Source organism: Emys orbicularis, chromosome 15 (assembly GCF_028017835.1).
Source record: "Emys orbicularis isolate rEmyOrb1 chromosome 15, rEmyOrb1.hap1, whole genome shotgun sequence".
Taxonomy (NCBI): Eukaryota; Metazoa; Chordata; order Testudines; family Emydidae; genus Emys; species Emys orbicularis.
In genome coordinates, this window is record NC_088697.1 from 7,150,975 (window position 1) to 7,211,922 (window position 60,948).

Here is a 60,948-nt window from a genome sequence, read left to right on the forward strand (position 1 = left end):
GGGGAGGGGGTTGGGGTGCAGGAGGGGTGGCGGTTACCCCGGTCTGTGCAGCTCCCAAAGTGACCGGTACACACAACACTCTGGCAGCAGCTCCTAGGTTGGCTGGGCGAGGGGATCTCCGTGCGCCACTGCCTGCAGGCGCTGCCCCCAGAGCTCCCATTGGCTGCAGTTCCTGGCCAACGGGAGCTGAGGAGTTGGTACTCGGGGCAGGGTGTAGCCTATAGGACTAACCTGCTTGCTTGTATATATATATATATATATCTTTTCTTATAGTTTAAGTATTTGTTTTATTGTAAAGGTTTATAGATTTATATTAAAGTAAATTTGACTGTAATGCAAGAGACCTACAGGCCATATCCTGTATGTTAAGCTAAAGCAAAGTTAGCATATCTATATTAAGACCTTTTACTGAGAAAGCAAAGTTGACCTATAGCGTATTACCTAAATAGATGAGTACCCACGCCTATGTCTATGACCTTTTATCTAGACCAATAGACAATGGAAAATGGCATAGGCGGGTTTTCCCACAGACTTAACAAGTACACCACAAGAGACTGATGTGCGTACATACCTGTCATCAATATGCACATACATATTAGCCTATGGGGTAAGTGTACCCTAACATTTCTGTGGGTGAGGAATGAAATTTGGGCATAAGAGGAAAGATGTCTGGCATTTGCCCTATAAAAGAGGTAACCCACCTCAATAGAGTATCTCCATTTCTCTCTCTCTGTTCTCCATTTCTCACTATCTCCATTCTCACTTTATTCTATTCTCACTTACTTCCTCCACTCTATCTATCTACGATGACTGTTACTATTTGTAGGCTATGCTTGTTGTTCTTAAACTTTACATTTCAAGGGAACTAGGCTACGCTTGGGTTCCCTACATTTTATTCTTAGTTTGTTTATTAGGTTTTGATTTAAGTTTAAGTTAGTCAAGTAAACCCTAGTCAGATTTGATAGCGCTTAGCATTTTCTAAGCACTGCATCCCTCACTCAAGAATTGAGAAACCTGAACTGCAAGGCTGGTCCTGTGTCTCTTACCACCAGGTTATCAAGGAAGGGTGTGAGTATGTTAACCAAAGCTTTGTTGCATGTAATACTATATTATCATATGTATCTTTTGAATAGCAGTAATGCAATTGTAACTTTGTAACTTTGGGTATTTTACCATTTACTTACTATTATTAATTTTAATAAAAAGTCTTTAAGGCTATATCTGTCTCAGTGTGAGCTTCCTGTCATACCCCCAAGGGTCCTTTATAAATTCTGTGGAGCCTGATTCAGGACAAGAACTTTTATCTTCTGATCAAACAGATTGGCGAGCCTAAAACCCATACTAATTAATATTGATGATAATAATTTTCAATATTAATAAATTAAAATTGAATAAAAATAAATTAATAAATTAAATTCCCATATTATCCAAATTAATATTATCAGTACTCCCTAAATCAGGCTACAAGGGGCAGTGCATGGAGAGACTCCCCCCGCCCCAGGGGATGCCAGGACATGCCTGCCACTTCTGGGAGCGGCATGGAGGTAGAGTGGGCAGGGAGCCACCTTAGTGCTGCTGGCACATCTCTGCACACCCATTGGGGGAGGGGAGCAGAGGGCCTCCATGCGCTGCCTGGGGTAGGGGCAGTGCACAGAGCTGCCTCCCCTCCCACCAGTACCAGATTTACCATGGTGCAACTGGCACCATGGCACCGGGCACATGGTCCAAAGGGGTCCCAGCCCACTCTTCTCCGCCCCCCACACTCTCCTGTGGGGGCAGAAGCTTGATGCTGCTGGCTCCTGCTGCAGCAGGGCAGCCTCTGCTGGTAGCCAGGCTCCTCCCCCGCCTCTTCCCCCAGTGTGCTCCATTCTCACCCATCCCCCTCTCCCTGCCACTGATTAGCTGTTTGCTGGCAGGAGGGAGGGGGAACAGCGGAGCCTCAGTGCGCTCCCCGCTCCGGGGAGGAGGAGGACAAGAGGTGGGGGTGGAGCCTTGGGGAAGGTGCTGGAATCGGGGCATACCCCCTCCAGCCCCCTTGCTGAGAACACCCCTACGACCCCAGCCCACACCCCCATCTCTCTGCCAACCCTGACCCCTGCCCCACACACCTCCTCAGCCCCCTGCACCCGCCCACATCCCCACCCCCATCCAGAGCACCAAATGGGAGATCCTGCACCACCCCCCCATTCCCACCTGTACCCCTTGCACCAAACAGGAGCTGCCCCAGGTAAGCGCTCCACACCCCAACCTCCTGCCCCAACCCTGAGACCCCTCCCTCACCCTAGCTCCTGGCCAGACCCCATACCCCAATGTTTTTTTACAATATTTGGAAATATCATTAAGTGGTTTGTCAAGACACTCCGCAATTTTCAAGTGGTCTGTGGAAAAATAAGTTAGACTACAAGAACAATCAAGGTACCTCACTTTATTTTAATTTACTTGCTATTACTTATAGGAGGAGGATGAAGAAAAAAAGAATGAAAAACAGGGGTGGGCGTAGATAAGAGAGAATGTTCTTTTTCTTGCCTGGGTCCCAAGGAGGGGCCCCAAAAGTGAAGCTGAGCAGAGGGCTGGGGGGCCCCACCAACTCTAAATCCACCACTGGCTGTCACATCACCTGGGCTGGGGATCCTGTGTCAGCTGATCTGCACAGTCTCCAACCTACCTGGGCAGTACAGCAGACATGGCCCTTCCCACTACCTCCTCTCCACTCCCTAGCGCACCCACCACTTGCTTCCCCCTCCCCCCCACTTAAAAACGATTGCTTGCCCCTCCCCCCCTCAGGCTTTTCTGGCAACCCTGTTGCCAGGTATCCAGTTTTAGACTGGAAACTCCAGTAGAAAACGGGACCTGAGTGTCTGGTTAGCAGTGCTGAGTGGAAACTAAAAGTCTGGTTATAGGAGTAACCACATTAGCCTCCACTCCTCCCACTCCCAACACCCACCCCAGAGGGCTGGAAGAGAACCTGTCCTGCTGCTGTGGGAGGAGGGGCAGCTCAGTGCAGAGAGAGACAAAGAGAATGGGCTAAAACCAGGTAGGTACCTGCTCTATGGGGGCGGGGTGGGCCAGGGATTGTGTTTACCTCCTTCCCAGCCCTGCTGCGCTTCCAGTTTACCCCGGCCCCTCCTTTGCTCCAGGGACCAACCCTAGCTCCTGCCCCACTGTGCTTTTGCCCACAGCCCTTTCGCAATCATTCCCAGGGGGGACCCAAAAATGTTTGGTGCTCGGACAACAAAAAGTTAATCCCTCCCTCAAGGTTATGGGTCTATTTCAGGAGTGGGTAGGTGGGGTCTTTTGGCCTGCAAGGTGCAGCAGGTCAGACTAGATGATCACACTGGTCACTTCTGACCTTAAAGGCTCTGAGTCTAAAAGGGAGAGAGAAGTAAAGGAAATGTTTTTAAAAATAAACCAAACACTGTAAAACAAGGATAACTCCAACAGCTCACCCTATAGTCCCACCCCTTTCTTCCTCCACTGTGTGTTTAATGAACTGCTGGGATTTGAGACATTAATTCTCTCATTCCATTGATAAGCTGATCCAATATGAATGAAAATAAACCAATTCCCAGTGGAGAAAACATCACACCGCTGTATTTGCCGGGAATTGAATGCAGGTCAACTGCTTGGAAGGTAGTTATGCTCACCACTATACCACTAATGCATCTGGCAAAAATCACCTCTCCTATGTGCCACTTATGCTTGTAAAATGACTCACCCCCCACAGAGCTAAGGAGCTGGCTGGAGAGGCTGGAGGCAGCCTGTCAGCTGTGAGCAGAGACAGGTTCCCAGAGTGACTGACAGATGGGGACATGGGCTCTACATCCCAGCCTGAAATAGCTCCACCCCATCTCTGCCCTCAGAGATGGGAAATGAAAATCAATGACCATAATGGCAAATTTCACCCCAGAAGGAAGGAGACAGCTCCTTTTAAAGCACATTTTGGGTTGGTTCCTGCTACATAGACATGGTTTTGTTGCTGCTGCTGATGCCAAGCCTTGGGCTCTGCCCAGATAAGGAACGATTCAGGCTGTCACTCAAGTGAAGATGGGAGATGATTTTTTTGACAGGGACGTCTGCCTTGTCTTAAGGGTGTTTGTCACCTTCTAATCTAGTGGGTACTTGGTACATGCAGGCAGCCCCCACTCCTGGATCTCTCCTGAGGAAATAAAGTTTCCACACAAAATACCAAAGCTTTTCACTGAAAGGAGGGAAAGGAAATGGCCACAAGATGGACCGAGGACATAAGGAATGTAACACACCACCATTCTTTGGGGTAATCCATTATTTTTTGTCAAGGTCATAGAATCATAGAATATCAGGGTTGGAAGGGACCTCAGGAGGTCATCTAGTCCAACCCCCTGCTCAAAGCAGGACCAATTCCCAACTAAATCATCCCAGCCAGGGCTTTGTCAAGCCGGGCCTTAAAAACCTCCAAGGAAGGAGATTCCACCACCTCTCTAGGTACAGCATTCCAGTGCTTCACCACCCTCCTAGTGAAATAGTGTTTCCTAATATCCAACCTAGACCTCCCCAACTGTAACTTGAGACCATTGCTCCTTGCCTTTTGGGTCTGAATTACTGTCCCGTTTCCCACTATCTACTCAAAAGAAACAAATGTTTCTAACCCAGGTGAATGGAGTTAATTCAGTTCTCTCCCACTGCAACTTGAGACCATTGCTCCTTGTTCTGTCATCTGCCACCACTGAGAACAGCCGAGCTCCATCCTCTTTGGAACCCCCCTTCAGGTAGTTGAAAGCAGCTATCAAATCCCCCCTCATTCTTCTCTTCTGGAGACTAAACAATCCCAGTTCCCTCAGCCTCTCCTCATAAGTCATGTGCTCCAGACCCCTAATCATTTTTGTTGCCCTCTGCTGGACTCTTTCCAATATTTCCACATCCTTCTTGTAGTGTGGAGCCCAAAAGTGGACACAGTACTCCAGATGAGGCCTCACCAATGTCCAATAAAGGGGAACGATCACGTTCCTCAATCTGGTACTTATACAGCCCAAAATGCCATTAGCCTTCTTGGCAACAAGAGCACACTGTTGACTCATATCCAGCTTCTCATCCACTGTGACCCCTAGGTCCTTTTCTGCAGAACTGCTACCTAGCGATTCGGTCCCTAGTCTGTAGCAGTGCATAGGATTCTTCCGTCCTAAGTGCAGGACTCTGCACTTGTCCTTGTTGAACCTCATCAGGTTTTTTTTGGCCCAATCCTCTAATTTGTCTAGGTCCCTCTGTATCTGATCCCTACCCTCTAGTGTATCTACCACGCCTCCCAGTTTAGTGTCATCCGCAAACTTGCTGAGAGTGCAGTCCACACCATCCTCCAGATCATTAATAAAGATATTAAACAAAACCGGCCCCAGGACCGACCCTTGGGGCACTCCCCTTGAAACCGGCTGCCAACTAGACATGGAGCCATTGATCACTACCCGTTGAGCCCGACAATCTAGCCAGCTTTCTTTCCACCTTACAGTCCATTCATCCAGCCCATACTTCTTTAACTTGGCGGCAAGAATACTGTGGGAGACTGTATCAAAAACTTTGCTAAAGTCAAGGGATAACACATTCACTGCTTTCCCCTCATCCACAGAGCCAGTTATCTCATCATAGAAGGCAATTAGGTTAGTAAGGCACGACTTCCCCTTGGTGAATCCATGCTGACTGTTCCTGATCACTTTCCTCTCCTCTAAGTGTTTCAGAATTGATTCCTTGAGGACCTGCTCCATGATTTTTCCAAGGACTGAGGTGAGGCTGACTGGCCTGTAGTTCCCCGGATCCTCCTTCTTCCCTTTTTTAAACATGGGCACTACATTAGCCTTTTCCCAGTCATCCGGGACCTCCCCCGATCGCCATGAGTTTTCAAAGATGATGGCCAATGGCTCTGCAATCACATCCCCCAACTCCTTTAGCACCCTCGGATGCAGCGCATCCGGCCCCATGGATTTGTGCTCATCCCGTTTTTCTAAATAGTCCCAAACCACTTCTTTCTCCACGGAGGGCTGGTCACCTCCTCCCCATACTGTGCTGCCCAGTCCAGCAGTCTGGGAGCTGACCTTGTTTGTGAAGACAGAGGCAAAAAAAGCATTGAGTACATTAGCTTTTTCCACATCCTCTGTCACTAGGTTGCCTCCCTCATTCAGTAAGGGGCCCACACTTTCCTTGACTTTCTTCTTGTTGCTAACATACCTGAAGAAACCCTTCTTGTTACTCTTAACATCTCTTGCTAGCTGCAACTCCAAGTGCGATTTGGCCTTCCTGATTTCACTCTTGCATGCCTGAGCGATATTTTATACTCCGCCCTGGTCATTTGTCCAATCTTCCACTTCTTGTAAACTTCTTTTTTGCATTTAAGGTCAGCAAGGATTTCACTGTTAAGCCAAGCTGGTCACCTGCCATATTTACTATTCTTTCTACACGTCGGGATGGTTTGTTCCTGCAACCGCAATAAGGATTCTTTAAAATACAGCCAGCTCTCCTGGACCCCTTTGCCCTTCATGTTATTCTCCCAGGGGATCCTGCCCATCAGTTCCCTGAGGGAGTCAAAGTCTGCTTTTCTGAAGTCCAGGGTCCGTATTCTGCTGCTCTCCTTTCTTCCTTGTGTCAGGATCCTGAACTCGACCATCTTATGGTCACTGGCTCCCAGGTTCCCCCCACTTTTGCTTCCCCTACTAATTCTTCCCTGTTTGTGAGCAGCAGGTCAAGAAAAGCTCTGCCCCTAGTTGGTTCCTCCAGCACTTGCACCAGGAAATTGTCCCCTACACTTTCCAAAAACTTCCTGGATTGTCTGTGCACCGCTGTATTGCTCTCCCAGCAGATATCAGGGTGATTAAAGTCTCCCATGAGAACCAGGGCCTGCGATCTAGCAACTTCTGTTAGTTGCTGGAAGAAAGCCTCGTCCACCTCATCCCCCTGGTCTGGTGGTCTATAGCAGACTCCGACCACGACATCACCCTTGTTGCTCACACTTCTCAACTTTATCCAGAGACTCTCAGGTTTTTCTGCAGTTTCATACCGGAGCTCTGAGCAGTCATACTCCTCTCTTACATACAATGCAATTCCCCCACCTTTTCTGCCCTGCCTGTCCTTCCTGAACAGTTTATATCCATCCATGACAGTACTCCAGTCATGTGAGTTATCCCACCAAGTCTCTGTTATTCCAATCGCATCATAGTTCCCTGACTGTGCCAGGACTTCCAGTTCTCCCTGCTTGTTTCCCAGGCTTCTTGCATTTGTGTATAGGCACTTAAGATAACTCATCGATCATCCCTCTTTCTCAGTATGAGACAGGAGTCCTCCCCTCTTGCACTCTCCTGCTCTTGCTTCCTCCCAGGATCCCATTTCCCCACTTACCTCAGGGCTTTGGTCTCCTGGACGCTCCTCTTTCTCCTACTGGAGGTCACATGCTGCCAAACTTCTTCACCATCCTTCTGCACCTGCTCTGAATCTTCAGAACATTGTGGCCGTAGAAGCATCTCCTGACGTCTGTCCAGGAAATCTTCATTTTCCCTTATGCAATGCAGAGTCGATAGTCATTTCTCCAGACCTCGAAACTTCTCTTCCAATATGGAGACCAGCTTGCACTTTGTACAGACAAAGTTGCTTCTGTCCTGTGGAAGAAAGACAAACGTGGCACAACCTGTGCAGGTTACAACAGCTGATCGCTCACCTTCCATATCACCTTCCTCTTAAGAGCTTCCTCAGCTTAAATAACAATAAAAAATATAGGTGATTTATCTCCACTCTCTTGATTTGGAGAGCTGGTTAGTTTTACCCTTGGTATCCCACCAGGCTGAACAAACCATGTTATCGATGGTGACACTAGGATTGAAGGATTGAAGAATTATATCATTGTCACAGTGTACCCCATAAGGCTTTATGGGGGGGGTACTTATAAATGTATGTATGATATAACTGGAATAGGGTTTTGCTACATATGCCATGTAACATATCTATGTAAAGGTTATGATCTACTGGTTATATTCATCCTAGTTTTATGTAGGCACCATTTGTGTGTTCAAAGTTATGTATACTTGCTTGATTTCTAAGTAAGCTTTGTGAGGCATTTGGTCAGCTTCTTTAGGAAGGAATTCGCAAGGTTAAGTACCCAGGAAACATTTGGGGAAAAATGCATCCTGGAATGCTCCAATCCACATAAGAAGTCTTCCTGGAGACATACAAGATACCATGTGGACAATGGCTTCTGCCTGTAAAGACTGAGTCATGCATGGACATGTGACTTGCCCAGATGACTCCAGAACTCCATCTTGAAGCTGGACTTCGCATAGAAGTGAGGAGGGGGGTCTCCACCCACAAGAGAGTCTAATTAAACTCGTGGGAGACCCCTCCATTTGGGTCTTCAGCTGGCTAAAGAAGGAGCCTCTCCACCCCCCAGAATACTGGAAGGAAACTGGAACAAAGGACAGTAACTACAGGGGGTGTGAGTGATTGCTGGACCCAGGCTAAAAGGAAATTAGCCTGTAAAAGGGAGCATTCTGGAACTGGTGAGGATCTTATCTGTATTTAGTTTGATTAGACAAATTAGAGGATTGGGCCAAAAAAAACCTGATGAGGTTCAACAAGGACAAATGCAGAGTCCTGCACTTAGGACGGAAGAATCCCATGCACTGCTACAGACTAGGGACCGAATGGCTAGGTAGCAGTTCTGCAGAAAAGGACCTAGGGGTCACAGTGGACGAGAAGCTGGATATGAGTCAACAGTGTGCTCTTGTTGCCAAGAAGGCTAACGGCATTTTGGGCTGTATAAGTAGGGGCATTGCCAGCAGATCGAGGAACGTGATCGTTCCCCTTTATTCGACATTGGTGAGGCCTCATCTGGAATACTGTGTCCAATTTTGGGCCCCACACTACAAGAAGGATGTGGAAAAATTGGAAAGAGTCCAGCGGAGGGCAACAAAAATGATTAGGGGTCTGGAGCACATGACTTATGAGGAGAGGCTGAGGGAACTGGGATTGTTTAGTCTCCAGAAGAGAAGAATGAGGGGGGATTTGATAGCAGCCTTCAACTACCTGAAGGGAGGTTCCAAAGAGGATGGAGCTCGGCTGTTCTCAGTGGTGGCAGATGACAGAACAAGGAGCAATGGTCTCAAGTTGCAGTGGGGGAGGTCCAGGTTGGATATTAGGAAACACTATTTCACTAGGAGGGTGGTGAAGCACTGGAATGCGTTACCTAGGGAGGTGGTGGAGTCTCCTTCCTTGGAGGTTTTTAAGGCCCGGCTTGACAAAGCCCTGGCTGGGATGATTTAGTTGGGAATTGGTCCTGCTTTGAGCAGGGGGTTGGACTAGATGACCTCTTGAGGTCCCTTCCAACCCTGATATTCTATGATTCTATGATTCTATGATTCTATGATTAGACATAGATTTGCGCATTTTATTTTAGTTTGCTTGGTGACTTACTTTGTTCTGTCTGTTACTACTTGGGACCACTTAAATCCTACTTTCTGTATTTAATAAAATCACTTTCTACTTAGTAATTAACTCAGAGTATGTATTAATACCTGGGGGAGCAAACAACTGTGCATATCTCTCTATCAGTGTTATAGAGGGCGAACAATTTATGAGTTTACTCTGCATAAGCTTTATACAGGGTAAAACGGATGTATTTGGGTTTAGACCCCATTGGGAGTTGGGCATCTGAGTGCTGTAGACAAGCACACTTCTGTGAGCTGTTTTCAGGTAAACTTGCAGCTTTGGGGCAAGTAATTCAGACCCTGGGTCTGTGTTGGAGCAGACGGGAGTGTCGGGCTCAGCAAGACAGGGTGCTGAAGTCCTGAACTGGCAGGGAAAACAGAAATAGAAGTAGTCTCAATACATTGGGTGGCAGCTCCCAAGGGGCTTTCTGTGATCCAACCCATCACAATCCTATTATAAAAAACTGTAAATAAAGATGTCATCTGACCGTGAGTGTTCTGTAATGAAAGGCTGGTTCCTCCAGTTGAGTTCCAAATGCTCTGCTAGAAATGCCCCCTAGGACCCCAGCACTCCCCAGCAGGAGTGAAAGGAGAAACCCCCAGCGCTGCACTTAGCTCCAGGTTGATTTATCAGGGGTGGGAGAATTGACTTCTTTGCTGCTGAGAACAGAATCAGGGCAGTTCTCTGGGAATCAAGGTTCCCAGCCTAACCCAGCTGCTTCATTGCCCCCTGGGGCCGTGCAGGCTGAGACTGTTCCTGAGGACAGGCAGCTGCTCAGGGAGCTCTCCTGGTGTAGCTGGCAGTGTATGAATATCCCACTCTAAGGGCCTAAGTTCAGCCATCAGGAAAGGCAGCAACTTTGCTCCCTACTTCTAAACAGAGCTCCAAGGCCGTGGTTCTGAACCGGGGGGGGCAGCGAGGAGGCTTCTGGGGGGTCCACCAAAATAAACTAGAAAGCAGGGCTGGCGTTAGACTCGCTGGGGCTCAGGACAAAAATCTGAATTCTGAGCCCTTCCGCCTGGGACTAAAGCCAAAGCAACTTAACTTTGTGGGGCCCTGCACAATTGCTCTGCTGGCTACCCCCTAACGACAGCCCTGGCTTTTAATCGACTGGACATGCAGAAAAGCAGTTGTTGTGGCACAGGTGGGCTGTGGAGATTTTATACCATGTTGGGGGGGGGCCACTGAAAGAAAAAGGTTGGGAACCCCTGCTCCAGGCAATCCCGGAGAATAAAGACTCAATCCGACTCAGTGCTGCCAACTCTCATGATTTTGCCTTGAGTCTCATGAGAGTTATTGTTTTCCTTAAAGTCCCAGCTCCTGGAGTCAAGTGGAGATGTGATGATTTCAGCCTTTGCTCTTAAAGACACAGTACATTTCTAGCCCTTGCAGCTGTGGAGAAAGATTCAGAATGTGACCCCAGTCTGCCCTAAAGGCTCATCAAACAGAAGGTAAATTAAAAAATCCCCAAATTGATTAATTTTACATAATCTCATGATTTTAAAGCCAATCTCATGATTTTTGGTGAGCCTGACTCAGGGTTTTTGAACATTTGGGGTTGGCTGTTCTGCAGACTGAGAAATGGGCACCATCCTTCACATTCAACGCACCCAGACTTCACTAAAGCATTAACTCTTTCTTCTCCTTCATGCCGCATTAATGCAGCTGGGAATCCCAATGCCTAGACGTGCTTTTCTACAGACAGTGAATTCCCCACAGGGCTGAGTCCCCACAGGGCTGTTCCGGGGGCTCCAGTCCCCCACTGCAGGAAGATGGGGGAGTAACCTCCCATCATCCCTTTGTGACTCCCAGGGACCCTGCAGGGACAGCAGCTCCATACTGTGCAAAAGGGCCCCCCAAAGCACCTGGGGGGAGGGGGCAGTTCAACCCCCATCTCAGGGGCTCCTGCTGCCTGGAGGTGACTATATCCTCACATCCCTTCCCCCTCACAGCCCCTCCCTTCACACTCACTCCCCCATGGACCCTCCCCTTACAGCCCCTCCCCTCACAGAAACACTCCATAGCCCTCCCCCGCACAGCCCCTCCCTTCACACATAGAGGGACTTGTCTGCTGGAGCCTGACATTACAAACCCAGGTGTGAGATTTCTGAGGATTTACTCACTGAGCTCCTCCCCCTCTCACCGCTCCCCTGAGTGCAGAGGGGCTGGGCTCAGGCAGCCATTTTCACCCAGATATTTCACACCCAGGCTCCCAGAGTCTCCTCTGACTGTATTTACCAGTGACACTGACCATGGGCGGCGGGTATAAGAGTCTCGGGGAGGCTGAGCCTCCCCAAACAGGGCAAGAAATGCTGGATGTGACGTACCTCCCTTGGAGGGGTGCTGTGGGAGCCACCAGTGCTCGCGTCATGGCCCCGCCTGTGCTCTGCCACCATGCCCTTCCCCCGCTCAGCTTCTTCCCCCGAGGACCCTCCCCCCCAATGGGGCAAGCCGATCTTCTGCCTGATCAGCCCTGAGCCAGGTCTCCAGGCTGCAAATTATTCCAGCATCTGGGAAGGAAAGCACAGCAGCCCACAGCTCCAGCTCTGGCAGCTCTTTGCTCTCACTGGGTTAGAAGGCAACAAGTCTATCACTGCTCAGTGTGCAGCGCATGTCTCTGCGTTCTCTGCCCTTCATGGTGGGGAGTTTCCCCACTGATCACATTTCTTGCTGGGAGGGGGAGGGGAGAGAGAAGAGGCATTTTCTCCCTGTTTCATTCCTCTCCATTTTCTGTTCCTCGTTTCCCTTCCAGGGTCCTCCCTTGCATTTCACGTTGTGCAGTGACCCCCTCCCCGCACCCAGGACTCTGGGGAATCTGGAGCAGCAAGATCCCATGGGATCCTCCGTGACCAAGGGAATTTTTCACCTTCCAGGAGACCTCGGCTTGGGACTAAAGGCAGCTCTGGCCTTTTCCTCTCTCCCTTCCTGGGATGAAAGTCATGAAGCCTCTTCCTTGCCTTTTGGGTCTGAATTACTGTCCTGTTTCCCACTATCTACTCAAAAGAAACAAATGTTTCTAACTCAGGTGAATGGAGTTAATTAAGTTCTCTCCCACTGCAACTTGAGACCATTGCTCCTTGTTCTGTCATCTGCCACCACTGAGAACAGCCGATCTCCATCCTCTTTGGAACCCTCGTTCAGGTAGTTGAAGGCTGCTATGAAATCCCCCCTCACTCTTCTCTTCTGCAGATTAAATAAGTCCAGTTCTCACAGCCTCTCCTCATAAGTCATGTGCCCCAGTCCCCTAATCATTTTCATTGCCCTCCACTGGACTCTCTCTAATTTGTCCACATCCCTTCTGTAGTGGGGGGCCCAAAACTGGATGCAGTACTCCAGATGTGGCCTCACCAGTGCCGAATAGAGGGGAATAATCACTTCCCTCGATCTGCTGGCAACGCTCCTACTAATGCAGCCCAATATGCCGTTAACCTTCTTGGCAACAAAGGCACACTGTTGACTCATATCCAGCTTCTCATTGACTGTAATCCCCAGGTCTTTTGCTGCAGAACTGCCGCTTAGCCAGTCGATCTGCAACCTGTAGCAGTGCATGGGATTCTTCCATCCTAAGTGCAGGACTCCAGACTTTTTCATAGGGGAGTTTTATGGCTATTGTGATTCAGGGAACTATGCTATAGGGTGCCTTCCCTGTGTGGATTTGACAGGTGGATCAACATAGATGCACATTGTGACCCTTCTGAGGGTGCTGAGGGCTGAGAGTTTCCTTGTTGGCACCTGCCACTAGGAAGAGGGACTTTTGCATTTGGCAGCTGGATGTTAGCGACCAAACTCAGCAGCCTGTTAGGCACTCAAGCACCCTCCTCTGAGCTACAGCAGCCCTGCCAGTTGACAATAGAGGCACCCTAACCCCGAGTGCTTCAATGTGTCCCCCTCTGGGGTCCAGCCCCGATCACCAGATACTCAGAGAAATCCCAGATCCTCTCTTCCCGAAGCAATGGTATATCCCAGGTTACCAGTTTTATTGTAATCCACTGCTACTATATCACACACAGCACTTTAGTACAGTTATGGAACAAACGGAAATTTATTTAACAAGGGATAGAGATTTAAACAGAAACAAACATGAGTGATGGAAACCAACCGTTACTGACAAAACAAAGTCACAAAATGCAACCTACACTTTTTAATAGTAGATTTGTATGTCTACACTACAAAATTAGGTTGAATTTATAGAAGCCGGTTTTATAGAAATCGGTTTTATACAGTCGATTGTGTGTGTCCCCACATAAAATGCTCTAAGTGCATTAAGTCGGCGGACCGCATCCACAGTACCGAGGCTAGCGTCGACTTCCGGAGCGTTGCACTGTGGGTAGCTATCCCACAGTTCCCGCAGTCTCCGCTGCCCATTGGAATTCTGGGTTGAGATCCCAATGCCTGATGATGCAAAAACAGTGTCGCGGGAGGTTCTGGGTAGATGTCGTCAGCCCCCTCCCCCTCCATCAGAGCAACGGCAGACAATCGATTAGCGCCTTTTTACCTGGGTTACCTGGGTTACCTGTGCAGACAACATACCACGGCAAGCATGGAGCCCGCTCAGCTCAGCTCAGGTCACCGTCACCATATGTCATCTGGGTGCCGGCAGATGTGGTACTGCATTGCTACACAGCAGCAGCTAATTGCCTTTTGGCAGTAGACGGTGCAGTATGACTGGTAGCCGTCATCGGCTATCTGGGTGCTGGCAGACGTGGGGCTGCATTGCTACACAGCAGCAGCTCCTTGCCTTTTGGCAGTGGACGGTGTATTACGACTGGTATCCGTCATCGTCATATTCCTCAGTGAGTTCAATCAGAGGCACCTGGGCAGACATGTTTTGTCTCCTGGAGACTCAGTCCTGCCGGTAGTCCTATTGAACCATCTTGATGATGATGGCTAGCAGTCATAATACAGCATTTTCTGCCAAGCACCCAGAAGATGCCGATGGCTATCAGTCATGCTGCACCGTCTGCTGCCAGCTTAAGATGTAAAAAATAGATGGACCAGATTTGTTCTGTATTCATTTGCTTCCCCCTCCCTCCGTGAAATCAATGGCCTGCTAAACCCAGGGTTTTGAGTTCAATCTTTGGGGGGGCCATTCTGTGTGATAGTTGTTTGTGTTTCTCCCTGATGCACAGCCACCTTTGTTGATTTTAATTCCCTATACCTGTACGCCATGTCGTCACTAGCCCCTCCCTCCCTCCCTCCGTCAGACAATAGTTTCGCGCCTTTTTTCAGCCCAGACGCCATAGCACTGGGATCATGGAGCCCGCTCAGATCACCGCGGCAATTATGAGCACTATGAACACCACGCGCATTGTCCTGGAATATATGCAGAGCCAGAACATGCCAAAGCAAAACCAGGCGAGGAGGCGATTGCAGCGATTGCAGCGCGGCGACGAGAATGATGAGGAAATTGACATGGACATAAACCTCTCACAAAGTACAGGCCCCAGCAATGTGGAAATCATGGTGTTACTGGGGCAGGTTCATGCCATGGAACGCCGATTCTGGGCCCGGGAAACAAGCACAGACTGGTGGGACCGCATCGTGTTGCAGGTGTGGGACGATTCCCAGTGGCTGCGAAACTTTCGCATGCGTAAGGGCACTTTCATGGAACTTTGTGACTTGCTTTCCCCTGCCCTGAAGTGCCAGAATACCAGGATGAGAGCAGTCCTCACAGTTGAGAAGCGAGTGGCGATAGCCCTGTGGAAGCTTGCAACGCCAGACAGCTACCGGTCAGTCGGGAATCAATTTGGAGTGGGCAAATCTACTGTGGGGGCTGATGTGATCCAAGTTGCCAGGGCAATCAAAGACCTGCTGATATCAAGGGTAGTGACTCTGGGAAACGTGCAGGTCATAGTGGATGGCTTTGCTGCGATGGGATTCCCAAACTGTGGTGGCGCGATAGATGGAACCCATATCCCTATCTTGGCACCGGAGCACCAAGCCATGGAGTACATAAACCGCAAGGGGTACTTTTCAATGCTGCTGCAAGCCCTGGTGGATCACAAGGGACGTTTCACCTACATCAACGTGGGATGGCCGGGAAAGGTACATGATGCTCGCGTCTTCAGGAACTCTGGTCTGTTTCAAAAGCTGGAGGAAGGGACTTTCTTCCTGGACCAGAAAATAACCGTTGGGGATGTTGAAATACCTATCGTTATCCTTGGGGACCTAGCCTACCCCTTAATGCCATGGCTCATGAAGCTGTACACAGGCATCCTGGACAGTAGTCAGGACCTGTTCAACTATAGGCTGAGCAAGTGCCGAATGGTGGTGGAATGTGCATTTGGACATTTAAAAGCGCGCTGGTGCAGTTTACTGACTCGGATAGACCTCAGTGAAGCTAATATTCCAATTGTTATTGCTGCTTGCTGTGTGCTCCGCAATATCTGTGAGAGTAAGGGGGAGACATTTATGGCGGGGTGGGAGGTTGAGGCAAATCGCCTGGCCGCTGATTACACGCAGTCAGACACCAGGGCGGTTAGATGAGTACAGCAGGGCACGGTGTGCATCAGAGAAGCTTTGAAAACAAGTTTTGTGACTGGCCAGGCTACGGTGTGAAACTTCTGTTTGTTTCTCCTTGATGAACCCTCCCACCCCCCCCCCACCCCCGGGTTCACTCTACTTCCCTGTAAGCTAACCACTCTCCCCTCCCCCCTTCGAGCACCGCTTGCAGAGGCAATAAAGTCATTGTTACTTCACATTGATGCATTCTTTATTAATTCATCACACAACTAGGGGGATAACTGCCAAGGTAGCCGAGGGGGGTGGGGGAGGAGGGAAGCGCCGGGTGGGGTGGGGGAGGAGGGAAGGACAAGGACACGCTGCACTTTAAAACTTTAAAACTTTAACTCTTATTGAAGGCCAGCCTTCTGATGCTTGGGCAATCATCTGGGGTGGAGTGGCTGGGTGGCCGGAGGCCCCCCCACCGCGTTCTTGGGCATCTGGGTGAGGAGGCTATGGAACTTGGGGAGGAGGGCTGTTGGTTACACAGGGGCTGTAGCGGCGGTCTCTGCTCCTGCTGCCTTTCCTGCAGCTCAACCATACGCTGGAGCATATCAGTTTGGTGCTCCAGCAGCCGGAGCATCGACTCTTGCCTTCTGTCAGCAAGCTGATGCCACCTATCCTCTTCAGCCCACCACTTGCTCTCTTCAGCCCGCGATTCAGCCCGCCACCTCTCCTCTCATTCATATTGTGCTTTTTTGCACTCTGACATTGACTGCCTCCACACATTCTGCTGTGCTCTGTCAGCTTGGGAGGACATCTGGAGCTCCGAGAACATATCATCCCGAGTCCGCCGTTTTCTCCTTCTAATCTTCTCCTCTGTTAAGGAGAAACATTTGCAGCTGGTGAAGGAGAAGGGAGAGGTTGTTAAAAAAGCCACATTTTAGAGAACAATGGGTACACTCTTTCATGTTAAATTTTGCTGTTCACATTACACAGCACATGTGCTTTCGTTACAAGGTCGCATTTTTCCTCTTATATTGAGGGCCTGCTGGTTTTGTTTGAGAGATCTCTCAGGCAGTGCCAGGCAACAGATTTCGGCTTACAGGCAGCCATGGTAAGCCACAGTCTTTTGGCTTTTTTAACCTTCTTAACATGTGGGAATGGTTTCAAACAGTAGCGCCCTCATTTCCCATAGCAAGCACCCATTGGGTTGGCCATTTAAAATGGGTTTGCAATGTAAAAGGAGGGGCTGCGGTTTCCGGGTTAACATGCAGCACAAACCCAACTACCCCCTCCCCACACCCAATTCTCTGGGATGATCACTTCACCCTCCCCCCTACCGCGTGGCTAACAGCGGGGAGCATTTCTGTTCAGCCGAGCAGGAACAGGCACCTCTGAATGTCCCCTTAATAAAATCACCCCATTTCAACCAGGTGACCGTGAATGATATCACTCTCCTGAGGATAACAAAGGGAGATAAGGAATGGATGTTGTCTGCATGCCAGCAAACACCGGGACCATACGCTACCATGCTTTGTTATGCAATGATTCCAGACTACGTGCTACTGGCCTGGCGTGGTAAAGTGTCCTACCATGGCAGACGGGATAAGGCAGCACTCCCCAGAAACCTTTTGCAAAGGCTTTGGGAGTACATGAAGGAGAGCTTTCTGGAGATGTCCCTGGAGGATTTCTGCTCCATCCCCATACATGTTAACAGACTTTTCCAGTAGCTGTACTGGCCGCGATTGCCAGGGCAAATTAATCATTAATCATTAAACACGCTTGCTTTTAAACCATGTGTAATATTTACAAAGGTACACTCAACAGAGGTCCCTTGTGTGCCCTCAGGGCTGGGAGCATGCCTTGGGTGAGTTCAGGGGTTACTGGTTCCAGGTCCAGGGTGATAAACATATCCTGGCTGTTGGGGAAACCGGTTTCTCCGCTTCCTTGCTGTGAGCTATCTTCATTGTCTTCATCATCATCTTCCTCGTACCCCGAACCTGCTTCCCTGTTGCGTGATTCTCCATTGATGGAGTCAAAGCACACGGTTGGGGTAGTGGTGGCTGCACCCCGTAGCATGGCATGCAGCTCTGTGTAGAAGCAGCATGTTTGCGGCTCTGCCCTGGACCTTCCATTTGCCTCTCTGGCTTTGTGGTAGGCTTGCCTTAGCTCCTTAATTTTCACGCGGCACTGCTGTGCGTCCCTGTTATGGCCTCTGTCCTTCATGGCCTTGGAGACTTTTTCTAATATTTTGCCATTTTGTTTACTGCTACGGAGTTCAGCTAGCACTGATTCATCTCCCCATATGGCGAGCAGATCCCGTACCTCCCGTTCGGTCCATGCTGGAACTCATTTGCGATCCTGGGACTCCATCATGGTTACCTGTGCTGATGAGCTCTGCATGGTCACCTGTGCTCTCCACGCTGGGCAAACAGGAAATGAAATTCAAAAGTTCGCGGGGCTTTTCCTGTCTACCTGGTCAGTGCATCTGAGTTGAGAGTGCTGTCCAGAACGGTCACAATGAAACACTGTGGGATAGCTCCCGGAGGCCAATAACGTCAAATTCCTTCCACACTACCCCAAATCCAACCCGCAAAGGCCAATTTTAGCACTAATCCCCTCGTCGGGGTGGAGTAAAGAAACTGGTTTAAAGGGCCCTTTAAGTCAAAAAAAGGGCTTTGTCGTGTCGGCGTGTCCAGGCTTAATTCGATTTTGCTTTGCGAACAGGGGCTGCTAACAGGGAGTTTCGCAAGGGAGTTCTCCAGGTGAAGGAGGAGCTAATACAGCATCTGTGGGGTAAGTGACTGTCTGTAGTGTGTGTTTGTTTGTGTTTGGGGGTTACTTGCTGTGTGCTGAGCTTGTGTTTGTTTGTTTGGTTGTTTGAGGGACCGTGTGCTCTGGCTGGCAGTTGGAGGCAGGTTTGAAAGCTCGAAGCCTCTGGTAATTGGCTGAGCCTTAAGCAGTGGGCGGGGCATTCACTCAGGCCAGGGCTTTATAAAGCCGCGCACAAGTGACCAGGGAGCTTTGCGAACAGGGGCTGCTAACAGGGAGTTTCGCAAGGGAGTTTAGAAGGGGAGTGGGAAGGGAGTGGGAGTCCCTAGCCAGCCGTAACCCCATCCCCGTGCCCCCCCCCAAAACCTATAAACCAAACCACATTCCAAAACTTCCTTCTGTAAACCACCCTTTCACTAACTAGGATACAATGCAGGCAGAAGCCCAGCAGTAGAGTGGGGGCTATCCAGTTTATTGCACCGACTGTTGCATGTATGATTACCTGCCCTGTGGGCGGGTGGCGTATGTGTGCAGTCGGTGCAAGGAGCTCCTGGCCCTCAGAGACCATGTACGGACTTTGGAGGCCAGGGTGGTGGAACTGGAGGAGCTGAGAGAGGCAGAGAGGTATGTTGATGAGGCTTTCCGGGACACTGTAGAATTGTCCCACCTCCGCTTAGACAGCACCTGTGCTGTTAAGGAGGAAGAAGGGCCCAGGGAAGTAGAGCAGTCAATGGGAGCAGAGGGAAACTTTCCCGTAGTTGGGACCCTCCTTCCAGATGGTACTGGGGTTGCCTCTCGCACTGAGGTTGCCTCTCTGGGGGAGGGAACTCCAGTTTCTAGGAAAAGGCAGGTGTTAGTAATGGGAGATTCGATTATTAGAAATGTAGATAGCTGGGTCTGTGATGACCGGGAGAACCGTATGGTGACTTGCCTGCCTGGTGCGAAGGTTGCGGATCTCTCGAGGCATCTAGATAGACTTATGTGTAGTGCTGGGGAGGAGCCGGTGGTCGTGGTACATGTAGGTACCAATGACATAGGGAAGGGTAGGAGAGATGTCCTGGAAGCCAAATTTAGGCTGCTAGGGAAGAGACTGAAATCCAGGACCTCTATGGTGGCATTTTCAGAAATGCTCCCAGTTCCACGCGCAGGGCCAGGTAGGCAGGCAGAGCTTCAGAGTCTCAATGCGTGGATGAGATGATGGTGTAGAGAGGAGGGGTTCACGTTCATTAGGAACTGGGGAAACTTCTGGGATGGGAGGAGCCTATACAGGAGAGATGGGCTCCACCTAAACCAAAGTGGAACCAGACTGCTGGCACTAAACATTAAAAAGGTTGTAGAGCAGTTTTTAAACTAGGAGATGGGGGAAAGCCGACTGCTGCAGAGGAGCGTGTGGATCGGACACAGACTTCTCTTAGGGGAGAGTCTGATGATAGAGAATCTCCAGGTTATAGTCAGGAGCAGAGGACTGAAAAGTATAATGTAAGGGCCGGATCAGATGATAAACAGCCACATAAAAAAGAATCTGGCACATCAGAAAAAGGCAGGCTAATAAACAGGGACAAGTTTTTAAAGTGCTTGTACACAAATGCCAGAAGTCTAAATAATAAGATGGGTGAACTAGAGTGCCTTGTGATAAAGGAGGATATAGATATAATAGGCATCACAGAAACCTGGTGGACTGAGAGCAATCAATGGGACACAATCATTCCGGGGTACAAAATATATCGGAAGGACAGAACAGGCCGTGCAGGGGGAGGAGTGGCACTATATGTTAAAGAAAGTGTAGATTCAAATGAAGTAAAAATCTTAAGCGAATCCACAGGTTCCATAGAGTCTCTATGGATAGAAATTTCATGCTCTAGTAAAAATATAACATTAGGGATCTATTATCGACCACCTGACCAGGACAGTAATAGTGATGATGAAATGCTAAGGGAAATTAGAGAGGCTATCAAAATTAAGAACCCAATAATAGTGGGGGATTTCAATTATCCCCATATTGACTGGGAACATTTCACTTCAGGACGAAATGCAGAGATAAAATTTCTCGATACTTTAAATGACTGCTTCGTGGAGCAGCTGGTACGGGAACCCACAAGGGGAGAGGCAACTCTAGATTTAATCCTGAGTGGAGCGCAGGAGCTGGTCCAAGAGGTAACTATAGCGGGACCGCTTGGAAATAGTGACCATAATACAATAGCATTCAACATCCCTGTGGTGGGAAGAACACCTCAACTGCCCAACACTGTGGCCTTTAATTTCAAAAGGGGGAACTATACAAAAATGAGGGGGTTAGTTAGACAAAAGTTAAAAGGTACAGTGACTAAAGTGAAATCCCTGCAAGTTGCGTGGGCCCTTTTTAAAGACACCATAATAGAGGCTCAACTTCAATGTATACCCCAAATTAAGAAAAACAGTAAAAGAACTAAAAAAGAGCCACCGTGGCTTAACAACCATGTAAAAGAAGCAGTGAGAGATAAAAAGACTTCCTTTAAAAAGTGGAAGTCAAATCCTACTGAGGCAAATAGAAAGGAGCACAAACACTGCCAACTTAAGTGCAAGAGTGTAATAAGAAAAGCCAAAGAGGAGTTTGAAGAACGGCTAGCCAAAAACTCCAAAGGTAATAACAAAATGTTTTTTAAGTACATCAGAAGCAGGAAGCCTGCTAAACAACCAGTGGGGCCCCTTGACGATGAAAATACAAAAGGAGCGCTTAAAGATGATAAAGTCATTGCGGAGAAACTAAATGGATTCTTTGCTTCAGTCTTCACGGCTGAGGATGTTAGGGAGATTCCCAAACCTGAGCTGGCTTTTGTAGGTGACAAATCTGAGGAACTGTCACAGATTGAAGTATCACTAGAGGAGGTTTTGGAATTAATTGATAAACTCAACATTAACAAGTCACCGGGACCAGACGGCATTCACCCAAGAGTTCTGAAAGAACTCAAATGTGAAGTTGCGGAACTATTAACTAAGGTTTGTAACCTGTCCTTTAAATCGGCTTCGGTACCCAATGACTGGAAGTTAGCTAATGTAACGCCAATATTTAAAAAGGGCTCTAGAGGTGATCCCGGCAATTACAGACCGGTAAGTCTAACGTCGGTACCGGGCAAATTAGTTGAAACAATAGTAAAGAACAAAATTGTCAGACACATAGAAAAACATAAACTCTTGAGCAATAGTCAACATGGTTTCTGTAAAGGGAAATCGTGTCTTACTAATCTATTAGAGTTCTTTGAAGGGGTCAACAAACATGTGGACAAGGGGGATCCGGTGGACATAGTGTACTTAGATTTCCAGAAAGCCTTTGACAAGGTCCCTCACCAAAGGCTCTTACGTAAATTAAGCTGTCATGGGATAAAAGGGAAGGTCCTTTCATGGATTGAGAACTGGTTAAAGGACAGGGAACAAAGGGTAGGAATTAATGGTAAATTCTCAGAATGGAGAGGGGTAACTAGTGGTGTTCCCCAAGGGTCAGTCCTAGGACCTATCCTATTCAATTTATTCATAAATGATCTGGAGAAAGGGGTAAACAGTGAGGTGGCAAAGTTTGCAGATGATACTAAACTACTCAAGATAGTTAAGACCAAAGCAGATTGTGAAGAACTTCAAAAAGATCTCACAAAACTAAGTGATTGGGCAACAAAATGGCAAATGAAATTTAATGTGGATAAATGTAAAGTAATGCACATTGGAAAAAATAACCCCAACTATACATACAACATGATGGGGGCTAATTTAGCTACAACGAGTCAGGAAAAAGATCTTGGCGTCATCGTGGATAGTTCTCTAAAGATGTCCACGCAGTGTGCAGAGGCGGTCAAAAAAGCAAACAGGATGTTAGGAATCATTAAAAAGGGGATAGAGAATAAGACTGAGAATATATTATTGCCCTTATATAAATCCATGGTTCGCCCACATCTCGAATACTGTGTACAGATGTGGTCTCCTCACCTCAAAAAAGATATTCTAGCACTAGAAAAGGTTCAGAAAAGAGCAACTAAAATGATTAAGGGTTTAGAGAGGGTCCCATATGAGGAAAGATTAAAGAGGCTAGGACTCTTCAGTTTGGAAAAGAGAAGACTAAGGGGGGACATGATAGAGGTATATAAAATCATGAGTGATGTTGAGAAAGTGGATAAGGAAAAGTTATTTACTTATTCCCATAATACAAGAACTAGGGGTCACCAAATGAAATTAATAGGCAGCAGGTTTAAAACAAATAAAAGGAAGTTCTTCTTCATGCAGCGCACAGTCAACTTGTGGAACTCCTTACCTGAGGAGGTTGTGAAGGCTAGGACTATAACAATGTTTAAAAGGGGACTGGATACATTCATGGTGGCTAAGTCCATAAATGGCTATTAGCCAGGATGGGTAAGAATGGTGTCCCTAGCCTCTGTTCGTCAGAGGATGGAGATGGATGGCAGGAGAGAGATCACTTGATCATTGCCTGTTAGGTTCACTCCCTCTGGGGCACCTGGCATTGGCCACTGTCGGTAGACAGATACTGGGCTAGATGGACCTTTGGTCTGACCCAGTACGGCCTTTCTTATGTTCTTATGTTCTTAACGCTGCTAAATTCGACCTAAACTCGTAGTGTAGAAAGTAGATTCTCACCTGACACTTCAGTCTATTGCAGTGATTGCTATTCCCTAGGAGCCAGGGCCCTGCCTTTCATGAAGCACCACTGGTCATCAGGGATCTCCTTGGTGAATGGACCCAGAGTGTTTTTCTCCACCCTGTTACAAACTGAATCAGTCTTTTGTCTTTATTCACAGAAAGGACGATCTCCTCATTGTCATATTGTCCTTGTCACTTCCACAGGGTTTCAATGTCTATAGTTTGTCTTTGATAGTTTTCCATTGGCTTTTCTGGGTTGGTGCAAAGGTTGATGATTGCGCAATACATCACATAACTGGTTAGCAAGCGATGGGTGACAATTCCCTCCCACCTGAATGGGCCGACCCCACCAAGACCTATGATTGGGGTGACACACTTTCATGACAATACCATATGGGCATAATTTTCCATGTACTTACAACTCCTTCAATTTGACTCATACACACCCCTCTCAGTGAGTAGGAGTAACAATAATTTACAAGCTTTCAGTAGAGATCTCACTGCTATGCTTCCTGGATAAATATAATAAAATCAGTGTATTAGGTGTGGCAAGTTTGAAAGACCTAAGACAGGAGGTGCTTGTGAATAACAGTGACCCCTTTGCCAATTGGCACCAAAGACCTTTTGGCACACATGCGGTGAGCTGTACAGAGCTATACACTCACACCCTGATATAATAGTCAGGTCAGCACAAAAAATAGAAAAGGATCATAAGATACTAAAATGACAATAGTTGGAACTTTCCATTTCTCTCAGTCTTAGGATTGATGGGTACTAAGAGCTGTAGCTACAGTTGAGAAACCAGGCGATTGGACAGCTAGCTCAGTCCTCCATACTAGTAGCTTTCTCGCATACAGGGAGATGGGTCAAAATTGGAATTGATGTCATGATTTGATTCCCATAGGGGATCAATCTGTCTGAGGCTATGTCTAAACTTCAAACACTGGAAGTATTCTTCTGACAACCTAACACTGTCTACACTGGGGCTCAGGTCACATTAATTATTTCTCTCAGTGGAGTGGATTTTTCACACCCCTGAGAGATGTGGCTATGTCAACATAGCCTTTCAGTGTAGACCAGCCTTTAGATGGCTTTTTGATATGAAAGGCAATGGACTTCAGCCTTTTCCTTCATATTGATGGTTGACGATGGCAGTTTTCCTACCTGCTGGACACGTCCTATGACAGATGTGATGCCTTTCCTTTGCAAATTAAAGAAGTGGGGAACTCAGTGACCCTTACAGTGTAAGTGGGCAAAAAGTTATACAACTTGTCTCGAGTAGTTTTCCTTTTAATAGAAATTGACTTTGAGGTCAAGCTAAATAAGTTCTATTTGAAATACAAAAAATTAAAATCTATACTGGGCCAATATTCTCTTATACATTATTTCTCACACTCATTCTCCCACCCCAACCTTTGGAGCAAGGTTTTCTACCAGAACTTCTTACTCTACAGGGAGTAAATTAAATCAAATTAACTTTTCAAGATGAGCCATCAATTTCCTGTATGACTAACAAAACAAAATACAAGACAACTTTCAGTATTCAAAAATAATTCAGATTATCACACAATTAGTCTCTTTCTCTTTAACCAATAACTTCACCTATAATTTCATTTTCATTGGTAACAATAATATATTCAAAGATCACAAATTCTTGTCATATGTTGGGATTAAAAGAAAATTAATTGCCAACAACTGAACCTTGGCTCAAGTTGTGGTTTGTCCCAACATAGGTCCCAACCACTTCTGTGAGTTCATATATCTCAGGATCTTCTGCCGTGTGTGTTGGTGGAAGAGGTCTCCTATTTGGGAAGGTTTGCGTCATGAGGAAAAATACCTCTCTTCTCACACTTTAAAGCTTTCAAAGTAGGAGGAGGTTGGGGAGAAGTGATGTAAATGCATAAAACACAAGAGAAAACTGGTCTACACTAAAGACATTTATCGGTATAACTTGCTGGAGGATTCTCTGTACCTTGAAGTCTTTAAACCATGATTTGAGGACTTCAATAGCTCAGAAATGGGTAAGAGGTTTATTACAGGAATGGGTGGGTGAGATTCTGTGGCCTGCGTTGTGCAGGAGGTCAGACTAGATGATCATAATGATCCCTTCTGACCTTAAAGTCTATGAGTCTAACTATATTGCTCAGGGGTTGCTCAGGAGTGTGAAAAGCCTGCATCGCTGAGCAACATAGTTACAAAGCCCTAACCCCCTGTGTAGATAGCGCTACATCAGCAGGAGAGTTCCTTGCTTGGGCTGGACTAATAAAGTCAATGGGAGAGATCTCTCCCATTGGCTTAGAGCATCTGTAATAGCAATGCTACAGCAGCGCAGCTACATTTGTGCACTGTGCCAACATCAGCTTTATTGTGTAGTCTTAGCATCAGACACAAAACCATAGAATCAGGATTCAACATGTGTGTATCCAGAAGTCTGAAATTGGAGCCCGACACATTAATTGCCTCATTGGTTATCATCATTTCTACCATGTGAAAGTCCTTGTTACCCAATCAGGCAACCAGTTTGGGATCCATGGGGAAGGAATATCCTATGAAGCACTCTCTCTTTGGATCCAAATGGTGAAGGATGATAGTTCTCAATCTAACCCTGGTATCCTTTGGAACAGTAATCAGTGACACTGAACTAGTAAGTGGAGTTGTACAAACACTTTTCCTTGGGTCACTGGTCACCATAGCTTCCTTTACTGGGGTAGAAACCAAGAACTGAGTGTGTACTCTTTTCACCCCAGCTCTTTCCAAATCCTTGCCCTTGGTTAGGGTAAATTTACAGTTCTCTGAAGTAGAACCCTTTAGAAAACCATTCCAAATCTCAGCAGTGTTAGTGAGGAATGGCTTCCCGAAACATGCCCAGCTTTTCTTTAATTTGGAGACACAGTTTCAGGAAAGGGCCTGGATACAGGGCTGGATCAGAATCTCTGTTAGTTACCAGAGCTGGAGTTTCTATTCAAAAAGAGCTATTTTTCTGCAGCTATTAGATTTCCAACACTGATTTAATTTTATACACATTTTTAGCAACTACAAAGGATAAATTCAACAAAACCCCCACTTCTATTTCCGCAACATCTGCGCCATGAAGGGCAGCATCTCCCATACCATAGGATTAGCTAGGAGAGATCTTCTGTGGGGCCTGGGTTACACATGATTTGGGAACCAAATACATGGGCATTTTGCATAGTTCAAAGTCACTTACCATGGAATTCTCTCCCCAGATCATCTGAGACAATACTGTCTTCAACAATTGAACTACACTGTGCTCATATGCACTTCCTTCAGTTAGATGAGGTTCTCCTGTTGTTCACTATTTCCAAGTGGAGATTTTAAAATCACTGCTGTTTCTTTGTTAGCATGTCCAGTAAATTGGAGTGTTCTCTAATGTTGACAGAACTGCACTTGAACTTTCTCCATGTCACCATGGAGGGATGGGGGGAAAAGCAAAGCTGAAGTGAGAAATGAGGACTTTAGCAAATGGTCTTTTGTCTTAAATTCTCCAACAGATCTGAGCTACATCCTATCAAACTGAACTAATATCCAATTGGGTGAGCAAACAGCCTTCAGGAAAGATATAAACCCACATCACAGAGAGAGAGAGAGAGAGAGAGAATACATGACAATGAATGTGTCAAGTGAAATTCCAGAGCAGGTTACATCTGATTATTCAGAATCAGGACAAGAGATTCTACCATCACATTCTCCTCTGAGCCATTCAAACATACTTCACTCAGCACTGTCTCAATAGTCAGTTATATTGAAAATGTTGTAAATAACATACTAGGATCTCCATAATGGGGGGAAAAACAGCCACATTGCCAGAAGTGGATTTGCCAATAGATGGAACCTGGGATTTAAACTCCAAATGATCACACTGTGTTTGGGATCCATTTGAATTCCCCTTCCAGGTCTTTGACACTTTCATCTCCAGTCATAGCGACTCTGATATAGGATTAAAGAAGTCAAAGCATCATCTCCAAGCACAGATAATGGAGAATGCTTCATCACATGACACTTTGAGAAGTAGATGGATAGAATGTTACAGAGAGAAACTCTACATGGCTCAGACAAAAGGTAACAGTTCTGCAGTGATGGGGAAGGAAGGAATCTCTGAGTCACCCCGTCTCCTTCCAGTGTCACAGAGGCTGAAATGACACTTTTTTTCCAGCTCCTACTTCTCTTCATTTACATATAATTTGAAAAGTTCCCAATATAACTGCTCTTCAGCGAAACCCAGAGCAACATGAGAACAACAGGCAATGATACAATCTGTATAATTGGTGACTAACAATAACTTTGCAATAGAATGAATGGTATAAATGTGATGCACACTCAAATTGCTCATGGGACAATAGAAAGGACAAATAGGTCCAACTCAAGAGGGCGAACTGCAAAAGGCAAAAATGGGCCACTCATCTTAACAAACTGAGGGATAACGGTGCTGCAAACAGTTCAAACAGCTTTAAAAGTTACTATGTGGGAATCATGAAAAGTATTAAAGAAAAGAAGTATTGATAGCCCTAGAGGTTTTTATGGTGTTGATCTCCCTTGCAGATTCTCTGATGGCTAACATAGGTTAAGTACCAAGAGAAGGTATTCCCACACTCACTGCATTTGTACGGCCTCTCCCCAGTGTGGATTCTCTCATGATGAAAAAGGCCTGATCTTTGAGTGAAGCTTTTCCCACACTTACTGCATCCATAGGGCCTCTCCCCAGTGTGGATTTTCTGATGTTTAGAAAGGTCTGAGCTGCTAGTGAAGCTTTTCCCACACTCACTGCATTTGTAGGGCCTCTCCCCTGTGTGGATTCTCTCATGTTGAAAAAGGCCTGATCTGTGAGTGAAGCTTTTCCCACACTCACTGCATTTGTAGGGCCTCTCCCCTGTGTGGATTCTCTTATGGTGAAAAAGGCCTGCTCTTTGAATGAAGCTTTTCCCACACTCACTGCATTCGTAGGGCCTCTCCCCCTATGGATTCTCTGATGATCAGAAAACGTTGATCTGTGAGTGAAGCTTTTCCCACACTCAGTGCATGTATCTTTCCTCTTTCCCCTGAGGATTTCCTGCTGGGTTGTGGTTTCCTTGAGGTCCTGCTGAGTTCCCTGACAGGAAATAAATTTACCTATTTTCTCCAGTGGCTGGTTTCCCTGCTCTCTTTCTGGTCTGCGCTGAATCGCACAGGATTTTCCCTGCTCATGACTCCTGGACACATTCCGTTTCGATCTTTGTGATAATGCTCTGTGTTTATCCACTTGCTCAACATTTTCCTGCTGAGAATTCTGCTCCTCTTTCTCAGAAATCATTGCATTACCTGCTGTGATAGAGATAGAAACCTCAAACAGGGATGGAAAGGGGAAGACCAAATGAAAACAAGTGCTGGAGAGGGGTCAAATAAAAATCAGGAACTGAACTCCTCCCAACTCCTCGCCCAAATAGCAGGGGATCAATTCAGCCTTCACATCCCATCCAAATTTGCAGAGGGAAGGGAGGAAACTTCTGCCTGGTGTCTGCTAGGATCTATAGGAAGCCATGACCTATATTTACCCTTAGGATATGACCCCTGCTAGCGACAATAATGAACTGAGAGACCTCCTAAGACTTTGTAGGGCATCCCAGATGTTTTCTTCAGGCACGTACAGATTTTGAGTTGGTTTAATGTTTCCTCACCTGTGCAGGGAGCTCTCAGGATCTCTCTTTCCTCTGAACCCTGGAGGTCTGGGACCCATGACTCTTGCCCTTGTTCCAACTGGGAGATCACATCAGGTTTGGAAACTGGAAACCCTGCTCAGATGAAAGAAAACAAAGGACTTCAGTTGATTTCATAAGACTTTGTCATAAAAAAACATTCTATTAATTTAACTTCAGTGTTTAGTGTGACCTGGTGTGCCTGGGGCAGTCCCTCACTGAAAATGCCAAGGTCATGACAGGCTGAAAAAGGGATAGCATATGCTCCCAAAACTGGTGGTTAACACTGATGTTAAACTCACCGACCAGTCACAAACTGCTTCTGATCACCCACACTGGTTACTGAGAAGCTGAAAAAAGAAATCACACAGCCCCCTGTATTGCATTCACGTTCTCTGACTCCCAATCAGCACCTAGGTCCAGTACAGTGAGAGGTTATTTAAAAACTCTGCTCACAAACAAAATGTTCTTCTGATCCCAAAGGGTTACCACCAGTACCAGGTCATGATAGGTTTGGCTCTTACCCAAAATACCATGCTGCCAGCCAATCCTTTAGCATCTAAACTCAAGATTTAAATGAAAGAAATACAGAAAGAAGTTAAATGGGAAAGCAGTTAGGTACATTCTGAAATCTATATATCAGGTTCTTAGCAGTACTGGTGAGTTAGTGGCTTGGAAGTCCACCTGGAACACATCCAAAGCTTGGATGGGTCATTCAGTCCTTTGTTCAAGGCTTCATTTTGTAGAGATGTTGCTTCAGAGGTAGGAAGAGGGATTGAAGACAAAATGGAGACGATGCAGCTGCCCTTTATATTCCTTTTGCCATGTGGCTTGTACTTCCTGTGTCCCAAACACAAGCTTCACAGCACAGGGCATGGAAAAGCCTTGGAGTTTTCAGTATACAGGTATATTCTTGCATGTCTTGCTGACTCAATAGGTGTATCCCCTTGGTCCTTTACATGGGCTCATTGTACAGCTGATGACCCTTGATGGACCAGCGAACAGGCTAGGCAGTGCTGATGCCAATATGTCTGGGTGTGTCACCCAGAAACACTGCACAAGTCTGGAATACATAGATTCATAGATTCATAGATTCTAGGACTGGAAGGGACCTCGAGAGGTCATCGAGTCCAGTACCCTGCCCGCATGGCAGGACCAAATACTGTCTAGACCATCCCTGATAGACATTTATCTAACCTACTCTTAAATATCTCCAGAGATGGAGATTCCACAACCTCCCTAGGCAATTTATTCCAGTGTTTAACCACCCTGACAGTTAGGAACTTTTTCCTAATGTCCAACCTAGACCTCCCTTGCTGCAGTTTAAGCCCATTGCTTCTTGTTCTATCCTCAGAGGCTAAGGTGAACAAGTTTTCTCCCTCCTCCTTATGACACCCTTTTAGATACCTGAAAACTGCTATCATGTCCCCTCTCAGTCTTCTCTTTTCCAAACTAAACAAACACAATTCTTTCAGCCTTCCTTCACAGGTCATGTTCTCAAGACCTTTAATCATTCTTGTTGCTCTTCTCTGGACCCTTTCCAATTTCTCCACATCTTTCTTGAAATGCGGTGCCCAGAACTGGACACAAAACTCCAGCTGAGGCCTAACCAGAGCAGAGTAGAGCGGAAGAATGACTTCTCGTGTCTTGCTCACAACACACCTGTTAATACATCCCAGAATCATGTTTGCTTTTTTTGCAACAGCATCACACTGTTGACTCATATTTAGCTTGTGGTCCACTATAACCCCTAGATCCCTTTCTGCCGTACTCCTTCCTAGACAGTCTCTTCCCATTCTGTATGTGTGAAACTGATTTTTTCTTCCTAAGTGGAGCACTTTGCATTTGTCTTTGTTAAACTTCATCCTGTTTAACTCAGACCATTTCTCCAATTTGTCCAGATCATTTTGAATTATGACCCTGTCCTCCAAAGCAGTTGCAATCCCTCCCAGTTTGGTATCATCTGCAAACTTAATAAGCATACTTTCTATGCCAATATCTAAGTTGTTAATGAAGATATTGAACAGAGCCGGTCCCAAAACAGACCCCTGCGGAACCCCACTCGTTATGCCTTTCCAGCAGGATTGGGAACCATTAATAACAACTCTCTGAGTACGGTTATCCAGCCAGTTATGCACCCACCTTATAGTAGCCCCATCTAAATTGTATTTGCCTAGTTTGTCGATCAGAATATCATGCGAGACCGTATCAAATGCCTTACTAAAGTCTAGGTATACCACATCCACAGCTTCTCCCTTATCCACAAGACTCGTTATCCTATCGAAGAAAGCTATCAGATTGGTTTGACATGATTTGTTCTTTACAAATCCATGCTGGCTGTTCCCTATCACCTTACCACCTTCCAAGTGTTTGCAGATGATTTCCTTAATTACTTGCTCCATTATCTTCCCTGGCACAGAAGTTAAACTAACTGGTCTGTAGTTTCCTGGGTTGTTTTTATTTCCCTTTTTATAGATGGGCACTATATTTGCCCTTTTCCAGTCTTCTGGAATCTCTCTAGAAGACTGGGAAAGGGCACAGATATACCCTATATATCTATAACTCACAATACAAAGGTGATACAAACAGAAACAAAATTATCATACTTGGAAAATCATAACATTTTCACTGACACCTTACATGGCATATCTAGCACAATTCATTGCAATTTTATCATATTGGTATTAATAATAAAATAATAATAATATAAAGTGTCTCACAATTGCATACAGTGTCACACTTAGTAAACCAGTGAATTCCCAGGACCAGCTCTCCAGGTCCTTGAAGATGCCAAACACTCTGCTCATGAGGGATTGAAATACTTTCATATCTGCTGGGAACACACACAGACAGACACTCTGTCAGCCTGTACCCCTATGTTCACTCTTCTAGAAAATTATGATAGATTTTTTACATAGTCTGGCTTGTGAGGTATCATTTGAAATTGCATAATCTACTGAATATTATCCTCCTGTTAAAATGTGTAGCAACACTGTATGTAAAGTTATGAGATTTTACTGTATGATATTATTGAAAAAGTTACAATTCTGGGAAACACCCACAGACCAGTTCCTCAGAGACAGCAAGGCAAACAGCTGGTCACATAGCCATTCTCCAGCAGGGGGAAGGTGTGGAGAAGACATTTACATTCCTTCATAGGGACCACTTGAGGCTTCTATCTACAACAGACAGCCTGTCACCATGACTCAGCTGAGAATTGAAGTTGTTTCTAGTACAAAGGACTGAGTTATAAAAAGAGGTGAGGAAAAACCTTGAGACTCTCTCTCTTCCCTTTCCATCTGCTCAGGACAACTCCTGAAGAACTGAACTTGGGCAGCAGGGGCGGGTTAGGGGGAGTCCCAGAATGTTGGGAATCATTAAGAAAGGGATAGATAATATTATATTGCCTCTATATCAATCCATAAAATATCATATTGCCTCTATAAAAATCCATGGTACGCCCACATCTCGAATACTGTGTGCAGATGTTGTCACGCCATCTCAAAAAAGATATAGTGGAAATGATTCAGAAAAGGGCAAAAAATGATTAGGGGTATGGAACAGCTTCTCTATGAGGAGAGATTAAAAAGACTGGGACTTTTCAGCTCGGAAAAGAGATGAAGGGGGGATATAAGAGAGGTCAATAAAATCATGACTTGTGTGGAGAAAGTAAATAAAGAAGTGTTATTTACTCCTTCTCATAACACAAGGACTAGTAATCACCAAATGAAATTAATAGGCAGCAGGTTTAAAACAAACAAAAGGAATTATTTCCTCAGACAATGCACAGTCAACCTGTGGAACTCTTTGCCATATGGTGTTGTGAAGGCCAAGACTATAACAGGGTTCAAAAAAAGAACATGATAAATTCCTCCATGAGGACAATGAGACAATGAAAGAGTCCTGGGGAAGCTGGGAACAGTAAGCATGTGCTGGTGGGGTTCAGTGGAGAAAGGGAACAGGAGGACAGGATACTGGGCTAGATGGACCTTTGGTCTGACCCAGTATGGCTGTTTTTACGTACTAGGTAATCTAGTGAGTCCAGTGTAATGGGAGGGAGTAGGAAAATCCCTCTCTGTGGAGAACACTAGGAAATTAGAAGCTATAATTCAGGAGCAACAGACTCTAATTAGTCTGGAAAAGCAGAATGTGAAAAATAAAAAATGGGGTCATGTGACTTTGGGAATGAGGGACTCAAAAATCGAACATGCCTGCAGAGAAGAGAGATTGTTGCTATTACACATGGTGATGGGGGAGCAAGACTTTCCGTGTCTCAGCAAGTTTGACTACCAACTTAAGCCATTTTCACATGCTGGGGTGCAATCCAGATCAGTGAGGAGTTGTTTCATCTGTAATCCTGGGTGAGATTCATTGTTCTGCTGCTGGAGCTCCCTTGTCTGGATACCTCCAGCCAGCATTCAACGATGCACTGAGTGACTGTGTGATAAGTAACCCTGGACCAGCAGCTCAGACTCCAGCAGCCTGCTTGTTACAGCCCAAGCACATTCTGGTTTGGGTGGAATAGGCTCAGTGTTTGAAGAGAAGATCAGGGGTAGGAAGCTTCTGTTCGATATGCTGGACCTAAGCCCCAGTTTTACTTGAGCAAACAGGAGATATTTGACACTGTGCGATACTGCTCCTGTGCTCTGTCCCCAAAGTGTTCTGCAGCAGGGGAGGGTAGTTTGTGTGTCACTGGTATATTGGGATGATGCTGAAACAGGACAGAGTAGAGGTGGCATTGTGGGGGTGGCATGAACCTCATCTCTTAATTTTCCCTTCCAAGAACCGAGGGGACAGTTACCCTTACCCAGAGAGGTCACATTCTCGTAGTTCTCCTGCATGACGTCTCTGTAGAGGGCTCTCTGAGTGGGGTCCAGCAGGGCCTACTTTTCCCTGGTGAAATACACAGCCACCTCCTCGAAGGTCACCGGCCCCTGAAAGAGCAAGAGTCTAACACTCAGTACCTGTTGCCCCACTCATAGCCCCACTATTCATGGGGGAGAGGAGCGAATCAAATAGAAGCTCTGGGTGGATCACAGTCAACAGAGTCCCACACCGCTCAGAGCATCCAGGAAACACCAGGGTGAGAGGACGAAGAGAGAGCCCCTTGTCTCTCCCAACAGATCCATCACACACCTACTAGCCACAGACTGATACAGGAGATGGAGCCCCTAGCAGTATCCAAGGAGAGCTCCCTGGTAGGAAGCCCAACACCCTCTTCCTTGTGAGGAACTAGATATGAAGGGAGGGGAATCTCCCCTAAGCCTGATTGGTGGGTGCCACCTTCATATCTCACAGTAGTTGCTGGTTAGTTGGGTCAGGCTCCAGCACTAGGAGTCTGGTCGGTTTTTCTAGCCCCATTTAGGTGGGTTATTTTCTGTTCAACAAATTGGAGCATTTCCAACTCCGAACTTCATGGGTCTGTTCCTAGAAGCTAGACCACTTATTAAACAATTCCCAGCAGGTTTGCCACAACCTGTCCTCCTCCCTTTCTCCACCCTGTGCATTTCCTGTACCATTCCAACCTCCAAACCAGACTGTGCAAACCTTCCTATCTCTGGTGTATTTGCTGTCCCTCTCCCTCCTGTCACCTACCACCAGCAAGCCCCCAATAATCCCTACCTGAACCAGCTCCTCTGCAGCCATTTCTCTCCCCTGTCCCATGGGAGGATGGGATGAACTGGAGCGAAACAGGGACATCATTCTGCAGCCTGGCAGGGTGAGAAGGGCAGCTTTAATTAAGGTCACGTCCCAGCACACAACCCCCCTGGGGGAGCAGCAGCTGCTCAGCCTGGTCTCCCAGATCACTATTGAGGCTGTAGCATCTGACCCAGGAAGCTGAACCCCAATATCGCGAGCAGAGAGGGACAGAGCATTTCAGCAGTACCCACCTGGGGAAGTGAGGAAACAGATTGACAGAGCGAGACGGGTACCCAGAAGTCACTTACTACAGGAGAGGCCCAACAAGGAAAATAACAGAACACCACTGGCCATCACACACAGCCCCCAGCTAAAACCTCTCCAACACGTCCTCAACAATCTACAACCTATCCTGGAAAATGATCCCTCACTCTTACAGATCTTGAGAGGCAGTCCAGTCCTCGCTTACAGACAGCCCCCCAACCTGAAGCCAATATTCACCAGCAACTACACACCACTCCACAGAAAACAAACCTCATTGTCTACTCTGTCCCCATATCTACTCTAGCCACACCATCAGAGGACCCAACCACATCAGCCACACCATCAGGGACTCATTCACCTGCACATCTACTAATGTGATACATGCCAGCAATGCCCCACTGCCATGTACATTGGCCAAACTGGACAGTATCCACGTAAAAGAATAAATGGACACAATCAGACAACGGGAATGGGAACAAAAGCCAGTAGGAGAACACTTCAATCTCCCTGGACATTCTATACCAGATTTAAAAGTAGCCATACTTGAACAAAAAATTCTTCAGAAACAGATTTCAAAGAGAAACAGCAGAACTAAAATTCATTTTCAAATTTAACACCATTAATTTGGGCTTGAATAGGGACTGGGAGTGGCTGGCTCATTACAGAAGCAACTTTTCCTCTCCTGGAATTGACACCTCCTCATCAATTATTGGGAGATTACTACATTCACCCTGATTGAATTGTCCCTGTCTACACTGGTTATCCACTTGTGAGGTAACTCCCTTCTCTTCCTGTGTCAGTATAACAACGCCTGCATCTGTAATTTTCACTCCATGCACCTGAAGAAGTGGGTTTTTTACCCATGAAAGCTTATGCCCAAATAAATCTGTTAATCTTTAAGATGTCACCGGACTCCTTGTTGTTTTTGTGGTTACAGACTAACACGGCTACCCCCTGATACTTGACTTCCCTCCTTTAGCTCTCTGGGGAGAGTAGCTAATGAGAGCCCCTCCTCACAGGGAGAATTGCTAATCTCATTTACCCCACTGTCGATCTGGAGTCACTCCTTGTCTTTCCATACAGTGACTCTGGATTAACAATGATCTCAATGAAGCCAGATTTCAGAAAGAATGAGTCCCGAATGCTGTGGAAGAGACCATAGTGTGGCAGTGCTAACACCCTTCCCACCTCCCTCACCCCCCAGAACTAGGACAAGGACTGGGGGGATGAATTTTTCCATCAGAACCAGATGTTCCTGCAGTTTTCAAGAGAGGAGAAAAGCAAAATCTGTGATTTCACCTCACAGTGTTTGATAAGTGGATAGAAAGTTATCACGGTGGCTGGGGAACACCGGGCAGTGCTTGGAGCCACAATTCTGGCACAAGCTGATCAGGGAGGAGGAGCATGGTTTGCAGCAGGCCCCAGAGCCCCCAGCTAGGGGCCCCCAGTACCCAGAGCCCAGTCCAGCCCACCCCAGCCAGGGTCTCACCAGATATTCCCTGGGACCCAGCCCCCAGAGTCCCTGGCCAGGGACCCCAGATAGCCCACTGGCCAGGGAACCCCCACCAGACCATCACTGCCAGGTTGGGAATTCCAAAGGGTTCCCCCCACCAAGAGCCCCCAGCAGCCAGGGACCTCCCAATGGGAATTCAGTCCCCCACTGCCTGCCTAGGACTCCCTTTTGGCCCTCCCCAAGAGACGCCCACCCCTGTTGTTCTGCAGCCAACAGGCCACCAGCGACACCCACCTCCAGGACTCATAGTCTTAGTGCTGGGCACATCAGAACCACCCCCAAAACCCCAAATCTCCAGAACCCACCAACCTAACTAGGGTACCCCCTGCCCAGCCACCCAGAGGTCTCCCCCCACCACAATGCCCCTTCAGCTCCAGCTGCAATCTCCACACACAGACACCACCTCTCCCCCCCCCCCCAGCAACAGTGTTACCTCACAGTGTCTGATAAGTGGATAGAAAGTTATCACCACCCCCTGCTGGCCAGTCAAACAGGCAGAGGGAGCCCTGGGGGATGTTTCTTTAACAGGAGAATGGAAGGCATGGAGGGTCAAAATAGGTAAGAAATTTCCATGCCCTGTCACTAACAAATAATGGCCCCAAAGGTGGCTACATCTTAGCACCGCGGGAAGTAACCCCTGACAGACCATTTGTCATGGGGTTTAGGATGCTTCTGGACCCACGCTGCACTCAGAGTGACGACCTTTTCTCCAGCTTGTCATGGAATGAGAATAGGGTCCAGCCAACTCTCCTGCTACCAGCTGGGAACCACTAATCTCCCAAAGTTGGGGAGGCCTCTGGCTTTGATGTCTATTGAATATGTGGCTGGTCTCTTTCATCAGCAAACATTTTAACAGAGATAAAGGAGGGAACAAATGATTCTCAAAGGAGAGGGGAAAGATGATCACTGGGCAATTTAACCCCCTGCAACCTCCAAGATGGAGGAGGACTCAGGGCAACAGGTTCCCTCCAAGGAAGGAGAAGTTGCTGGGATTTAGAAACATGGGGAACAGCCCCAAACCCAAGAGGATTTTTAATTGACATTTGATAATGACATAGAAAGAGGCAAAATCTGAGATTTGAGATCAATGTTCAGAAATGAAAGAAAAAGGGTGGAAATCTGAGGGATTTTGGATCCGTTTTTGCAATTTAGAGAGAGGAAAGTGGAAAATCCGAGGGATTTTTTATCAGTTGTTGACATGAGGTAAAATCTGAGTGTATTTCACATCAATATTTGATAAATGAAGAGAGAGGAAAGGGGCAACATTTGTGTAAGCAGAGTCAGGATGAGCTCTACCCTGACATCTGGTGGTGAATTGTAGTGAGTTGTGGAAAAGAACTTCAGGGGTTGATCTTGTTTGCATAGGCACACCCACCCCACCTAGCCTGAGCCCACGGCATCCCAAATGGTCACTTTGACTGCTGTGGGATCCCCAGTTTCTGTTATTGGGGCAGGAAGAATAAAGTGTTGTTACCCTGATTATGTGAATCAAGGGCAGTAGCACTGTACTTGGCATTTTATGATGGAGGGACTCGCCATCAACTAAGTATCACTCGCTAGACAAGGGACATGGGTTCCACAACCCAGTGAATGGAGAGAGGTGGGGGACAGATATTTGTACCTGATGGTGTGGGCCTGAAACACCAATTGCACCTTCTTTTTCTCTTCTCTTCCCCCCCCCCCCCCACCTGTGGAATATCAGAGCTAATCTTGATTCTATTAGGAGTCTGGTTACAGGCTGATGAGCTGACTTCACCTTGGGCCAATGGTGCACTAGCACTGGGGCTCCCCCTACTACAAACTGAATTCATTGAGTGTTGTGTTAAGTAGTGGGGGCGCCTGAAGCTATATGGCTGAGCAGCTGGTGGAGCAGAGCAGTTGGCAGACTGGCTCATGGTGAAGGCTGTAGCAGAACCCCACGGAGAGGTGGGGCAGTTGGCCTTGGATCACATAAGGTGCCCCTTAACACCCCTGTGGGGGTGGGTATTTCTACCCAGGCTGGGAGGTAAAACTCTGCAGATAAACTTTTGAACTCTACAGCTGCACTGACCGGGACAGAGACTTTGGATTGTTGGACTTTTGGGTGATTTTTGGGTTGCTGGACTCAAGAGATTTTTGGGGTGTTGGACTTTTGGGACTTTGCGTGATTTCTTTTGGGTTGCTGGACTTAAGACCCTGAGGGGAAAAGGACACTGCCAAACGTACTTGTTTGGGGGGGTGGTCTTTTGCTCATGGTCTGTGTTATGAATCTTGTTTGTGGTGTTTCCCCAACATAATGCCGCATTGTTTCCCTCCTTTATTAAAAGGATTTTATAAATAAATTAATGGAGCTATCCTATTTATGGAAGGGACCTTGAAAGGTCATTGAGCCCAGTCCCCTGCCTTCACTAGCAGGACCAAGTACTGATTTTGCCCCAGATCCTTAAGTGGCCCCCTCAGGGATTGAACTCATAACGCTGGATTTAAGCAGGCAAATGCTCAAACTACTGAACTATCCCTCCCCCTTTTGCTACATTCAGATGTCAAGCTTGTGAGAGGGGAAGTATTGCACCCAGGGGGGGGGTGATATGTAATTGTCCCAGGTGGGGGCTCGAGCCAGTTTTGCATTGTGATATTGAAACGGAACCCCTAGATGCTGAACCCGGCCCTTGTTGCTGCCAACTCAGACAGGAAGAAGGGTTACATTTGCAAACATTTTATATTCACATTCTGGAATCTGAGAAAAGGTGTAAATCTGAGATTTTCTTAGTATTTTATAATTAGAAAGACAGGAAAAAATCTCAAGGCATATTCAATTAGAAATAGACAACTAGAGAGAAAGCGGGGCAAATGTTTAGGGTATTTTATGTCAATCTTTGAGATTTGCAGAGAATACGTATCACAAACTACGCAATTGATAGCCTGAGAGAAAAACACCAAGTCTGGAGGGGATTTTATATTGGTTGGACTAGGATCTTGGTCTAGGTCTCGGTTTTACCTGGCAGAAAGGGGGGCCCTGACATCAGTTGGGGTCTCCACAGCACCTGTCACAACAGTGGGGTCTGACCTCTGTTGGGGTCTCTGCAGCACCTGGCACAATGGGAGCCTGATTTCACTTTGTGTTGATGCCGGGCCTGGCACAACAGGGGCCCGGAGCTCAGTCAGGGTCACTGTAGCACCCGGCACAACAAGGTCCCTGCTCTCTGAAGGGGTCTGTGCAGTTCCTTGCACAATGAGTGCCCCAAACTGGGTCAGGGTTTGTGCAGTGCTCGGCACACTGGGGGACCTGATCTCAGGCAAGGCCTGAGCCATGCTCAGTACAATAAGAGCCCTGATCTCAGTCAGACATCTGGGGAGAAACACGGGAAGATTTTCAAGAATTTGATATCAGTATTTCAGAACTGAGGAGAAAATGGGGCACAGACTAAATATTTGCCAATATAAGAGAAAAACAACAAAAGCTGGGGAGATTTTATGTCACCATTCAACAGTTCAAGAGAATAGAGGGGAAATTTGAGGAGATTATACAGCGATATTCAATCAACAACAGAATGGGATGGATTCTTCTTGCCTCACATTCACATGGCCAGCAGGGAGCCCTGGGTGATGTCGCTTTCACAGGGGAAAGGAGTGGGGCTGGAGTCAGAAGGTCACTGGCTGTGGGGTCTGGAAATGTGATAGGCAGTAGTGTGTGTGTGGAGAGTTGCTGGGTTGGGCAGGGTGGGGGAGGAGAAGTAGCTGGGACTGGGAAACGTGGGGCTGAGCTGTCTCCATGGGGGACGCTTGCTCCTCCCTTCCCTTCCTGGGCCTTTCAATGCCCTGTTGCCAGCAGAGAGTGCCCCCCCCCCAAGCCCAGCCCAGAGGTAACCCTGTCTTGGGGCTCTCCCAGCCTCTGCCCATTAACCCTCTTCCCATTTCAGAAATCACGCAGGGGAACGATTTCCCACCTAAACAAGGACAAATTACTGCAGGTAAAAATGGGGGGGACACCCCAAACCTGAGATTTAAACTGGCCATTGGCGAAGTGGAGAGAAAATGGGGTACAACTGGGGGAGGAGAACAGAGAACTTCTCAGGGATTTGAGGAAAGGGGGGGATCACCATGGATGTTGCTCGTTGCTCTCTAGAGAGAAAGGGGACAGGGCTGGAGAGAATGTGGTCCCCACGGGAGAGAGCAGAAGTAAATCCGAGGGAATCTCAGCCCCCCCCCTTTCTCTCCCCGCTCCTCGGGGGTCACCTGCTCTTCTCCTCCCACTGCCATTTCCGGGCTGCTCAGACATTTTCTATCTGCCCCTTTTCCCAGGTCTCCCCCCTCTCCTTCCCCCGTTTCTCCCCCGCCCAGTCTCACTTCTCTCCCTCCCTGGCAGTCACCGCCCAGCCACACGTAGGTACCCCAGTGGGGGTTGGTCCCCTCCCCCCGGGACCCCCCGTGGTGCCCCAGTGCAGAGCCTGGGCGTTGGGCTAATGCTGGGACAGCAGCTCTGAGCCCCCCACAGGCGCTGCCCCCCAGGGAGCAGATCCCGGCGCTGCGAGATGCTGGGTCCCCCCCACGGACACTGGGGCAGAGTCACCGCCCGGCCCCAGCCCTGCCCCTGGGGCTCACTCTGGTATCTGGAGGTTGCAGCTCTGCAGTGGGGCAGGCAGAGATCAGGGCGGCTCCAGTGGGATCAGGGCCCGGGCCGGGCATGGGGGTGTTAATGAAGGTCTCCCCGGCACAGACCCTCCTGCTCAGCCCGCTCCACAGCGCGAGGGAGCAGCAGTGGGTGAGCGCTGCCTCTGTGCATGCAGGACTCCTTCCCCTCCCCATCTGCGCATGCCCAGAGCCGGGAGCCACAAAACTCTTATCTGGCTCCGGGAGAGGCTCCAATGGCCCCGCACGAGCTGGGCTCAGCCACAGCGCCTCCTGCACATTCGCAGCCCATTTTCTCCTCCCCCTGCTCAACATCACTTCCGCTCCCGGGAGACTCAGGAACTACATCTCCCAGCCTTCACCGGGGGCCCTTCCGCCCTCTCCAGCCTAGGTAAGGGCGGGCCCCGGGGTCAGCCTGATCCCCCCACAGCCTCATCTCCTTTCCCCGCAGAGACCCCCCGGCCCCGTGCCCCTCCCCCAGCCTGCACCTCTCACTCCCACCCCCCCCAGCCAGTAGCAGCCCCGCCCGGAGCCACCAGTGCCTTCTCGCTTCTCAGGCGAACTCTCGTGGCCCGGGGGCGGGGCCTGGGCTTGGAGACTTTGCAGCTCTGTCCTGATTGCAGGCCAGAGCACTGAATGTCGGTGCCCAGTCCTGCCTGAGGGCCAGACACCATAGACTAACTATTGCTCAGCCTGGATCAAGTGGCCTGAGCTTCGAAGACTGGTAATTCCCCTTAATTGATTGCAGTGCTAAAAGCACGACAGCGAGGAGGCGTGGCCTCCCTCAGAGATAGACCAGAAGGGATGGCCACACATGCTTACACAGCCTTTCGAGTAGTTGAAGACTGCTATCATATCCCTCCCTATTAACTCTTTTTTCCCAAACTAAACACACCCAGTTCCATCAGCCTTTGATCACTGGTTTGCGTTCCATCCCTTTGATCATCTTTGTCACTTGCCTCTGGATTCTTTCCAGTTTCTCTACATCCTATCTAGTCACTGGTGACCAAAACTGGACCCAGGACTCCCCCTGGGGCCTAACCAGTGCTGAGTAGAGCAGCACTATCACCACCTGTGATTTGCATGCTATGCTGCTGTTAATGCATTTGTTTCTTTTTCCATTATCATCACACTGTTGATCTCAAGTGAGGTTGTGATCCAGCACAACTCCCAGATCCTTCTCAGCAGTGCTGCTGCCATGCCAGTTATCCCCCATTCCGTATTTGTGCATTGGGTTTTTCTTCCCGAAGTGTAGCACCTTACACTTGTCTTTGTTGAATTTCACAGTTGTCTGTAGCCCAGTTCACCAATTTATCACGATCCCTTTGAAGTTTTGCTCTATCCTCCAAAGTGTTGACAACCCCCCCTCAGCTTTGTGTCATCTGCAAATGTGATCAGTATGCTCTCTATTCTTACATCCAGGTCATTAATGAAGATGCTAAATACAGGGGAGTCGCATCATACACAGATTCAACTTGCATGGGTTTAACTATATGTGCTCAGCAAAAAAATAAAAAAAAATTAAAGAAGAGAAAAACAACAATTTTAATACTGTACCTGTAGTGCGGGCGATTCTGCCCGCCATTACACTCAATGGTAATTTTGACTATACGCGATTTTTGCCTTACACACTGACGTTAGAACCTAACCCCCACGTAGGATGTGACTCCACTGTAACACCAGACCCATAACAGATCCCTGTGAAACCCCATTTGAGAAATCCCTCCAATCTGACATCATTCCGTTCATAGTTACTCTTTGCTTGCGGTTGTGTAACCAATTATATATCCATTTAATGGGAGTTCCGTTGAGCCTGCATTTCTCCAGCTTACTCATGGGACTGTGTCAAAAGCCTTTTTGAAGTCCAGGTCTATTTTATCCACCAAACCAGCTACCCTATCAAAGAAGGATATCAAGCTGGTTTGTCATGCTATGTTCTTAGTAAATCCATGCTGGCTGCTATCAATTACCCCTTCATCCTCCAGGTAGTTGCAAATTGAATGTTTTATACATTGCTCTAGTAGCTTCCCTGGTATTGAGGTCAGGCTGACTAGTATATAGTTCCCCAGCTCCTCCTTTTTCCCCTTTGTAAAGATGGGCACTATCTTAACCCTTCTCCAATCTTCTGGAACCTCTCCTGTCATCTGAGTTTGAAATATTGCCAGAGGCTCTGAGTTTCCATCAGCTAATTCTGGAGTGAACAGCAAGAAAGGAGGTAGGGAGCTGGTTTCGGGGATTAAGAGCTCTGTTATCAACATTTGAGCTGTTGAGCTTGAGTTGATGGCTAGCCATCCACGAGGAGGCATCAGAGGGAGGCTGAGATTTCAGTTTGGACAGAAGGAGACAGGTCTGGAGTAGAGCGGTAGATCTATGATTCATCAGCATATGGACAGTAGCTGAATTTGTGTTTGGGGGTGAGATTTCCCAGAGATAAAGTGCAGAGGAAGTGACCAAGGATTGAGCTCTGTAGAACTCCCACAGAAAACCGGAGTGGGGGTGAGGATGATCTTCCTAAGGACATGCTGAAGAAGTGGTTACAGAGGTAGGAGGAGAGCCAGGAAGAAGACAAGATGTCAAGACGACGACCATGGTCAGTGGTATTAAAGGCGGCTGATGGGTTAAGAAAAATGAGGATGGAGTACTGGTTCTGAGCTTTGCTTAGGGAGAGGTCATTAGAGACTAAGGCAAAAGCATTCTCAGTGGAGGGCCCCAAATATCTGCCTCCCTGAAACCTTCCCTTCCCACTGCCACCAGACCCTTCCTGCTCTTTGGAGCAACCACTCCCCATCCCCTTCCCACTATCCTCAGTCTTTCCACTTCCAAGTGTCCCAGATCTCCTACCCAATCCTCCCCCTCCAATAGCACTACTATTGGGACCTCCACACCCTTTTCTCCATTCCCAGTCTCCCACTCCCCCTACCCACCACACTACCTGTTCCCAGGAGCTTATGTCTCTGATTCCTCACCTCCTCTTCCTTCCATGGTACCCATCCCTCCCTGATTCCCTCTAATCTTTCACATACCTATCCCTTTCCTCCCACTACACTCAGCCTTCCCTAGAGGACATGCTGTGGCCACTGCCTCTTAGCTACACTCATTCATCTGAGTCGGAGCCGTACCACTGTTAACTTTCAGACTATGTGTATTGTGCATTTTGTTTGCATTCTGAAGGAGTTCCTCTTACAAATTTCCCCCGATTCCAAAATTTCAGGGCTGAGAGCAATATTTTAAAGTGTTTTAAAATCCACTAGCAGACTCTGGCCTCTTCTGAGCTGCAAAGTTTTGTCAGCATATCTCTGTTTGTTAGGGATGTGAAAAATCACATCCTTAATTGACATAATTATGCTGGCAAAATATCTCATGCAGACACAGAGTGCCAAAAAAGTCTATTAAAAAAATGAGAATCAAATGTCCATAAAGTTTGTAAATGCCGAGTACAGGTTGCCCAGTTCTGCTGCATGCCTTTCCATTAGGTGGGTGGTGGCTAAACTTAAACCTCTGAAAACCCGAAAAGGAAGAGTTAATATACACACCACCCCTAAAATGCAACCTTAACTCTGCCCCGACCCCTGCAGCTGGCACTAGCCACTGGGAATGGCTCAGTAAGGCTGGTGCAAAGGTTAACAAACTAACAAAGGAAGTGGAGGTTTCTCCATTTCTTGAAGTCTTCAAGTCAGAATGGATGCCTTTCTGGGGGAGGATTTAGTCCAACACAAGGTATTCAGCTCAGTACAGCAGTAACTGGATGAAATTCTATGACCTGTGATATACAGGAGGTCAGACTAGATGACCTAATAGCCCTTTCTGGCCATAAATTCTATAATTCTACAATAGCTATGAAGGACTAAGAATGTGCCATTGTTTGTGTTGTGTTCACAGATGAGAATACCAGCATTTATCCACATGCCCTCCAGCTGTGTGCACTGGGTCAGCTGTAGCTGTAACTGGAAGGTGGAGGGAGTAGTTGGAGCAGCTTGGCAGAGCTGTGACTGTGATATGAAGGGAGATGCATGTGAACCCTGAGGGACCTAGTCTGCCCCATTTCAATACACTCAATGGGCTGTTGCTGAAACAGGGCAGAGCAGAGGTGGCGTTGTGGGGGTGGCGTGAACCTTACCTCTTCATTTCCCCTTTTAAGAATGGAGGGGACAGGAATCCTTACCCAGCGAGGTCACATTCTCATAGTTCTCCTGCATGACCTCTCTGCAGAGGGCTCTTTGATGGGGGTCCAGCAGAGCCCACTCTTCCCTTGTGAAATACACAGCCACCTCCTTGAAGGTCACCAGCCCCTGAAAGAGGAAGTGTCCAACACTCAGTACCTGCTGCCCCACTCACAGCCCCACTATTCATGGAGGGAGAGGAGTCAATCAAATGGAAGCTGTAACAGGCTCACAGTCAGCAGAGTCCCACCCTCAGAGCAGCCAGCAAGCAAAACAGGAGGGGAGATAGAGATCCCCTAGTCCCCCCCCAGCAGAGAGAGGGGGAAGGGACTTCTCATTCATCACACACCTACAAGCCAGAGGCTGATACGGGGGATGGGGCCCCCTGCAGCCTCCAGGGTCAGCTCCCCAGTAGGAATCCCAACAGACTTCCCATTGCCAGCAGCTGGAAGGAAGGGGGGATTATCTACTCTAGGCCACACTGGTGGATAACCTCCCACCCCACTCCTTTGAATCTCGTAGCAGCCTCTGGCGAATAGGTTTATGTTCTTGCACTGGGAATCAATACATTTTCCCAGCACTGTCCAGTGTTCCCCCACCAGCCCTGTTCTACAAATAGGATAATTTCCTCCCCCAAACCCCATGGGTCTGTTCCCGGAATCCAGGACTTGGTTTAAACAATTCCCAGCAAGTTTGTCACACGCCTTGTCCCCTCCCTTTTTCCACCCTGGGTATTTCCTGCCCCCTCCCACCTCCAGACAAAACTCCCCCAAAGATCCCAGGCCCTCAGTATTTCCTGCCCCTCTCCTTCCAGCAGGAACTCACTAGCAACCCCGCAATAATCCCTACCTGGACTGGCTCCACTACAGCCAGTTCCCTTCCCTGTCCCGTTGGAGGCTGGGACAATCTGGAGCCAAAGGTGGGTGTTACTCTGCCACCTATCAGGGTAAGAAGGGTGACAGGGAAGATTTCAGAAGGACCTTTAGTTCCTGTCACATCATGATCTTCCCCGGCCCTTTCCCTGCACAAAATGTTTCTGACTCGCATGCTGGGAAAATAATCCATCACTTTATCACAGCCCAGACCCAACCCCTCCCAGCAGCACTAAATCCACTGCACTAGTTTTAAAACCCTGAGAGCAACTCCCCCAATGGTCGGGACCAGGGGAGGCAGGGACAGGACAAAGTCTGCCCAGTGTAGGTGCAGTAAATGAAATGAAGCTGGGAGGCATTGTTTACTGGTGGAAGCCATTGTCAATAGATACACATAGTGGACCATTACGTTGGGTTCACTTCCATTTTATGTATTCCGTTCATCACCTGCATGCTTCCGGGTTTCAACCACCACTGCCAGGGGTCAGGAAGGGATTTTTTCTCCCAATGTATTTTGAGACGTTTTTTTAAATCTCCCAGAGAAGAAGACAGGATATTGGGCAGGGTGGATCTCTCTCTCTGTCTCTCTGTCTCTGTCTCTCTCTCTCTCTCTTCATGCTCCCATGCTCAGAGTCTAACTGATCACTATAGGTAGGATGGGGAAGGAATTTCCCCCCTGGGTCAGGTTGTAGGTGACCTGGGGGGTTTTCATCTTCCTCTGCAGCGTGGGGTGTGGGGCACTCACTAGGATTACCCAGAAATATCTCACTTAACCATTTCCCTGCCACTGCAGGGGTCTGGGGCACTGGTGCAACTCAGTCCCTCCTATTCTCTGCCTGGGGCATGTAAGAGTCTAGTCTCCTGTGGGCTGCGAGACTTTGGGCTCACTCCAGCTGTTGGGTTTAGTGGGCGGGTGCTGGGTGGTGTTGGCAGCCAGTGCTAGACAGGAGGTCAGACCAGATGATCCAGTGGTCCCTTCTGGCCTTAGACTTTATGACTGGATGTGAGCAGGTTTGGGAGCTTGTGACCTTCCCACCCCTCACTTATTTCTCCTTCATTTTCTGTCTTATCTTTCCCCCTCTCCCCTCTCTCTGCCTGGGAGACTTAGTAACCAACTATCCCTGGGTTTCTTTGCTCTCCTGCGATCGCTGACAGCACTGAATGCCTGTTTGGATCCAAACTTTCTGCCTCATCTCCATCTCTACTAACCACCTCAGGGGTTTCAGTCTCTCTAGCTGTGATACAGGTAATGGAAGGGTTACTGTGCACAGCTGCAAACTGCCTAATTTCACAGCTGAAATAAGTAAGCAAGTATCTCTTGTTGGAAGTCAAATCTTTCCTGACCCCCGAACATTTACTATAAAAGTAAGAATACAACATGTATGTGTGCTGAGTCTATATATAACTTGGACATTTCAAGAAGCTGACAGAGAACACTTGACCACAATGAACAAGGGAGTGCAGGAGTGGGGGAGTGAGATTTTCTTTGCTTTAGATCATAATGAAACACTCAACATCTCACAGTCTCCTGACTGCATTTCCTGAGCCCCCGTGGGTCGCAAACCACCAGCTGAGAAACACCAGCCTAGATCATTATTTTATATCATCATGTATTACAAATGGGAAGAGAGTGCTACATTGTATCCGGACAAAGCATGAATGAGCCAAGTGCAACGGCATGAATGGACCAACCCTGGGAACTGCTAATTCCAATAACACCCACATTTTGAACTCTCTGCCTTTCTTCACTGTAAAAAGAAGACAAAAGTTCATAAGATCTTACAATACCCTATAGCAACAAGTTGATGAAAAGTAGGTTACATTATTTTCAGCCATGAATGCCATGCACAGGTGCAAGAAGACCAAATACAGAAAAGTTAATTAAGTCCAAACAAAAGGGGGCTAATGATGTCATTCAGGGACAGTACTAAGATCTATGCTTGGTGAACAAGAAAACGTGGGAACAAAGTTACCTATGCCAAATTTGGCCTTAGGGACATGGATATAATTAGTAAACAAAATAATAAAAATAAATTGTGTCATCCACATTTACTTCTTTTTGGACTTTTTTTCAAAAGCGGGGAGAGAGAAGAAAGAAAATCATCTATCAACTTCAGAAGACTGTATCTCTTCACAATGTTCCTCAACCCAAGTCAGAAGAAGCAAACTAAACTGAGAGGCTTTGTTTTGATTATGTTTTAACTGGTATTTCCTCTTTTTCCCCTGATGATCCGTGATCCTTAATTTGCACTTTTTAAATTTTGAGCATAGTTAAATCTGTTCCTTTCTCAGAAAGGCTGTAAGGGCTTGTCAGTTAAAATATGTTCCAAAGAGACCTACTACTCCAGTGATTAGTGACTTTCTTAAAGTCTCTAAGTGCTTGTAAGTTAAATTATTTTCTAGAAGGACCCCTCAAAAGAGCAGGATTAGTAATGAAACTTACCCTGTTCCCCACAAGCCACTGCCTCTGTGCTTTTACTCTCCGGTGCAATGCCTTTCAATAATTCTAGCTCTGCTGAAGATGTTCCCCAGAAATTAATTATCCCAGGGATGAACAGGAATGTATTGGGGGGAAAATTAAGATTCTATCTTCAATGTATAAAATAATTCCAAGAAATATACATTCTTTTAAGGAATAAATTTAAGCATAAAAAAAGCTTAGAGCAAACCTTTATTAGAAAAAACCTATTCATACTTGAAGTACAAGTTATGCAAAAAAGAGACTGAATTGCTGTTTTAACAAAATTATCTGCTAATAGCTGTTTTATTAAATTAAAGTGTAAAAATCAGCTACAACCCATCACAAGCGTGAAAAGTGCACTAAAATAATAAGTTACAAATGTAAATACAGTACCAATTTTAAAAAGGCACAACAAATACAAAAAGTCTATATTTTTTTAAAGCACGAAAAAGCTCAAAAACTTGAACTATACTAACAACTTTCAAATACATGTTTAAAGAAAGCTCAGCCTTTGTATTTTTTAAAAAAAGTATCAAGCAGACATTCAAAAACAGGAAAAGTTGTCAAAATCTCATCGGTTAAAAAAAAATAAAAGCTTTCAAATCAGACTATGAAAACTTAATTACTAAACACTAGTAATATTACTGCAATTAAAAATGCCAAAATAAAATTACTAACATTAATTTAGTCAGTAAAAAATGCAATAAATAAAAAAAGTTAAAGCAAAAAAAAATAGAGTACAAAAAAAACCTGCAAAAAACTTTAAATGCTTAAGTGACATTGATGAGCTAAAACACTTAAGAGACAAGTCAGTTGAAAATACAGTGGTGCAAGAACAAAGTAACATCGCTTCACATTGTTCCACAGCTTCCAAGTGCTGGAGGCTGCAATCCCCTGTTGCTAACATGGTTATTGGTCTGAAATCTCCCCGTGACCCCTCAGAGACAGACACGTACCTTTGTCACTCCCCATTTCCAGTCGCAGCGTCTCTAGGGGAAATAGAGGATGGGAGAGGTGAGAATTCAGGCCCTCGCATTCAGGGGAGGTTCCCATTGGTTATTAATGTAACTGCTGTTAACTACGAGATGGTGACAGAGATCAGAGGCCGATAACACAGCCGCTGCAGACAGAGCTAGCCCCACAGGGCTACTCCATGGGGAAGGACGACTCGCTGAGCTGGGCTGTGAGATGGAGCCGAGGATCTGTGACATCACTAGAGTCCCCGACTCCTCCCCAGGGTGAGGGTCACTCTAACCAGAGGAGACGCCACCCCCAGACTCCAATTCACCTTTGAATCCCAGCAGCACCTCCTGCAGCATTGCACTTTTCAGAGAGAAATCGCTGAGTCTCTTCTCCAGCTCCATGAACCCCAGCTCCTGCTTCTGAAACATCCTGTCCTCCCTGCTGGGGAAAAGAGGGGTGAGAAATAGGCCTGATCCCCAATTTGTGAGCCCAGTAACCCCCAAACTCCAGGAAACCTGGATCTGAGCTTTGTAGCCTGAGATGGTCATTCTCATGGTGAGTCACCTGCCCTCAGCCCTGTGCTCTCCAGCGAGACGGGAAGTGGGGAGACACTAGATCAAGAAACAGAGACATTGTTCAGGAGCTTTCTCAGGGACGCTCTGGTTCTGTGGGGTGCTGAGCCACCTCCCACATGGGTTTACTGCAGTAACAAGGGGCACCAGCACTGGGATTATGTGGAAAGGGAGGAGACACAGACCAAAGAGTGGGCAGGTCCTACATGCTGACAGTGACCACAGACAGAGCCCAGGTCTTCAGCAGGGAATGAACATGGGCCCTTTAATGCCAAAACCCATGAACCCTTCAGCTGAAGTGGTAACTCTGGGGCGTCCAACTCATTTGGCAGAGAGGGCCATATTTCCCTGTCCGTTACGGCCAGTGGCCCAGGGCATCAGTTTAGGACTCTGTGCCCTGCTCCATTCACAGCAGAACACCCTCTGCTCTCCATGGGACACCCACGTACAAAGAACAAGGGGAAAATCTGCCCTTCGCATAGGAAATAAAATTTTACTTATTATTTTGCCAAGTCTTTGTCTGTCACACTCAGTGTCACTCAGGAGGAAAACAGCCCCCTCCTGGACACCCCTGTAGGGCCCCTGCTTGTTCATCCCTGTGTTTCCCTTTCTTTCCCACCCTTCTTTCTCCATTTCTCTCTTGCTTCTTTGTCATTGTGACTCTCCTCTGTTCTTCCCTCCCTATAGCAACCCCCTATTCCCACCCCACAAAGGCTTCACTCCCGCCCCCTCCCCGTTCCACCTGCTCAAGTGATCAGCCAGGGATGTTGACACTCCAATGACATTAACAGGGGACAGGAGAGTTCACGCTCTCAGAGCGATGGCTTCAGGATGCTGGCAGCCCCAGCAAGGCAACACTGTCCCCATTTACACTGAGGGCCAGCAACTCACTTTAAAAAATGTGAAAGCTGAGATTCTGCACCCTCTGAATACGTGATGCGGCCACATCAGTTCGGGAGACAGGCCAGGTCTGTCCCATCGGCCCTGGGTCTAGCAGGCCTGCTGTGACTTCATTAGCGATCAGACAGTACAGGGGAGTTGCATCTTACGCGGGGGTTAGGTTCTAAAGTCAGCGCGTAAGGTGAAAATCCCGTATAGTCAAACGCTTGAGTGGAATGGAGGGTGGAATCACCTGCACTACAGGTACAGTATTTAAATTATTTTTCTTTTTTTGTTGTTTTGCCGAGCATGTATAGTTAAAATCACGTAAGTTAAATGCACCTATGATGCGACTCCACTGTTAACGGCTCTTCTCCTACCTGAGTCAGCCACTAGGGGAGACAGAATCACAGGCTCCAAGGGCAGGGGGCAGCTTTCTATTCAGTGCAGTTATCAAACCTAATGGCCTATGAGGGGGAGCGAAATGGAGCCCAGGACTTACCTGCTCCCAGTGCTCCCAGCACCCTAAAGAGGGAGAGAAAGAGGAGGCAGTCAGTGGGGGTGTCCCTGGATGGGGAGGCCTGCTGCTCTGCAGGGGTCACCATTGAAGCCTCGGTAGTAGGGGAATTTCAGGTTTACATTCCCAGAGCAGCTGCCGCCCCCTACCTGGGACTTTCCCCTATGCAGCCCCAGCAATTCCTGCAGGCAGGTCGCTACTGTGGAAATCTTCTCCCCAGGCACTTTACAGGCAGAAGATATTTCTCTGCATTGAGAATCAAATTCCCCCAGTGCTGAGAGACCCAGAAGGCCCCTGGCCTCACTAAACCCATTAAACCTGCAGTGAGAGGGACCTTAGCCCTGTCTTGGGACCTCAGCATGGTGGGGGAGGGGATTTCACCCTCCAAGTGCAAGTGCAGACAGACATTTCCAGGAGAGAAGGTCTTGGGGCTGCAGCATCCAGGACTCCCAGGACCCATCCCTGGCGCCACTACCAGACTCACTGTGTGACCTTGGGCAGGGCTCTGCCCCTCCCTCTGCCTCACTTTCCCCATTTGTCCCATAGGGATAATGCCCCTGACCCCACTTTCTAAAGTGCTTTGGGTCTAGGGCTCAGAAGCTCCTATAGAAACACTGCGTATGATCATTGCAATGTCAGCCTGACCTGCAGGGGTTGGCTCAGCGGCTGCTGCCCCTTCTCTCCTCCCATCTCACTGAGCAGGGAAATCCCCCGGGACAGGCTGCAGATGCCCTCATCCCTTCTCTGGACAATGGCTCTCTCTAGCTCTTCCAGCCGGGACAGCAGCCGCTGCTCCTGCCCCTCCAGAAACCCTCGCAGCTCCTGCCACTCCCAGACAATCTTCTGCCTCTCGGCTTCCGTCTGTTTCTGCAACAGGGAAAGGGTGGCTCAGTAACAGGGGAACATAGAACATAAGAACGGCCATACTGGGTCAGACCAAAGGTCCATCTAGCCTAGTACCCTGTCTTCTGACAGTGGCCAATGCCAGGTGCCCCAGAGGGAATGAACAGAACAGGTAATCATCAAGTGAATCATTCCCTGTTTCCCATTCCCTTCTTGGAAACAGAGGATAGGGACACCATCCCTGCCCATCCTGGCTAATGGCTATTGATGGACCTATCCCCCATGAACTTCTCTAGTTCTTTTTTGAACCCAGTAAGTGTCTTGGCCTTTACAACATCCTTTGTCAAAGAGTTCCACAGGTTGACTGTGCGTTGTGTGAAGAAATACTTCATTTTGTTCATTTTAAACCTGCTGCCTATTCATTTCATTGAGTGACCCCTAGTTCTTGTGTTATGAGGAGGAGTAAATAACACTTCCTTATTTACTTTCACCTCACAAGTCATGATTTTATAGACCTCTCTCATATCCCCCCTTAGTCGTGTCTTTTCCAAGCTGAACAGTCTCAGGCTTTGTCTACATTGGAACATCTCTCCTGCCAACAAACAGCAGCTATACTTCACACCTGTTAGCAGCATGGCTGTAGCGGCACAGCTGTGTTGCTAAAAGCTGCGTAGTGTAGCCATAGACTCAGTCTTATTAATCTCACCTCATACGGAAGCTGTTCCGTACCTTTCATCATTTTGTTGCTCTATTCTGAACCTTTTCCAATTCCAATATAAGTTTTTTGAGATGGGGTGGAAAGATCCGCATACAGTATTCAAGATGTGGACGTACCATGGATTTATATAGAGGCAATATGATATTTTCTGTCTTATTATCTATCCCTTTCTTAATGATTCCCAACATTCTGTTTGCTTTGTAGACAACTGTTGCACATTGACTGGATGTTTCCAGAAAATTCACAATGACTCCAAGATCTCTTTCTTGAGTGGTAACTGCTAATTTAGACCCCATCATTTTGTGTGTATTTGATATTATCTTTTCCAATGTGCATTACTTTGCATTTATCAACATTGAAGTTCATCTGCTCGGTAACTGGGGAAAATCATAAATGCGCCTTGGGGCGGGTGGAAGAGTTATTTACCAGAACACAAGATCTCTTGTGGTGAGTGATGGGAAGTTCATTTATCCTGTGAAGGGAGGAGGGCTCAGGGCCGGGATGAGCTGTACATCACCACCAGGAGGGACTCTTCTCCCCAAAACCTCATCAACTTGCACTGAGCCAAATCCTCCATCTCTGCAGCCCACATTTCATCTCCTTCCTCCCCATCCCCCATAGGAGCTAGACAGGGACACCAGTGGATTCAGGGGGGCTGGGGTCTTCGGTGGTGGGGGTCCTTCCACCTCGAGTCTTCAGGGCACTTCGGCAGCAGGTCCCGGAGCAAGTGAAGGACCCGCCACTGAATTGCTGCCAAAGACCCGAAGCGGAAGGGGCCCTCGCCGCCAAATTGCCGCCGAAGACCTGGAGTGGAAGAAGCTCTGGGTCTTTGGCAGAGGGTCCTTCACTCTCTCCGGGTGTGTTTGGTGGCACTGAAGGACCTGCCGCTGAAGACCCGGTGAAAACTCTCGTGGGGGCCCCTGTGGGGCCCGGGGAAAATTGCCCCACTTGCCCCCCGGGTTGGCCCTGGAGCTAGAAAGGATCCCTGGTCACTGTGACATCCAAACAGCCTGTGGGCAGGTCTCTCGCCTAACACAGACTGACCTTCTCCTGCCCAGCAGCCTCCTGCATCCTAAGGGCATCATGTTACCCACGTGTCTGACCCTGCAGGCTCCCTGGGCTCTAGTGGGGATGGTTCCCTGGCTGAGGCTGGCAGGGTGGGCCCTGCATTCACCATGTCATTCTTATGCCAGGCAAACCTAAGTGGTGGGGGGCTCTGGGCACCTACCAGCAGCTCATCGCTTTGCCGCTCCTCCTTGGCTTTGTCTGCTTCTCTCTCTTTTCTCAGAGGGGCCAGATGCTTTTGTGGTACCTCCTGGAAGAAGCAGGGGAGGGAGGGTTAGAAACTGCTGCAAACAGCCTCCCAGCTGTCAGATTTCAGGGCCCATCCTGCCCTGCAGACTCCTGTGCAGAGTCGCTGGGACTCAGACTGAGAGGAGAGGGTGAAACAGGGAGCAGCTTTTCCAGAAGAAATGCAGGGCCCCAGGCTGCAGTGACAGGGGTTCAGCCCAACCCCCAGCTCCCCACATCCCCAGGCCTCACCCACATCCCAAGCAGCCAACTTCAGACAGTCCCCCACTTTCCCCAGTCCCAGCCCCCAAAGCTCCCGCAGGGCAAGATCTGAACATGGAGCCTCCCAAACATCCCCAATCCCCAGCCCTGGCCCCCCAGCACACCCCAAACTCCCAGCTCCCAGCAGCCCCACAGTCCCCAGCACCAGCCGCTCCTCCCACCCCACAGCCAGGCTCTGACACCCCAGATCCACTCCCCCAGTTCCCCCAACCCCTCACTCCCGGGCCCAGCCTGGGCTCTGATCTCTGCAGCCGAGCCACACTCTGGGCCCCTCCTGCAGCTCCCAGCCCAGCCGCTCCCATGCTGCGTCACCCCAGCCCCGCAGCAGGGGCTGCTCCGCTCTGCCCCGCCCCGCCCGGGACACTCGCCCCCCGCATCCCTTCTCCGGCCGCGGGGAGCTTGGGGACCCACCTGGGCAGGGGGCGAACCAGGCAGCCGGGCCCCTCCCGGCAGGAGCGTATCCGCCCCACGCGTGTCTCCGCTGCCCACCCGGGCCCTGCCCACTCCGTGCTGTCCCTGGACCCACCGTGCTGCCCCGCGGGCTGAAGGGCTGGAGCAGCCTCCGAGCTGCGCTCCCAGCCCCGGCCATGGCTCCGCTGACAACACAAAGGGGTGAGCTGCTGGGCTGGGGGGGCAGTAAGGGGCGGCTCCTCCCCGGGCCTGGCCCTGCCCCACCGGACCCCTCGCGGTGTGTTTGTGACACTCGGGGAATCAGGGAACCCTCCTCAGCCTGGAGCGGGGCTGGAGACTGGCTGGATCTTACCAAGAGAAAAGCAAGGGGAAGGGGTTGGTTTTGCTGAATCATTAGACTAAGGAGACCCCAGCTGAGACTGCAGCGACCACATTTCAGTTCAGCATTGAAGATGTGACACAACACATTTACAATAACCTTCCTCTAAAGCGTCTAAATCCCATGGGCACAACTCTCCAGTGCACAGCTTGTGAGCTGCACTGTGAATAGATCCTGCAGGAAGCCCCTTTCTTCTTCCCTGCCCAGCAGAGTGGCGCAGCGGACGCGTGCTGGGCCCATAACCCAGCGGTCAATGGATCGAAACCATCCTCTGCTAGCTTGGGTTTTATTACAACCCTGGAAATAATTCAGCCTGCCTTCATTTGTTCCGCATAGAAAAGAAGAACAAATTCTCTCCCTGTTTACCCTTCCACAGTCATTAAAGGAAGGAATAAAGCCCCAACAGAGCCTTATCCCACAGAGTCCACTGTAAGGCGAGAGATGTGCTATGACTCCAATCACATGGTTTCTTCTGCAGCAGGGTCTTTTTTTCCCTAGAGGAGCAGTACGGTTCCTGAGCAGAGGCAGCCTCATTAATACTCTGCAACTAAAACAAGCCATCTGAAAGATTCAAATCTTACTCCTTTAGAAATTCTGCACTATTGCACAAGCACAGAATTCATGTCCCCCACAGAGTTATTTGTTTCCCTGCAGAAATAATGACTTTCTTATGGGGAAACAAAGGGAAGCTACAAGAGTGGTCATGCACCCCTCCCAAACAGCGCAGGCATGTCATTTTGGACCCCTGGAGTAGGCAGCAGAAAGGTGCAGCCTCACCACTGAGTTCATGTTTTGGGGGAGGGGGCTGCAGGGAGATCTCCCATCTCCATGCATCCAGTAGCCTGTGCTCCCCACTGCCAGGCTGGAGCCTCCACATTTATTTATTGACAAATAAAATTTGCAGAATTTTAAAATATTGTGCACAGGATTTTTATTTTACTTTATTTATTTTTTGATGCAGAAACCCCTCAGGAGTAAAACCTACTCAGCCAAACTCAGCTGCCCTATGTATAGATCCTGCAAGTATCACACCATGCAGCAGAAGCGTGCTGGTTCCATAACCCAGAGGTTGATGGATCAAAACCATTCTCTGCTCAATTGTGTTTTATTACTTTCAGCCCTGGAAATAATTCAGCCTGCCTTTATTTGTTCCACATAGAAAAGAGGAGTAAATTCTCTTGCTATTTACACTTCCACAGCTATTAAAGGAAGGAATGAACCCCCAGCAGGGCCCTGCCCCTCAGGGTTTCCCTCCCAGCAGTGGCCAGAGTGGCAGTGGGTCCTTAGGGCTTCCCTCTCTCCAGTGGCACAGTGGGCTCTTTGGGGCTTTCCCCCTCCCCACCTAGCAGGTGGTGCTGTGGGCCCCCTGGGCTTCCACCCCCCCAAAATTCAATCAGGGGTATATATGATATAGGTCAGAGGCCATGATTTTTTGTTTCTTGCCCATGAGCTGTCCATGACTTTTACTAAAAATACCTGTAATTAAATCGTAGCCTTAACTATGACTCCAGTCACAAAGTTTCTTCTGCAGCAGGGTCTTTTTTCCTGGAAGAGCAGTGTGGTATTTCCTGGATGTGACGAAGTGGGGGATTTTCTTGTTTTTTCCTTGTTTTTTCCAATGGTTTTCATGCAGGGGGTTGGGACTCAGTTTCCCTGAGTGTTTCTGTTTTAACAAGGTGAGGGGAGAGGGAGTTTGTCATTACAGAGGACCAGCGAGAGAACTTGGGACCCCAGCCAATGGCCTGGAGAATGGATACCCCAGTGATTGGTGACCTGGTGACCCAGAGGACCAGCTCAGGAGTTGGAACCGGTTCTAGCCCATGGGAGGACAATGGGCTGTGAAGAGAGGACCCTGGTGACCTAACCAGCCGGTTCCAGGCAGAGGGCGCCAGAGGACAGAAGAGGGGAGAGGAGACCTAGGCGACTCTGTTTACCTGGAGAGAAGACAATGGACAGAGGTGGGGCTTGGGGCCAGTGATATCAGATGTCAAGCAGGGGGGCTCTGGGCTGGAGAGGGAGAGCAGGCAGAGCCCACCTGGATGCAAGGGAGACTTGGATGTACTGTGCTGAGGGAGGCCAGGCCTGAGAGCCTGGAGAGTTTCCTATGCTGTGTTCAAATGCTCAATAAACCCTTCTGTTTTATGCTGGCTGAGTGTCACTCCAGTCTAGAGAACACGGTTGCATTATTCCCTTTGGGAGTGGAGGCCCTGGGGGTCCAGAGCGAGTGGACTCCCTGAGGGGGCCCATGGCGAGAGACAGGCATGCCAGAGAGGTGCGGCTCCAGGAGGTGGAGGGGCTTAACCCCCATGAAAGAGTGGACCCCCGAGAAGGGATGTCTCACTCAAGGTGTTCCACCCACGGACCACACAAGGCCAAGAGTGGGCAAGCCCTGTGAGTCCGTGACAACGTGGTTGCAGAGGACAGTTGGTGGATGCACCCTGTAGACGGTTGGCTGCAAGTGCAGGTGCTTTGCAGTGAGTGGATGCCAGCGATAAAACTAGGGCATTGAAAGGAACCAGCATGGAAATGGCCTAGAACCAGCTCCGTAAGAAGGACCTGGCACATCAGTGCAGAGAGAGAGGGCTGAGCGTGGGGAGGCTCACTAAGGAGCAGCTGATTGCTCAGGTTGTAGAGACTGATGAGTCTGAGGAACAGGCTCCAGACCCCAGGGGGGCTCCTGGGGTGCCTGGGGAGCTGGGGAGTAGCCATGGGGGCAGACTGTGTAGCAACCGGGAGTGTATCAGACCCGACTCCCCAGTCAGCACAGGGGAACCCAAGTCAGGTTTCTCCCTGGAGGAGCTGCAGAGGCTGGAGCTGAAGCTGAAAGTGAAGGTGCTGGAGCTGGAGGAGTGGAGGCTGGTGGACCATGCAGAACAGCGGAAGCACGAGTTGGAGTTGGAGGAGCGGCAGGCCAAGAAGGCCTGCCGGGGGGTAAATGGGGAAGGGCCCCAAGACGCCAGTGCTGTGGGGAATCTCGACACCAAACTGCTGCCCCAGTTTAAGGGGGGGTATTGATGTCTACCTCACAGCCTTTGAGAAGGCGTGTGATCTGAACCAGATTGACCCCGCAGACAGGTTTCACTGTCTGACCCCCCTGCTGGGTCCCAAGGCCATAGAGGCATTCAGCCAAATGGATGGTATTGAGACGGGGGACTATGACCTGTTCAAACAGGCTTGGCTGCTGAAGTTTGAACTGACCCCAGAGGGGTACAGGAAACAATTCCGGGGTGTACGCAAGACCTCAGGTGTCACTTACAAGGAGGTCGCCAACCTGCTGGGGGAATATCTCCGTAAGTGGGGGAAGGGCAGAGGGTCCACTACCACAGAGGATGTGTATAACCTGGTGGGGTTGGAGCAGCTGTATGACATCTGCCCTCCAGACCTTAAGATGTGGTTAATGGACCAGAAGCCCAAAGATCTGCACAGTGCAGGTGCACTGGTGGATGAGTTTGTGGACAGCAGATTGGGGGCAGGAGGGAGACCCACATCAGGGACTCAGAAGGGGAGTCACCCAGAGACCTGTCAAAGGTGGGACTCCAGGAAGCCCAGGTCAGGGGTGCCCGGGAATGCCAGGGCAGGCCGACCCCTCTCGTGGGACTTGAGGGACCTGAAATGTAACTACTGTGGCCAAAAGGGACACAAGGTGGTGCAATGCCTGAAGATAAAGGAAATGGCGGCCAAGCAGAACCTGCAGGGTGTCAACTGGGTGGAATCCCACCGAGAGGGGGCACCGCCTGTGCTAGGGGGAGGGGACCGCCAGGCCAGGCCAGGCCAGCAGGGGAAGGCAGGGCTCCAGGTCCAGAGCGCCCGTACTCAATCTGGTGGGTGAGTGTGGGACAGGCCCCAGGGGACATCATCCCCATTGAGGTGGGGGGAAGATGCATTGAGGGGTTCTGGGACACGGGCGCAGAGGTGACACTGGCATGGTCTGAGGTGGTGGGCCCAGACCAGTTAGTGCCCGTTGCCTACATGACACTGAGGGGAGTGTTTGGACCCCCGGTCAAGGTGCCTGTAGCGAGGATACACCTGAAATGGGGAGCTAAGGAGGGACCCAAAAGGTCAGAGTGCACGATCACCTGCCTACTGAGGTGCTAATGGGTAATGACTTGGAGAACTGGCCGGATGGCACTCAGAGTGCCCTAGTCCTTACCCAGAGCCAGAGCCAGCGAGGGACGCAGGACATCCTGAAGGGGGGGACCGAAGCACCAAGGGTAGGGCTCGACAGGGCTGGGCCGGAGCCTCTGTCCCAAGGTGGGGGAAATTGAGGCACCACCAGGCAGCAGCTCCAGTCTAGAGATCAGGATTGCATTATTCCCTTTGGGAGTGGAGGCCTTGGGGGTCCAGAGCAACTGGACTCCATGAGGGGGCCCACGGCAGAGACAGGAGTGGTAAGGCTCCGAGAGGTGCGGCTCCAGGAGGTGGAGGGGCTTAACCCCCATGAGAGAGTGGACCCCCAAGAAGGGCTGTCTCACTCAAGGGGGTTCCCCGCACGGGGCCAAGAGTGGGCATGATCTGTGAGTCCGTGACAGTGACCCCTTGCACAAAGCAAGCCTCTGAGTGTGACCCCCCTTATCAATTCAAAACACATTTTTTATATTTAACCTGATTTTAAATGCTTAATTTATTCTTTAATCTATTCTTTAAAATGAATTTACCTTTTCTCACCACTTTTATATTAAGCTTAAAACACACTTTAATTGAATTATTATTAGAAGCAGAAAAGGTTTTTTTAATAGTTACTGTTTAATACTGGGGGTGCAAAGACATTTGTCAGTATCACTTTTCACAGCAGACTTCGTGCTCCATTGCCACCCTCACTTCTGCGCTGCTGCTGCCTGCAGAGCTGGGTGGTCTTGTGACCCCCACATAACTGGGGACTGTAACCCCCAGTCTGAGAACTCCTGGGCTGCCCCCTTCCCCCTCTGGCTTGATCCCTGTCCCATTTCCCGGGAGCACGTGCTCTCCTGGAGCTGGATCGGCCCCTCCTGAGGGGAGCCAGAGCCGGGGGGGGTGTCAGTGAGACCAGCAGCGCTGGGAGAAACAGACGCAGGGGAGCAGAGATGGGCTGAGGAAGGGTCGTTTGTGCAGAGTTACTTCCCTGCCCGCCCCCAGCGCCCCCCCACTCTCTCTCCATCCTCCGGGGGGCCCGGCTCAGCAGAGCCCGGGGCTGTCCTGGGGGGCGAGTCCCAACAGACGCTGCTGCCTCCGTTGTGGCCTGGGAGCTGAGCAGCTGCTGCTTCCCCAGGGGGGTCTGTGCTGGGGAGAGCATGTCATTAACCCCTCCGTGCCCGGCCGGGGAGGGGACCTTCTCCGGCTAGAAATCGCCCCGGACTCTGCTGATGGTAACTCCTGAGTTGAGACTCCAGGTGACTGAAACCTCGAGGCTGGGCAGGTAATTGACTCTGCACAGTGCCCCCCTCCCGCCAATCTCTGCTCCCCGGGTGTCCGGGAGCCCAGAGCTGCTGCCATCATTAAGGCCAGAAGGGATCCTTCTATCAGAGAGTCTGACCTGCTCCCACTGGCTCTCTATGGTGTCCAGTAACTTGTGTGGATAAAGCAGGTCTTCCTGACTGGTACCTCCTTCCCCGCACGTGCAGAGCGGGGCCAGCCACGGG

General features: G+C 48.6%; 1 protein-coding gene across 1 annotated transcript; it reads right to left on the reverse strand.

Annotated features, from left to right (window-relative positions):
- Positions 1–27,797: 27,797 nt before the first annotated feature.
- LOC135889530 (zinc finger protein 773-like) lies at positions 27,798–55,132 on the reverse strand. Its single transcript, XM_065417391.1, has 11 exons — positions 55,070–55,132; positions 54,200–54,286; positions 52,056–52,277; positions 51,396–51,418; positions 49,787–49,880; positions 49,436–49,468; positions 48,462–48,603; positions 45,996–46,084; positions 45,149–45,275; positions 28,272–28,590; positions 27,798–28,194 (listed from the first exon to the last, which is right to left on the reverse strand). The coding sequence occupies exons 1-11, from the start codon at positions 55,130–55,132 to the stop codon at positions 27,798–27,800; spliced, it is 1,596 nt and encodes a 531-aa protein (XP_065273463.1).
- Between the last annotated feature and the right edge of the window lie 5,816 nt (positions 55,133–60,948).

Bases quoted from the DNA above. Each gene is read 5' to 3' on its own strand.
- LOC135889530 (XM_065417391.1), bottom strand. From the start codon at position 55,132: ATGGCCGGGGCTGGGAGCGCAGCTCGGAGGCTGCTCCAGCCCTTCAGC. The intron at 51,419-52,055 runs GTCAGGCTGACA...CTCCCTCTTTAG, and splicing joins CGCTGAGCCAACCCCTGCAG to GGTGCTGGGAGCACTGGGAG. The intron at 48,604-49,435 runs GTACGTGTCTGT...CATTGAAGATAG, and splicing joins GGAAATGGGGAGTGACAAAG to AATCTTAATTTTCCCCCCAA.